This window comes from Odontesthes bonariensis, chromosome 2 (assembly GCF_027942865.1).
Source record: "Odontesthes bonariensis isolate fOdoBon6 chromosome 2, fOdoBon6.hap1, whole genome shotgun sequence".
Taxonomy (NCBI): domain Eukaryota; kingdom Metazoa; phylum Chordata; class Actinopteri; order Atheriniformes; family Atherinopsidae; genus Odontesthes; species Odontesthes bonariensis.
Genome location: NC_134507.1, coordinates 34,638,315 through 34,706,054, shown reverse-complemented (window position 1 = coordinate 34,706,054; position 67,740 = coordinate 34,638,315). Strand labels below are relative to the sequence as shown.

General features: G+C 44.7%; 37 non-coding genes across 37 annotated transcripts; 5 read left to right on the top strand and 32 right to left on the bottom strand.

The window, feature by feature from the left end:
- The first annotated feature begins 10,463 nt into the window (after positions 1–10,463).
- LOC142368403 (U2 spliceosomal RNA) lies at positions 10,464–10,654 on the top strand. The gene has a single exon (XR_012767342.1). It is a non-coding gene; the product is annotated as a U2 spliceosomal RNA (small nuclear RNA).
- A 364-nt stretch (positions 10,655–11,018) lies between these two features.
- LOC142372440 (5S ribosomal RNA) lies at positions 11,019–11,137 on the top strand. The gene has a single exon (XR_012768244.1). It is a non-coding gene; the product is annotated as a 5S ribosomal RNA (ribosomal RNA).
- Positions 11,138–11,741: 604 nt separating this feature from the next.
- On the top strand, positions 11,742–11,854 carry LOC142373230 (U5 spliceosomal RNA). The gene has a single exon (XR_012768433.1). It is a non-coding gene; the product is annotated as a U5 spliceosomal RNA (small nuclear RNA).
- Positions 11,855–12,158: 304 nt separating this feature from the next.
- On the top strand, positions 12,159–12,349 carry LOC142367756 (U2 spliceosomal RNA). The gene has a single exon (XR_012767168.1). It is a non-coding gene; the product is annotated as a U2 spliceosomal RNA (small nuclear RNA).
- Positions 12,350–12,713: 364 nt separating this feature from the next.
- On the top strand, positions 12,714–12,832 carry LOC142372374 (5S ribosomal RNA). Its single transcript, XR_012768228.1, has one exon. It is a non-coding gene; the product is annotated as a 5S ribosomal RNA (ribosomal RNA).
- Positions 12,833–25,440: 12,608 nt separating this feature from the next.
- Positions 25,441–25,559, bottom strand: LOC142372310 (5S ribosomal RNA). Its single transcript, XR_012768213.1, has one exon. It is a non-coding gene; the product is annotated as a 5S ribosomal RNA (ribosomal RNA).
- Positions 25,560–25,923: 364 nt separating this feature from the next.
- Positions 25,924–26,114, bottom strand: LOC142367749 (U2 spliceosomal RNA). The gene has a single exon (XR_012767167.1). It is a non-coding gene; the product is annotated as a U2 spliceosomal RNA (small nuclear RNA).
- Positions 26,115–26,418: 304 nt separating this feature from the next.
- On the bottom strand, positions 26,419–26,531 carry LOC142373225 (U5 spliceosomal RNA). The gene has a single exon (XR_012768432.1). It is a non-coding gene; the product is annotated as a U5 spliceosomal RNA (small nuclear RNA).
- Positions 26,532–27,145: 614 nt separating this feature from the next.
- Positions 27,146–27,264, bottom strand: LOC142372258 (5S ribosomal RNA). The gene has a single exon (XR_012768210.1). It is a non-coding gene; the product is annotated as a 5S ribosomal RNA (ribosomal RNA).
- Positions 27,265–27,628: 364 nt separating this feature from the next.
- LOC142369062 (U2 spliceosomal RNA) lies at positions 27,629–27,819 on the bottom strand. The gene has a single exon (XR_012767505.1). It is a non-coding gene; the product is annotated as a U2 spliceosomal RNA (small nuclear RNA).
- Positions 27,820–29,293: 1,474 nt separating this feature from the next.
- LOC142373219 (U5 spliceosomal RNA) lies at positions 29,294–29,406 on the bottom strand. Its single transcript, XR_012768431.1, has one exon. It is a non-coding gene; the product is annotated as a U5 spliceosomal RNA (small nuclear RNA).
- A 614-nt stretch (positions 29,407–30,020) lies between these two features.
- Positions 30,021–30,139, bottom strand: LOC142372174 (5S ribosomal RNA). Its single transcript, XR_012768192.1, has one exon. It is a non-coding gene; the product is annotated as a 5S ribosomal RNA (ribosomal RNA).
- A 364-nt stretch (positions 30,140–30,503) lies between these two features.
- Positions 30,504–30,694, bottom strand: LOC142369056 (U2 spliceosomal RNA). The gene has a single exon (XR_012767504.1). It is a non-coding gene; the product is annotated as a U2 spliceosomal RNA (small nuclear RNA).
- Positions 30,695–30,998: 304 nt separating this feature from the next.
- On the bottom strand, positions 30,999–31,111 carry LOC142373211 (U5 spliceosomal RNA). The gene has a single exon (XR_012768430.1). It is a non-coding gene; the product is annotated as a U5 spliceosomal RNA (small nuclear RNA).
- Positions 31,112–31,715: 604 nt separating this feature from the next.
- On the bottom strand, positions 31,716–31,834 carry LOC142372125 (5S ribosomal RNA). The gene has a single exon (XR_012768189.1). It is a non-coding gene; the product is annotated as a 5S ribosomal RNA (ribosomal RNA).
- A 364-nt stretch (positions 31,835–32,198) lies between these two features.
- Positions 32,199–32,389, bottom strand: LOC142370067 (U2 spliceosomal RNA). The gene has a single exon (XR_012767781.1). It is a non-coding gene; the product is annotated as a U2 spliceosomal RNA (small nuclear RNA).
- Positions 32,390–32,693: 304 nt separating this feature from the next.
- LOC142373207 (U5 spliceosomal RNA) lies at positions 32,694–32,806 on the bottom strand. Its single transcript, XR_012768429.1, has one exon. It is a non-coding gene; the product is annotated as a U5 spliceosomal RNA (small nuclear RNA).
- A 614-nt stretch (positions 32,807–33,420) lies between these two features.
- LOC142372069 (5S ribosomal RNA) lies at positions 33,421–33,539 on the bottom strand. The gene has a single exon (XR_012768184.1). It is a non-coding gene; the product is annotated as a 5S ribosomal RNA (ribosomal RNA).
- Positions 33,540–33,903: 364 nt separating this feature from the next.
- Positions 33,904–34,094, bottom strand: LOC142369045 (U2 spliceosomal RNA). Its single transcript, XR_012767501.1, has one exon. It is a non-coding gene; the product is annotated as a U2 spliceosomal RNA (small nuclear RNA).
- A 304-nt stretch (positions 34,095–34,398) lies between these two features.
- Positions 34,399–34,511, bottom strand: LOC142373204 (U5 spliceosomal RNA). The gene has a single exon (XR_012768428.1). It is a non-coding gene; the product is annotated as a U5 spliceosomal RNA (small nuclear RNA).
- A 614-nt stretch (positions 34,512–35,125) lies between these two features.
- Positions 35,126–35,244, bottom strand: LOC142372020 (5S ribosomal RNA). Its single transcript, XR_012768172.1, has one exon. It is a non-coding gene; the product is annotated as a 5S ribosomal RNA (ribosomal RNA).
- Positions 35,245–35,608: 364 nt separating this feature from the next.
- LOC142367737 (U2 spliceosomal RNA) lies at positions 35,609–35,799 on the bottom strand. Its single transcript, XR_012767165.1, has one exon. It is a non-coding gene; the product is annotated as a U2 spliceosomal RNA (small nuclear RNA).
- Positions 35,800–36,103: 304 nt separating this feature from the next.
- LOC142373199 (U5 spliceosomal RNA) lies at positions 36,104–36,216 on the bottom strand. The gene has a single exon (XR_012768426.1). It is a non-coding gene; the product is annotated as a U5 spliceosomal RNA (small nuclear RNA).
- A 609-nt stretch (positions 36,217–36,825) lies between these two features.
- Positions 36,826–36,944, bottom strand: LOC142371967 (5S ribosomal RNA). Its single transcript, XR_012768154.1, has one exon. It is a non-coding gene; the product is annotated as a 5S ribosomal RNA (ribosomal RNA).
- A 364-nt stretch (positions 36,945–37,308) lies between these two features.
- Positions 37,309–37,499, bottom strand: LOC142369038 (U2 spliceosomal RNA). Its single transcript, XR_012767500.1, has one exon. It is a non-coding gene; the product is annotated as a U2 spliceosomal RNA (small nuclear RNA).
- Positions 37,500–37,803: 304 nt separating this feature from the next.
- LOC142373195 (U5 spliceosomal RNA) lies at positions 37,804–37,916 on the bottom strand. The gene has a single exon (XR_012768425.1). It is a non-coding gene; the product is annotated as a U5 spliceosomal RNA (small nuclear RNA).
- Positions 37,917–38,530: 614 nt separating this feature from the next.
- LOC142371886 (5S ribosomal RNA) lies at positions 38,531–38,649 on the bottom strand. Its single transcript, XR_012768138.1, has one exon. It is a non-coding gene; the product is annotated as a 5S ribosomal RNA (ribosomal RNA).
- Positions 38,650–39,013: 364 nt separating this feature from the next.
- On the bottom strand, positions 39,014–39,204 carry LOC142369031 (U2 spliceosomal RNA). The gene has a single exon (XR_012767498.1). It is a non-coding gene; the product is annotated as a U2 spliceosomal RNA (small nuclear RNA).
- A 304-nt stretch (positions 39,205–39,508) lies between these two features.
- Positions 39,509–39,621, bottom strand: LOC142373186 (U5 spliceosomal RNA). The gene has a single exon (XR_012768422.1). It is a non-coding gene; the product is annotated as a U5 spliceosomal RNA (small nuclear RNA).
- Positions 39,622–40,235: 614 nt separating this feature from the next.
- LOC142371810 (5S ribosomal RNA) lies at positions 40,236–40,354 on the bottom strand. Its single transcript, XR_012768127.1, has one exon. It is a non-coding gene; the product is annotated as a 5S ribosomal RNA (ribosomal RNA).
- Positions 40,355–40,718: 364 nt separating this feature from the next.
- Positions 40,719–40,909, bottom strand: LOC142369027 (U2 spliceosomal RNA). The gene has a single exon (XR_012767497.1). It is a non-coding gene; the product is annotated as a U2 spliceosomal RNA (small nuclear RNA).
- A 304-nt stretch (positions 40,910–41,213) lies between these two features.
- On the bottom strand, positions 41,214–41,326 carry LOC142373183 (U5 spliceosomal RNA). The gene has a single exon (XR_012768420.1). It is a non-coding gene; the product is annotated as a U5 spliceosomal RNA (small nuclear RNA).
- A 614-nt stretch (positions 41,327–41,940) lies between these two features.
- LOC142371739 (5S ribosomal RNA) lies at positions 41,941–42,059 on the bottom strand. The gene has a single exon (XR_012768103.1). It is a non-coding gene; the product is annotated as a 5S ribosomal RNA (ribosomal RNA).
- A 364-nt stretch (positions 42,060–42,423) lies between these two features.
- Positions 42,424–42,614, bottom strand: LOC142369022 (U2 spliceosomal RNA). The gene has a single exon (XR_012767496.1). It is a non-coding gene; the product is annotated as a U2 spliceosomal RNA (small nuclear RNA).
- A 304-nt stretch (positions 42,615–42,918) lies between these two features.
- Positions 42,919–43,031, bottom strand: LOC142373177 (U5 spliceosomal RNA). Its single transcript, XR_012768419.1, has one exon. It is a non-coding gene; the product is annotated as a U5 spliceosomal RNA (small nuclear RNA).
- A 614-nt stretch (positions 43,032–43,645) lies between these two features.
- On the bottom strand, positions 43,646–43,764 carry LOC142371672 (5S ribosomal RNA). Its single transcript, XR_012768090.1, has one exon. It is a non-coding gene; the product is annotated as a 5S ribosomal RNA (ribosomal RNA).
- Positions 43,765–44,128: 364 nt separating this feature from the next.
- LOC142369016 (U2 spliceosomal RNA) lies at positions 44,129–44,319 on the bottom strand. Its single transcript, XR_012767494.1, has one exon. It is a non-coding gene; the product is annotated as a U2 spliceosomal RNA (small nuclear RNA).
- Positions 44,320–67,740: the final 23,421 nt, after the last annotated feature.

Sequence of the window (67,740 nt, the reverse complement as noted above, 5' to 3'; positions counted from 1 at the left end):
GATACACACGCTTTTATTTTGAAAGGCTTCGAATCAACTTCCGGTCCTCACAGTGCACTTCCGGTCCTCACAGTGCAGGTGACGGTCTGCAAGAGGGTCCTGACAGTGCAGGTCTGTGACTCTCTTGGGTATTTTTAAACGTTACGACCACTTATAGGTTTATTCTACAGATAATCAATAGAGACTAGATGTACAGCTGTTATGATCCCCTTAAAACATTATTGGCCTACTCAAAACATGCATTATTTTACTCCAGTGTTTTGTTTTAATTTAATTTGCAAAAACAACAGCTGTTAATTTAATTTGCTCTACAAATTCATTTTGAAACAATAAATCTCTGTAAGTACACCTTAATGTATAATGCTTCTACTGTTGGGCCCATTTACATATTGATTTACTCAATTCTTTTATATAGGCATATTTTATGTGTGTTTACAAGTCTAATATTATATTATTTATATTATATTATTATATATTGTAATAATATTCTATTAATATTGTTTGTGCTGTGTTCTTACCTTGTGCTGTCGGACCACATTGAGGGTGTGAGGGTGTATGATTTTAAATCAACTTAGCTTTGTGTATTCAAAGTGAAAATACTGAATACCTAGTTACATGACCCAGATAGCCAATAACCTCTGTTACAGGAGAAAACAGTAGACACAATACAAACTTTCAATCGTCTTTTTTGTAAGTGTTTTAACTAACAAGAACTTTTCTCCACCATTGATGCACAATGATGCATCGATGATGCATCTCGGACCACCGCACTGGTCTAAAGAAAAAAAAAAAAAGCTTTTTTGTCAGAGCATGAAAGGTCATTTCACAAAATTTAACAACATGGAATGGAGATGATGGAGATCAAGCCTACCTCTTCTTAAGTTTTCCCCACCTCCTGCACAACTGGAGCAGCAGTTTGCTGCCACTTATTCTGCTTCTCTTCAGCCTAAATAAGTATTATTTTGCCTTAAATACAAGCAAACGTCACAAAGTCAGTTCTCAAACCATGTCCTGGGAGGGAAAACTTGACATAAGATTTACTGAAAACAACTAATAAAGATTGAGAAAAAAGGAGTGCAAACTGACCTCAGTCATGTCATCAAGCTTTGGCTTCTTCAGTCTAAAAACTGGTGGCACCTCACCTGCCAGAAGGGCTTTTGAAGCCTTGGTCCAATGGGCAAACATTTTGCCATGGCTATAGTAATTGGTAAAAAGGGTAAAACAATTCAAATTACAGCTGCTGCTGCGGTACAGCTGTACAAATGTTTCTTTTCAGGGCTACATTTAGAGAGTTAGAGACCAATGACAAATAAGTAAGTACACACTATAAATACTGTTTATACTCTCTTTCTGGGCGTGAGTGCACACACACACACACTCTAAAGTTTTCAACTTTTCACTTAACTTTTCATTTTCTGCTATTGATTTGTCTCACATAGCTCATACATTTTGACTTGCAGAGCAGAGAATCTGATTCTAAACTTTTTCTTTTTTGAAAGTGACTGTCTAAAACTGTACATCATAAACATCATTTCAGAACAGTAAGACACACAGAAAAGTGAGGTGTCAGATGTTCTTCACTGCAACCTACATTCCCTTCATTTTCCTTTTACCCTACTACTAACCAAACCACAACCTGCAGAAGTTAGTAGCGTTGGCTCATACTTATGTACAAACAAACAGACAAATACATTATGCTTACCTTTAAATAAAATGCCACCTTTTCTATGTGCCTCTAAGTGGCTCTGCAGCTTGGACAACTTTGCTGCTTTAAATTGTCGGCACAGAGGGCAGTGAAACAGTTTGCAACAAGACGTGCAGCGTTCGATTTTGGGCGTAGTGCCGGCGGTTGTTATTGAAATATGCATCTGTAAGAGACAAATAATGTCGTAATAAGTAAAACAAAATTATATATATATATATATATATTATATATATATACTACTATCGATGCGATAACAACGCTAAAGACTAGCCAAAAGTAAAAAACCTGATTCTTTAAAGTTAATATAACTTAACAGTAAATAGTGCAACGTAATGTTCTAGTGAATAAGACTGTTTCTGTATCTTCGTATAAAAGAAAGTTGTTTTCACTCGACTTTTACTCACCTCGTCGTCTCCACAGTTCAAATGGGGAACGAAAAATACGTGTTTCCGGTACACTCGCTCGTCGCTTCCGGTCCTCACAGAGCAGGTCTACAGCCAGACCCCTCTCCACAGACTCGAAAGAAAGAAAGGAATGAAAATAACATCATCATCATCACTAAATATTATTTTTTTTTTTATTATTTTTCACTTCACCTTGTTTTTTATTAGTGAAGTGAAATTAACATTTATAACGAGTGCACAGACAGACACAGAGCGAACTGCGGTGGCGGGCTCTGTTTGCTGCAGCTCATCATCACAGGGCAACCTCACAACTTCAGATTCAGGAGCCAGATTCCACCATTCATCCATCACATGCTCTCTGCTCTCCTCAAACTCTACAAGTGCATTCTCAATCTCCTCAGTGTGTTTCTCATATTAGTCTCTGTGTGTTTGTGTAATGTTTTTCACGCTCTCAGGACGGTTTGAGCCTGGGAGCTGCACCCAGCCAGAGTTGTACAAAGACTCGTAGGTTGGAAGATGGGCACTTGGTATTTCATACTCGGATCGGTGAGGAAGGTACAGTCTCAGTAATCTGGCATAAAACTGCTCGGGGTGCTTCTCCTTGGAACATTGGTAATATCTGATGACAGAGGGCTTATCATTTTTCCGCCTTTGGACAAATCCCAGCTCATTCAGAAGTGGTGAAACACCATCACGCTTTGAGTGGTCTGCACTGACAAACCTGCAGCTAGCAGCAAAATCAGCCGAGCACATCTCCTCATACTCTGGGGTCTCGGGTCTGGCTTTGTATTTGTCACTCAAACTCGTCATCCAGACATTACGAGACTCTGACGGGGTGTCCTCCAAGAATGACATGGGGCGACTCATTTTCACTGGACTGTCATCAGTAGGAATGAACACAACACTGCGTGAGCACTTCTTCATCTTTATTCCACATGCACGCGTCACACACTCCTGAGCACTGATCTCTCTCTTTCTGGAGTAAGCCTGCATGACAGCTCTCATCTCATCACACTCATTAACTCTGTCCATGTTGGAATTCTCCATGACAGTTTGCAGGTACTCTGACAGACCACTTTCCTTCTTTGGGATGTATTTAGTCAGATACTGTACACACGAGTAAGCAGCTGCCCTGCAGTGAACATCATGTGCTGATTGGCTGCTTTATCTGTCAATCACTGACACTGCCCACAGGAACAGGACAGTATATTCAGCAATAAGGTAATACTTTCTGCTGACATGGCAGACTCGCTTTAACTGGAAACACTTGAGATATTTATATTACATTTACATTATATTACAACAACAGATATTTAGATATAAATATAAATGTATGTTTATCCGTCAAGTTAAGCAGTTATAGAAGTTTGTTGAAATTTTGTTAATAGTACAAAAAAAAATTGTGTCTTACAATGAAATCAAGTGACAGGTTTAGGATTATTACAACTTCCATCTTTCAAAGTGTTTTTCACCTCAAATCCTGTCAGTTTTCGCCCTGTTATATGTGTAACCTGGACGTCTTGTAGCTGTTGTACTGTTATTTAAAACCTTTCATTTTATCACAATAACATGGTGTGTTAGACTTAAATGTTATAAAATGTAATCTCAGCAAGAGACATTATTAAAACTTTAATCAGAGTTCCCCAAAATGACTAATACGGTGCATGATTCTATCATAAGTTCAATGGATACAGTCAAATTTGCATGAGATATATACTGACCGAGGGATCGGACCTGTCCTGCATAATGTTAATCTCCCCCTTTTGTGTAAATGGCAGAGCAGAGCCTTCCGTTATCAGGCCCCTCTCTGTGGAACCAGCTGCCAGTTTGGCTTCAGGAAGCAGACACCCTCTCTACTTTTAAGATCAGGCTTAAAACTTTCCTTTCTGATGAAGCTTATAGTTAGGGATGGCTCAGCTGAGCCTGAAACATCCCATAGTTCTGCTGCTGTAGGCCCAGCCTGCTGGGGGAGCTCCCATGATGCACCTCTCCTCTCCATGTACATGTGACATCATTGTTGTCATTAACTTGTTCCTCTCTCAGCAGGTGTCCCTGGCCTGGTGTTCCGCTGCTTGTTGTCCCTTCTTTTCTGTCCTCTCAGCCCCAGCTGCTCCAGGCAGATGGCCGCCCTTCCTGGTTCTGGTTCTGATGGAGCTTTCTTCCTGTTAAAACTCAGTTTTTTCTTCCCACACTTCTGTGCGTGCTCGGGATTGAACAGAAGTTACGGTGCATTTTGTAGGATTCCTTAGCTAAGCTACTTCTTTTAATTGTGTCTGTGTTAATAAAACTGAACTGAAATGACAAATAAATGAACATGTGCATCTGTACTGTTATATGTTACGTTAAAACAGAGTACTGAAATATATCTTTATTGAATAGATGAATAAATCTGAAGTCTGATTCTGTCCAGGGTTTCTTCCAGGCGTCCTCCCTCTGTCACCATCTCACATCTGAAATTCCTGTCAGTAGTATTTCAGAGCTGAGCCTTGGTTGGGAGAGTTTTTATCTTCACTTCATCTTCACAGACTATATTACCACAGCAATACAACTGAGCCAAATGCTGGATTTAAATTCATTTTCATTATATTTTCAAAGAAACGTCATCAATAAAAATAGAACATAAAACAATATTAACTATGTGTAAACTATATACATATATATGAAATTTATTCTGCCAGAGGGCAGGGTCTTTCCACTGCCTCAATGTTAATGATTTTTTTCCCAATATATTTTATATTTAGAAAGACTTTACCCTTTTCAAGGGCTCCCACAAGTCCTGGGAAATATAAAACACTTCGGTGCTGGACATGAGGAGCTCCAGCACCCCCCCTGTGCTGCTCTCCATCACGCCCATCACCTCCACTCCAGCTGCCTCATCAGTCACAATCAGCACCTGCCAAAACAAACAGCACTTATGTCCCATAATACCTTGCAGCTAGATATTAAACCCCTTTCTTACTCCTTGTTTATTTCTTTAATCTCTTTCTCAATTGTGTCAGATCACTTGCCATTTTATGTCTGTATAATATACACTAGATTGCCAAAAGTATTCACTCACTCATCCAGATAATTAAATTCAGGTGTTCCCATCACTTCCATGGCCACAGGTGTAGAAATTCAAGCCCCTCGGCATGCAGACTGCTTCTACAAACATCTGTGAAAGAATGGCTCGCTCTCAGGAGCTCAGTGGATTCCAGCGTGGTGCCATGATAGGATGCCACCTGTGCAACAAGTCCAGTGGAGACATTTCCTCGCTCCTAAATGTCCCACAGTCAGCTGTCAGTGGTGTTAGAACAAAGTGGAAGCGACTGGGAACGCCAGCAGCTCAGCCACCAAGTGGTCGGCCACGTAAAATGACAGAGCGGGGTTTGGAGGTCTGTAGCAATGGACTCTGCAGAAGGTTGGCGACCTTTCTGCAGAGTCCATTGCTGCAGACCTCCAAACTTCATGTGGCCTTTTACATGTTTAAACCAGAGAAACTCCTTGTATGTGCCTACCGACTTGGCAAATAAAGCTCATTCTGATTCTGATTAGAATGTGTTTTTAGATTAGATGAATTAGAATGCTTTTTACTTCTACATTGCTGTAGGGTGTTGTGTGCAGGAAGTCCCCTCCTGCATCCATGTTGGACTTTAAGTGGGTAATCCTGCGCTGGCTGCCGAGGTCCAGCTCCTGGACTGCAGCTTCCCGCCACAGCGTGAGGGAGGCAGAAGCTTTATCCTGTACAGAACACAGTATGAGATGTCAGAACTATAAAGGCACCAGAGATTACTCTGTAATGTGCAGCCTACAAGTGACCACAGTAAACATATAAACAACTAGCGCCGCAGAAAGAGACAGTTAGCACACTCCCATAGACTACTAAGGTAATCACAGAATATGAAAGTTATCTTATTTTAGCTTCCCTTATCTAGAAACCACAGAGGTTGTCCCTCCTCTCCAATCCTCCCGTTCTCTGGTCTTACCTGCTGCAGCTTCACCTCACGCAGCGGGACCTCCTCTCTCCCACTGCGGACCTTTTTCACAGCTGAGAGCTAAATAAGAACAAGTTCAATCACTTAGTGATCTAATTAGACCTAAACATGTCATTGCAACAGCTTTTCTGTAATAAAACATTTCAAATACTGGTCATTAGACAATAAAGCTGCAGAAAGTCTGTTGTTTACAAGAAAATCTCAGATTTTTACTGCATTACTTTGTCTACCTAAAATGTTTGTATCTCTGAATTACAATTAAGCACGGTCATTTATCTGAGTGTATTAGTGTGTTCTTCTGATGAAGACAAATCAACATACCTGAACAACTTTGCCCTCCAGTGTGAGGAGGCCCTTTGTCCCCTTCACATTCTTTATAGTTGTGTGTAGGGACGGGGGACAGAGGAGGGCTTTCCTGCAAAGGGGTCCATCCTGCAAACGTTGCAGCACCAACCCCGCTCCATGCTGTCAGAGGTGGAGAAGATCATTAGGCTTTCCCTGGCCCTGCCCATATCTGTCACGGCATCTGAGCGCTCTTTCTCAGCCTGAAAACCTGGCTGCGCAGCACCATGACGCAGGAGAGACTAACACATTTGGCCATTATGAACACTCACAGTGACCTTATGGATAAATTGGCTTAAACAATTTATCAAGAACACATCTTCAATTTGGAACTTCATACCGAATTTAATTTTCTCTAAATTAGGAGGCCTAAATTTCTTTTTACTTTGTAATTATAATGTTGAAAAAAATCCCCTCAAAACTATCCTACTTTCATAAACAGATGCTTCTTTCTTGGTCATTGATCTACAAACATAATTTTCCCCCACATAGATACTACATATGGAACAATATTGGTATGAAGTTCAAAATTTAAAATGTGTTCTTGATAAATTGTTGCCAATTGCCAATTTATTTTGAAAATAGTAATACCACCTCAAACCAACTGGGTTATGTGTCGCACACGGAGCAAGACACCTGAGCTCAGCCACTCTGCTGGGAAATAATATGGGCACGGAGCGCAAAAAGAGCGAGATGAGGAGGTAACTGGGCTATATAGTCCATCCCACCTGCAGTAAATGGCTATTTACCCTTATTGCGTGTGCAATTAGGGCCGTCATGACTCATAGGATGCGAAAGCATCTATGCTACCACACCAGCCTTCACCATTTCCCCAAGGAAAGACAGCGCCAGTGCATTATGAACCTCATTTATCCTCCTCTCTGCATCAAACACATTCATGCTGCCTTAACTGAAAACTGTCATTTCCACGTTGCAAATTTGAAAGTCAGGCCAAAATGCCATCGCTGTCAATTTGGGGAAAACGGAAAACTCATGCTACAACATTTCAAATGTGAGACTTTCAAAGTAATTAGGCTTTGGAACTTTTCGAAGGTTTTAAGATAATCACAGGACTGGGAAACCTCCCAAACTCGCCTTAACCATGGCCTGAACAGGCTAACGTTATGCCTGTTTGGTTCGTTAGCTAGCTAACTAATGCTAACGTTAGCTAGTGAACGCTAACTGTCAGAGCAGTAATTAAAACATATTAACAAACATACTTGCTTGATAACTTACCTTATTTATTCTTCTTCAAAAGAATTAAAAAAAGTGGACTCAGCAGGCTGCCCTCAGTGCCCCGGCCTGCAGGGCTGGACTGGCATCTGAAAAGGGCCCAGGCACTTTTTGATCACTGAGGGCCCAGCGCGCATATATGTATATTTATATATACACACACTTCTGTCTAATTATCATTAATCCTCCATTTAATCCTTGTAAGGTGTTCATGTTTTTGTTACATAGAAGATATTCTGGCCCAGTGGACCTGGGACTAAAGGAGGGGAAAAAAACTGCTGTGCACCCTCATGTTCCCTTCATCCTGCTTGTGAAGTTCTGAGTATCTTTGTTTTTGAGGATAAGAGATAGAGAGAGGAGGATAACTAACTTTATTTTCCAGATGATGAGCCCTGGCCAGTGAATCTCATTGTGAAAAAAGTATTCATACCATTTTCCTTCAGCAAAACCTGAAAATGGGTCCCACAGACCCAAGCCAGGGATAAGCAAAGCAATATTTCACCAACACACACAACACTGTATAGAAAAGGAGCACCAGCACCACACACACTGTTGTATGTTCTAAGTCTTACTGAATCAAATTGAACATGTAGTAATAATTTCCTGGGTTCAATTATTTTATTTATTACTCAAAATTGCTCCAGTCCACAGATACTGTCAGTGAGCTTACTGAATGGAACCCCCGCCCCCCAGGCATAAACTGTAATGCAGCTTGAGACTGATCAAAAGAGCCTAAGATAGTGCTTATGTCTGTGTATTTTTTTTCTCGGACACGTCATTTTTTTCACTACAGCAAAACCAAAAAAATATACCAAATGGGTATTTTTGTGACTGATTTGATGAAGTCAGGATGACAACTTGGTCTCGGTTTCAAACTTTCAGGCAATGGGAAACGAAACGCTGAAGCGCCCAATAGCTACACTGCATTGGCTAGCGGGTGTGTTGAGATGAATTCTAACCTCAGTCTCTCCCTGCTGGGTCACGTCTCCTATCTCCGTCTCCTCCTCCTCTGGTTCCCCAGCTGGAACCATCTCCGCCTCCTCCTCCTCCTGTTCATTCTCCACCACCTGTGCGCTCGTTGATGATGTACCGGCGGCCCCACTGCCCCAACCTGAGGTCGAGCAGCCAGGTTCCGCATCTCCCACGGCCCCACTAACCGAACCTGAGCTCGAGCTTGTGCTTTTAAAAAACATATCGGTGATTTTAGCGCATTTTACTGCGTCGTCTCTTGGTTTTTGTTTTCTCTTTTCTTTACGCTTGTCATGGCCACTCTTTTGTTTCTCCATTTCGCGTCCTCTTTCCACCAGAGCTTTAGCCGAATATAGCCAAGTGAAGTCAGCTAAACTTGGGTTTATAATGATGATGATGACTTGGGTCAAGTGGGCCTGTAGGGAGGGGCGGGCCTTTGACAACGTTAGGCATTCTCATTGGACTAGCGCTCTGTGCGTCAGGAGAAACATCCAATGGGCCCCGACGTGTCATTGTTTTTACCGTTGCAGTCAATAAAAAATATAATATATATATGTATATTTTATTTACGGCCCTCGGAGGGCCCAGAGGGCCCAAATCGCGGGAGGGCCGTTCGGGATATGCCCGAACGGCCAGATAGCCAGTCCAGCCCTGCCGGCCTGTGTGCTGGACTGCTGCGTTGCTGACATAGACCTAATATACTTTGCTGAGGGGGAGAGACTGAATGTCGCATGCATGCACACTTCTTCTTCTTTGAATGCGCAGTGGGAGTGAGACTGTGTTGCTACTTATTGTTGAATGAGCTTCACTCTAAATAAAGTCATCTTCCCTCTAAACACTAAGTTTTTTGCATTTTTCACCATGCAACTAACTTTTACTTCATAAAAATCAGTCATAAGTGCATATGGTAATTAACCTAGTAAAGTTAAGGAATGTATGTATGTCAGGGCAGCTATTGGACTTTACAGTGAAGATGTATTGTATATAGATAATCCATGAGCCTAGTCAAGCGGTGAAGTTGTAAAGCAATGAGATTGCTGAGATTTTCTCATGAGAATGAGAAAAAAGTGATCAGAGCTTCATCCTCTGTGGCTGGTTGACTGTTAGAGCTTCCAGCTGCCTCTAACTCCCACACCTCAAAAAACAAATGTCCCTCACAGGGTAGACATCTCAGGTGATGTTCTGACTGGGGTGGTTTATACAATCTATGTGTATAACTGTTTGTGTTCTACCACCCAGGTATAGACAATAGTGATCCATCAGCTACTATTTATAACACTCTAATGCTATTTATAACACTCTCATGCTCTCTCCTTCACAGTGACGGTGCTGCTGTCAACACAAATAATTATTAACTTCCAGAAATGGATGTTAATGACATGATTTTTATCCACAAGGACAATTCTTTCCAATTCTTCAAAAAAATACAGTTATATTTACTTCTGCGTCCTGCATGTCTTGTGTTGAAAAATTTGCCCATCACCCTGTGACACACACACACACACACACAGACACACAGACACGAGGAAGTTAACCAGCTTCGGCTGCTGCTGATTGGTTGGCAGACACCTCTGTTTCTATTGGCCCTCAGTCTCCATGTTTCTGATCCTGGACCTGCTGAGATGTCCCAGGCCATTGTTGGTTTTGATCCTCATACATTTAACTTTGTCCTGAGCGGGCGGGAGTGCAAAGTTGTACCATCTGAAACGGCTGAAGAGTGCTCACTGCAGCGGGTGGGCGGAGGTGCAAAGTGACGCTTTGTAGGCAAAAAAAGAGCACCGCCACAAGTGCGCATTGTGCCAGGAAGGGCTCTCGGACGTGAAACAGTGGAGGGTTATCGCTTCTCGGCCTTTTGGCTAAGATCAAGTGTAGTATCTGTTCTTATCAGTTTAATATCTGATACGTCCTCTATATGAGGACTACATATTAAATGGATTTTTAGGCACAGGGGTTGAAAAAGGGGCTTGCTCCGTTCACTCCATGCATCGACCCGGTACTGCAGTGCCGCCGGGAACGGTGCACTCTTCCCAACTCTTGTGAAATAACAAAACCAGCGGTACATGGTGGTAGTTTCAGGGAGCCATTGTATTCTGACTTCTAAAATGGAACTTTAATCTTTAGAAAAGACGCAGTTTATGAGCACGTCGTGGGATTGAGCTTCCCTGGTTTCTCTGTATGACCATGAACACCAAACTACACACAGAGAACAGAGGAGCTTTACAGACACACACTAAGTTATCTGAGAGTCCCATTTTCAGCTGCAGAGAGCAATCACATCAGGGAAGTCGACGTGCCGGCTCAACATCAGCCTCTCAAGCCAACTCTCTGGTAAAATAGGGGCAACGTATGGTTCCAGCACCTATGTAACACATATTTGTCACGGGGACTGTGGCTTACGGCCACACCGCCCTGAACACGCCCGATCTCGTCCGAACTCGGAAGCCAAGCAGGGTCGGGCCTGGTTAGTACTTGGATGGGAGACCGCTTGGGAATACCAGGTGCTGTAAGCATTTTTCTCTCTTCTCTCTGCATGTCTTTTGTTGAAACATCTGTTGATCACCCTGTGATCCATCTTGCTGATCCTGGATCTGCTAAGGTGTCCCAGGTCATGGTTGCCTTTGATCCTCATACATTTAACTTTGTCCTGACAAAGGAGCAGTTCCAAAAAGTCAAACAGGGACTGCCTTTGCATTTGACGCAGTCAAACTGCATGTGCCTGGAGAAGCCAAAAGGCTTACAGCACCTGGTATTCCCAGGCAGTCTCCCCATCCAAGTACTAACCAGGCCCGACTCTGCTTAGCTTCTGAGATAAAACTCTGGCTTTTAGTCTGCGAAAAGAGAGTGAAAGTGAACTCCACTTTGAGATGGCTCTGGGATTGGGCCGACTGGGAGAATTGCTTGAAAAAAACCTCTACACCCAATGAGCGGTCAGAACAAAGCCTCAAGACCCCTAGTCTTTTGCACAGAGTAAAAGACAAAGCAGCCATTGAATAGGGCCCGATTGTTCCTACCTGGTCGGCCGAGGAGCCAGCGTCTCAACCAAGCAAAGCTCACCGTGGGGAAGGTGGCTATGCCAACTAGCCTGATGCACTGCTCCCGCAGTGTCAAATACTCGTACTCTGGTTTCTCTTCATAACGTACAAGTCTTTCGCCTTTTACTAAAGACTTCCGTGGAGAGCAGCATTAATGAGTTGTTTCTATTTTTGGAAGGCTTTACCTTTGCGGGTGAAGCCCATTCTGTCTGTGCAAAGGAAATCTTCTTGCTGTGCCAAGTGACTTCTCGGAGTAGAGTCACCTTATTTCTTGAGACCGTGCCCATGTTCAAAGCTGGAGCGCTAAATTGTTGTTGTTTGAATGGTGCTCAGTGGAGCGGGCGGGAGTGCAAAGTTGTACCATCTGAAACGGCTGAAGAGTGCTCACTGCAGCGGGTGGGCGGAGGTGCAAAGTGACGCTTTGTAGGCAAAAAAAGAGCACCGCCACAAGTGCGCATTGTGCCAGGAAGGGCTGTCGGACGTGAAACAGTGGAGGGTTATCGCTTCTCGGCCTTTTGGCTAAGATCAAGTGTAGTATCTGTTCTTATCAGTTTAATATCTGATACGTCCTCTATATGAGGACTACATATTAAATGGATTTTTAGGCACAGGGGTTGAAAAAGGGGCTTGCTCCGTTCACTCCACGCATCGACCCGGTACTGCAGTGCCGCCGGGAACGGTGCACTCTTCCCAACTCTTGTGAAATAACAAAACCTGCGGTACATGGTGGTAGTTTCAGGGAGCCATTGTATTCTGACTTCTAAAATGGAACTATAATCTTTAGAAAAGACGCAGTTTATGAGCACGTCGTGGGATTGAGCTTCCCTGGTTTCTCTGTATGACCATGAACACCAAACTACACACAGAGAACAGAGGAGCTTGACAGACACACACTAAGTTATCTGAGAGTCCCATTTGCAGCTGCAGAGAACAATCACATCAGGGAAGTCGACGTGCAGGCTCAACATCAGCCTCTCAAGCCAACTCTCTGGTAAAATAGGGGCAACGTATGGTTCCAGCACCTATGTAACACATATTTGTCACGGGGACTGTGGCTTACGGCCACACCGCCCTGAACACGCCCGATCTCGTCCGAACTCGGAAGCCAAGCAGGGTCGGGCCTGGTTAGTACTTGGATGGGAGACCGCTTGGGAATACCAGGTGCTGTAAGCATTTTTCTCTCTGCATGTCTTTTGTTGAAACATCTGTTGATCACCCTGTGATCCATCTTGCTGATCCTGGATCTGCTAAGATGTCCCGTGTCATGGTTGCCTTTGATCCTCATACATTTAACTTTGTCCTGACAAAGGAGTGTTGTGGAGGAAATAGGGCCGAGTACACTGTCGGTTAGCAGTCCATTGGGGAGTTTATTGAACAAACTGTCACAGCAAATATGCATACAGGATGTACAAAATGTCCACCGTCTTCATACTGTGAACCAACTTTATACTGGTTTAATCATAACATGCATGCGTCATCCGGTCTCAATCTCTTTCTGCGACGCCAAGCGTCTGCCCTAAATGTAAACAGCCCATACTACCTTTTACCCATATTCGTATGAGCCGAACAACAAAGCACAAGATGTAACTAGGCCAGATGTCATGAGGATGTCATGACATCCTTCTCCCACATAGTCCCCCCTGAAATCACTTTTCAGTGATTTAATAAAGAAATAATCTAAAATGAAAGAAAATCATCCCACATAGTTAATTAAGAATTAATTAACATAATCAACACTAAATCATCCTAATAATTCTACAATATCAATCAACGGGACCATTTTGAATCAATGAAAAGGAATATATATATATGTGTACTCGAATCACATTAAATGATTAAATTAAATTAAACGACATTGAATTCAACAACACTACAAGTTTTACATTGCCATCACACTTGTCCACTGTCCGCAGTGCATAGGTGCGAAAAACCCACCGACTGCTACTTCCGTAACTCATGTTCTTATCTTGGGAAAACTCACCTACGGCCCCACCCCACTTGGCGACCGACCACTTTACCAAGGTCGCACTCCGAACAGTCGACCAACACAATTGGCAATGGACATATCCGTGATCAGTTTTGATTGATAATAAACATAGAATGAATACACGACCATCAACCCAATTAATCACAGTTTTGTATCAAGTACAATACATAAAATTATGGATTATCACACAACAAAAGTAATAAAAAGCAATGTAATGCAGCTCCTCCAGTCCCGTCCCATCTCCTGTACTCTGGTGTCGTCTCCTCCTGGCCGAACATCCGTCTGGCTGGGTCTGGAACTGCTAAGCTAACTCTGGGAGGAGAGGTCGCCAGTACATCACTCCCAATCAAAGAGATCTTCAGCATCTCTTCTCCCTATCAGACTAACCTTGGTTCCACCCTCAAGGAAAGAATCATGTGAACCGTCCGTTGGTAACCTTCATTCGTTGGCCCGCTCTCCCATGCGTTGGTCCTCAGACCTGGTCTCGCATGGTCATCTGCCTCCTGGTTTGTTCCATACTCCGTTTGAACATCACTTGCAGCAACCACCTTCTCAGAATGGGTATAATGCAACACACCAATAGGGCGACCATTATGAATATTGACAATATAGCTAATCCCGCCTTCACTGCCATCGCTCCCCACTCTCCCAAAATCCCATCCAGACCAGTCCACCACCCTTCACTGCCACCAGCATTACTCTTCAGCTCCTCTTTCAGCTCCCTGATCTTCTTCGTGGCCGTTGTAAACGTACCATCAGCTGCAGTGTTCCCGGGTATAAATGTACAACATTTTTCCCCAACCATCTGGCAAACGCCACCTTTCTCCGCTAATATCCAATCCAAAGCCTGTCTGTTCTGCCAAGCCATCCTACTCGTCTCATGTAGTTGTTCTCCAAAGGCTGCAAGCCCTTCACTCGTGTAGTTAAGAATTCTCTGTTGGTTGTAGTATATGTAATTAATCCACTCCACATTTTTGTTAATCGTGATCCACGGCAAAATAGACTCAAATCCAGCTGCAACCTCACTGCATGCTTTGAACTCAAAAGGAATCCCTCTCGGCTGCCCTATTGCATCCAAGTAAACGTGCTTGTCCATTATGTAGTCACCACTAGATCTTTTAATTCTCCCATTTTCCACATCCAACCCCAGTAACTCGTTTACCTTGTCATACACTAACACAACCGAAGTCTTCATCCTCACAAGTGCACACAGGCCTATCCACCTGTTGGGTAACACGTTTAACAAAACGTCCTCTCCACACATCCAATAACTATCAGCTATTGGGTGTGTCTGATCCCCAAACAGGTAGAGAGTCGGAATTGTCATTTCTATATCCTCACATTTTTGATCCAAAGGAACCAGATTTTCATACCACACAGGTGTCCTGATAAATATTGGTTTCATATTTGCGTGTGGAAACCAAGATAAAACCCATGTGACGTTGCATTTAACGGTAGTATTACCTACGTGAGTTCCACTGTCATTAGTAAATCCACCACTCGTGAAGCATTCAAACTCACCATCGTAATCTACTCTACAATCAGTAGGAGGCCCATCCTGTGTTGTGCTAAGATTAAATTCCGCACAGGACGACTCCAATTTGTGGCCCCTCCCTTTTTTGAAAAAGTCCTGTAATTTATTTCCCCCAAACATCAATCTGCACTTAATTCCACACATCGGAAGCTCAAACAATAACCATTTATCCTTCTGAGGTGTAAACCTACCTTCTCTGCATTCCCGTTGCTGGACCACTGCACAGTCCCTGAAGGTGTGTGGCTCTGGAACAACAACAGGCAATGCCCCCGGAGCGTCTGCGCATATGAGGCACTCCGTCGCCGTTAGTTCTCTCGTAGTGTACCATGCCCACCTATACCACATATTCTGTGCTGCCTTCCCCCACAAACCATCTTCCACAGTTACACTGTTTTCCTGTCTCTTCCTGTGCATGTACCCTCCATATGTTCTTGGATTAACATGATTATTCCGTCCTGTAGTGCTAATGGCATCAAGTCCCCCTAGATTTTCACGAGACATCTTCCTATTCTTACCACCGTTATGAACAACTCCTTTCTGGCCCGAGGACACCCTGATCTTCTCAGATTGTCCCTTCGTTGCAGCGTCCGGAGGCGGTGATTTGGTCATCTCCTCCACCGGACCCATGATCCACACTTCCTCACCATCCTTTATTCCAACGTACTTAAATTCAAGCTTAACATCTGCCTTTTCATGACTAGCTCTAGTGTGTATTGCTGGCAAAGTTTGTGGCGTGGCATGGTCTGAGTGGGTTTGTATTGTTGCATCATACTCATCTGACCCAGGCTGGCTACTTCCCCTGTGGGGTGGTATCCTCACGGGACCCCTTCCCGCCTCCCCTGGATGCGGGATGCCGTCCCACATCTCCAGGCCTTGCTCTCCTGAGCCCATGCCGTCGGCCAACACCCACACCTGGATGCTCATCAGTGTCAGAAATCTTAACATCTTCCTTTTGTTCATTCTTCCCCTCGGGCTTAACTCCGTCTGTGCCTTTAGCCCGAACCTTAGTGCAGTGATTCAAATGGTACCATGTGTTGCTACCTTCCACTTGAACTGCCGTCGGCGTTGCTCGCACCACTGCGTACGGACCTTCTCGTCTTGGCTCGTGCCACTTCCTTCGGAATACTTTGATGTACACCTGGTCGCCCGGCACCACTGGTCTCTCAACCGGCTGTACGAGACTCACATCTCTGGACTTTTCCTGTAGATAGATTGTTCTGTGGATTGCAGTCAGTTGCCTCATGTAAGCTTTCAACTCTGTTTGCAGCTGCTCGAGTGGGGGCCCTTTAAATGGACCTCTCAACTGAGGTGCCGGCATGGGTCGACCCGTTAGCATTTCATGCGGTGTTAGGTGCGTGACTCTATGAGTCTGCATACGATAGCTCATTAGTGCAAGCGGCAAAGCATCTACCCAGTTTAGTTTAGTTGAAGCACAGATTTTATTCAATTTCACTTTCAAAGTTCCATTGATTCTCTCAACCATCCCTTGACTTTGTGGGTGATAAACGGCCCCACAGCGCTGCTTGATCCGCAGCTGCTGCAGAATGCCTTTCGCAACCTTCTGAACAAATGCTGAGCCGTTATCTGAGCTAATCTCTGCTGGAATGCCAAACCGAGGAATCACTTCTCTTACCAAAAACTTCACGACCGTCTCTGCTCCCAAATCCTTGGATGGAGTTGCTTCGACCCATCGGCTGAAACGATCAATCACCACTAGCATGTACCTTTTCCCTTGTACTGTTTTAATCATGTCCACATAGTCTATGACCAATGACTTAAAGGGTCCTTCTGGCACCAGAATGTGTCCCACTGGTGTCTTCACACCCTTTCGCACATTGTTCTGTGCACAGATTTCACATTGACCCAACACTTCATCAACCATTGCATGCATGTATGGTGACCAATAACCTTGTTGTTTTACCTTTTTCACTACCTCTCCCCTGGCACAGTGATACACACTGTGAACATCAGAGATCAGCATTGTCAGCAGAGCCACTGGTGCCACCAGGAGACCATCATGTGATCTCCACAATCCCTTCTCGTTCTTCGTGGCGCCTCTCCGCGTCCAGACATTGTGCTCCCCCACCCCTGCTTCCTGTTGCATTAGAATGATGTCCTCTGGCGTAACCTCTGGCTCCAGTGACACCATTGGTGCCAAAACAGCCACCTGGCATCCTGATGCTACTTTCGCTGCTTCATCAGCCGCGTTATTACCTTTACTGACAATTTCGTTACCTTTCCGATGTGCCTGGCACTTTATCACTGCCAGTTTCGAGGGGAGCATCATGGCTGCAATCAGCTCCCTCACTTGGACCTTGTGTCGCACTGGACTCCCGTCTGCCCTTCTGAACCCTCTCTGCTTCCAAACTGCTCCAAACAAATAGCAAACACCATGAGCACATGCAGAATCTGTGTACACATTTGCAACCTTACCCTTCGCCAGTCGACATGCTTCCGTTAATGCCTTCAGTTCAGCCAACTGTGCCGAACATGGCTGTTCACACTTCTCAGCCTTCACCGTCACAAAGTCTCCGCCTTCCTGCTTCACAACTGCAAACCTGCATGATTACCCAAATGATCTCTGAAACATGAACCATCCACAAATTAGGTGACATCAGCCCGCCCAAGCGGAGTTGCTTCTAGATCAGGTCTCAATTTGGTATATCTCATAGTTTCTGCTACACACTCATGTGGTTCTCCTTCAAACTCGAGTGGAATGACATCCGCCGGATTCAATGTAGTACACTTCTGTATTCTCACATCCGGATATGTCAACAGATGCATAAACTGCAAACACCTTGCCTGAGTCACAACATACTTTCCCTGATTTATTAGTTCTGAGATGTTATGGTGTGTCATGATGTTGACTGGATACCCCATTGTTATTGTGGATGCTTTCTCATAAGTATACTGCACTGCGGCCAACCCTTGATAACACGGTGGCCAGCCTTGTACAACATTATCCAATTTTGTACTGTAATAAGCAATGGCTTGTTTTCTTCGACCACTACACGTTTCCTGCATCAGCACTGCAGAAGCGTACATGTTGTGTCTGTTCGAGACATATAAGAAAAATGGCTTCTCATAGTCTGGTATTGCCAGTGTTGGTGCTTTTTGCAAATCCTGTTTCAAACTTTCGAAGGCTAACTTAGCCTCGCTGGTCCACTCCAGTGGTGCTTTCAACCTTTGGTCTTTGGAATGTTTCATGATCCCTCTCAAGGGAGCGCATTTAATTGCATAATCTTCTATCCAATCTGCACTGAAACCTGTCATCCCCAAAAAGATCATCATTTCCTCGATTGTTTTTGGACATGGTGCTTTACTTACTCCCTCCAAGTGTGTTGGGGAAATAGCAATCGTTCCCTGCGAGATTACCCTCCCCAGATAATCTACTTTAGGTTGACAATACTGCAGTTTCGATTTAGAAACTTTGTACCCTCCCTCTGCCAGCCTCTCAAGGATCTTCATAGAGTCCTGATGACACGCCTCAAGTGTTGGTGAGCATAGCAAGAGATCATCAACATAGCGTAGTAGGGTACCGTTCAATGCGAGGCCCTCTAGGTCCTGTCCAAGGACCTGGTTAAACATATGAGGGCTGTGTTTAAACCCTTGAGGAAGTCTGGTGTAAGTGTACTTCTTACCTCTGTATGTGAATGCGAAGAAATACTGGGATTCCTCGGCTAGAGGAATGCTGAAAAATGCAGAACATAAATCGATTACTGTGAAAAACTTTGCATCAGGAGGCACGTTGGTGAGGAGTGTGTATGGATTTGGCACTTCTGCTGGCCAATCTTCCACAATCGCGTTTATCATGCGCAAGTCATGTGCTAACCTGTATTTAGATTTGTCTGCCTTCAGGACTGGAAATATTGGAGTATTACACACACTGACTGTCTCAACCAACACTCCTTTTCCTACAAAACCTTCTACTGTCCCACTTACCCCCTCTTCTGCTTCTGGCTTGAGTGGATACTGAGGACGATTAGGAAGTTTAACATTAGGTCTCAATTCTACTCTCACTGGATTAGCAGATTTCACCAAACCAACATCGGCCTCATTCTTAGACCACACTTGGTTTGGGACATGAGCTATCATTTCTTTCAACAGATCACTCTCAACCCTTTCTGTCTCACTTTGCTTTGCTGTCTGGACTGATTGGTTCGCCAATGCCATAACAGCCTGCGGTTTCGCCAATGCTGATACGCTGCATAGGATTTTAATCATTGTGGCATCCTGTGATTGGAAAATTAACGGATTCTCTGTTCGCTCCCACTTTACACCTAACGCTGTTTTCATCATGGGCCCCACATCCTTTGCTTTGAAATTCTCATTCACCAACAAAGTAACATGTGGAGCAGATTCTGGCACATTGTACCATTTTGAAATAAATGCATTTGATTCCACATTCATGGCTGCCCCTTGTTCTCCAATGATAATGTATTGAGTTGTCAAATTTATCTCCGAGTGTTCCGTTTGTTTGTCCCATGGCTCTTCGAACTCTCCACTTTTTGAAACATCATAATACATTGTACAATGATAATCGAGCGTGGGTTTCCTTGCTTTAGGGCACTGGACTTGAATGTATTTTTCCCATTTGTTCCAAGCCACTGTTACTGGCTCAGAAATGTCTCCCAACCAATAGATTCTTGCTGTGTCTGCCTGTGTTGACTCTGGAAACTCCAGACCTCTTTTATCCAAGATTATGCCTTGCGGTGAACACCAAATCTTAATTTTTAGTTTGCATAGGGCATCCCTCCCCAGCAAGTTAAGGGGAGTCTGATGAGATACCCCGATTGGCATCCTGATTTCATTTTCCCCTGTGTAGATGCGCACGGGGGCGGTCATTTGTACTAGCTGCTTAATTCCCGAGAATCCTATTGTCTCAATAAATTTATTTGACATGGGGAGGTGTGTGGCATAATGTTGACTCACACAAGTGTAGGTGGCTCCAGTGTCCACCAACATTGGAGTTGGCTCATCCTCAATTAGAACCTGCAGCATCGGTTCTTCGTCAGCTCCCACCATTACGACTGGAAACTGACCCTCCCCTCTAGGACTCTGTGGGCACCCCTAATAACCAAAGTTTGGACTCACCCATGGGCCTGCCGGGCCACTTGATCCACCCCGCGGGGACTGGCCACGGTCCTGCCGCACATTCTGATTTCCTGGTGCTTGCGGACATCTGTCAGCAAAGTGTCCCAACTCGCCGCAGGCCCAACATGCCCCCGAGGATCTTCGTCTTACGGCTGTGCCTCTCCTGTACCCTCGGTAAGGTCGAGGCTGGCCTTGTCCTCCTGCACGTGGTGTGTATGGTGGTTGCGGGTAGGCCTGAGGTGTGACGGGTTGAAAGGGTGCAGAGAGTGCAGAGGGTGCAGAAGGTGTAGAAGGTGTAGAGGGTGCAAAGGGTGGAGGTACCTGTTCAGTGGTCCCCGGTGTCATCAGGGCCTGGCCTCCTACCTTTGGTCCTTCCAACTGCATCTGTGTGAGTTTCCTCTGCAAGTTCTTATCCTGCTCCTTCCGTTTCCGTTCACTTTGCCTGTATTTGTCAATAGCATGCACAACATTATCCCGGAATGCCGCATTGTCATTGATTTCAACTCTACCACATCCTCCAGCCTCGCTCGAACTGAGTCGAGCATGGCCTCTAGGATAGAGTCTCTGAACACAAAGTTGAGCACTGTGTTAGGTTCAATGTCTTGTTCCAGTTCTTGTTTCCATTTTTCCAACTGGCGTGCAACGTACGCCGCTGGATTATCTGTATCCAACAGTGTGTCGCTCTTTAATGCTTTTGGATCCGTTTTCGTAGGATACTCAGCTCGCAGAGCTCCCCACAATGCAGGTCGATGTGCATCGAACCCAATTCCATCTGCTCGATGGCCCACCATCCAGCCATTCATACTGTTTCTCAAAATGCCCTCCATGGTAGTAGTTCCAAAACGCCTTGCCCACACTGCCTTAATGTCTCCCACAGCCAACAGTTTACCCACAGTTTCTTGTTCAAAAGCTCTTATCCATTTGCTTGCACCCGTGTGAATGTCCGGCAGTCTGGCAACCAGCCCCGCTAAGTCGAGCATCTGCCACGGCACATACTGTCCCTGCATCCCATTCACCAAAATCGGATAATTACCTGCAGTATATTTCTGTGGTGCATGAATATTTGGTCGGTATCTTAAATCATAATCCCTGTCCCTGCCTTTTCCCTGCTGGCCGGGTGGATTCTGTTCCTGAACCTGCTTTTCTGCTTGGTTTATCTCTTGCTGTAAATCAACCATGGAATGATTATGCTCTATCCAATATGAATCTTCTGCAAGTTTCCCCTCATATTCTGCATAACAGTCTAAAACCTGTGGTGTCTTCCTGGCCGTACTACAATGTTTGGGAGGCATTTCATGCGGTATGGATTTTTCTTGTAAAGTCCTATCGTGTCGTACAGATTTTTCTACTAGGGGAGAGATGGTACGATCTAGGTGTAGTGCTTTTTGGTGATCTGAGGCCTGTGCCGTTGCTGAAGCTGAGGCTGTTGGACTCCTAAACTCTACAACAGATGGTGGTTTCGGATAACCTGAGGCCTGTGCTGATGTTGAAGCTGTTGGACTGCTGTGTTCAGTACAAGATGAAAATTGATCACATGATGGATTTTGATCTGACGCTGCCTGATATTGTGGGGGGTTTCCCCTTGCAACCTGATCTGAACCACCGACAGCGCCTGGCTCAGGAGCTCCCTGACTGCTCAAAGCCGCTGTTTGTGGTTCAGGGCGTACATAAGGTACTTCCTGATTTTTCATTTCAAAATCTCCTTTTATGTTCATCACCCCTGACAGTGTTGGATATAGTCCTGCAGACTCATGCCGCTTGACCTTCTCCACTACCGGCTGTTCCCCCCTCAGTATGGCTACGCCCTCCTTCAAATTCCTTCTGTAACGACGACCTTCAGTTTCAAAGAAGTGCAAAATTTCTAATTCAAGCTCCCTCTTTTTCTGTCTCTTTTTGCTTTTGTTTTTTGATTTGTGATCGTTGATTCTTTGTTCCAAAACTTCACAGACAGCTACATCGAAAGTGCCATCCTTTGGCCAGGGTGGGAACATATTTTTGGTTCTTTTTTACCATTTTTGAGATAATTTTTGAATGTCTTTGTAACGTCCTGGATGCCTGGCGCTAACGATTATTGTTGGTGTTACATCCATCGTTTCACCTAGTTAGTTCCCCAGAACCGGGAATACTAATTATTATTATCCCCCTCCTTTTTTATTTTTTTTTTCCAAACAACTTTTGAAGAATGCTATTGTTTGCTATCCAATGTCAATTGATGTTGGCTTCCTAGCCGTTGTAAATGAATGCTAACTTATTGCCAATTAAGATTTAAACCAATATTTGCCTTATTGCTATTGCTAATTCATGCTAATTGTATTTCTGATCAATGCTAATTATGGCTAACGAAATGCTAACCAATGCTAACAAATGCTAGTAATGCTAACCAATGCTACTTTTTGCTAATCAACGCTAGCTTCCTTGTTGACCAATGCTAATTGAATGCTAATTATGCTATTTAATGCTAATTATTGCTAATCAATGCTAATCAATGCCGAGTTATGCTAGACAATGCTAGTTATTGCTAATCAATGCTATTGATTGCTAACCAATGCTAATCAATGCTAATTTATGCTAGACAATGCTAGTTGTTGCTAATTAATGCTATTGATTGCTAACCAATGCTAATCAATGCTAATTTATTGCTAATCGAAAGCTCAGTTAATGCTTACTCTGTTTAAAGTGACTCAAGCTTGGCGCTGCCCCAACCTTTGCTCACACCCGGATGTTTCTGATCCAATCCACCCACAATGTCTCCACCAATCCCGATGATACAATGCACGTCACAGCTACGTCAATTCTGACCAATGAGATCTGAACACACCTCTAAATCTACCTCCAATGAAACACGTCTAAGACACGTAACTTTTGAAGCAGCAGAAAAATGTCAAGGACAGACCACGTGCCTACACACCAACCGCGTGAGCGTGCAGCACTCTCTGTCTCCCCCTGAAATCCAAACACCTTCAACAAGTCCGTTGAAAATAGAACTTTAGAAACTTAACATCAATCACAGCAGTATTCAATAATTCAATAATAACAAGGTGCACTCAACCAACATACACAATCTTAAAGAAATCAACATTCAGCGTTTAAAAATCACAGCACATTACTGCAACAACTCCTTATCTCCCCAAGTTATTAATGTGGCAACTATAACAATTAAGCAAATTATAACAATGAAGCAAATTATAACAATGAAGCAAATCTGAGTTTAACTTAAAATACTACGAATACTCAAAAGTCAAGGGATGATATCAGATATCAGAACCTTTTTTCTTTTCTTCTTTTTTTTTAGATTCACATAAAACAGCAGGATTGACAGACAAACAGAGACCAGTCCCACACACTCACACCAAGTCAGTCGATCAAAGTTTTGTGTCAGTCACCTTTCAAATCTTCACAGTTTTAAATTATCAATTTCTTTCATTTAGACTTTTAATTTTTCAGGAGATGTTGGTGTCGGCAATATATGGAATACAAAATGTGTTTTCCCTACAAGCCTTGTGATATGGTTTCCTGACCAATGCAACAAATACTGACGTGTATTTATCAGCTTCGCTGTGACCTCTTAATAATAATCTCCTGTGGTCAATACATAAATGAATTTGAATTTTCTTCTCAAAATGTCTTTATACTGAGGTCTCGGATAACTCCAAAGAGTTCTAAGCAGATATATAAAATGATATAAACATATATTCTTAAAATGTGCTCCTCATAGAACTGGATTTTTTCATTTCAGAGTTTTTTTTGAAAGCCTGATTGATTCAATCGTTGAACTTTAATGTTCGCCAGTCAATCAATTATCAGTATTCGTTTTACTCCTTGACTAGTGAAAATAATTTTCACGTATGTTTAATGAGTCTAGTGTACCCCGTACTCCCGTCAGTATTCCTCCCCCCAATGCATTGAAGGATGGCTGATAGACGCAAGAAGTACTATTGGCGATTGCTCAACAACCTGCCCGCTTCTTCAAAGCTATTAATTAATCCAGTTTGAATTCACCCGATTCACCATTTGCCGGAGCTCAGCGACTAGCCTTTCTTAATTACCACAAAAAAATACAACCACACAAGCCAGACCAACTGACCAAAGCTGTCTGCTTTACAACTCACATAAGCTGCTGTTTACACAATTTTTATCCCAATTCACACATATGGCTCCTCTTGGCCCAAAATTTCCCAAACAATTTCAACAGCCCCCCTGCGCAGAGGTAACAATGAGATGCTTACCGAATATACTCGTCCTTCTCCCGTGTTCTTTTAAATTTGTGGAGCTGTCGGAGGCCCGTCACCTGTACGCCACCAACAGACACCGCCGCTTTCAGAAAAAAAAGGAAAAAATATGTCGTACCTGCAGGCTTAACGACTGATCTCGGCTGTCGGCGCACAGAGGACGCGTCCCGTCGGGCTCCAGCTGCCAAAATCTCACGCACTCGGGGTCACCATTATGTTGTGGAGGAAATAGGGCCAAGTACACTGTCGGCCAGCAGTCCATTGGGGAGTTTATTGAACAAACTGTCAAAGCAAATATGCATACAGGATGTACAAAATGTCCACCGTCTTCATACTGTGAACCAACTTTATACTGGTTTAATCATAACATGCATGCGTCATCCGGTCACAATCTCTTTCTGCGACGCCGAGCGTCTGCCCTAAATGTAAACAGCCCATACTACCTTTTACCCATATTCATATGAGCCGAACAACAAGGCACAAGATGTGACTAGGCCAGATGTCATGAGGATGTCATGACATCCTTCTCCCAAAGGAGCAGTTCCAAAAAGTCAAACAGGGACTCCCTCTGCGTTTGACGCAGTCAAACTGCATGCGCCTGGAGAAGCCAAAAGGCTTACAGCACCTGGTATTCCCAGGCGGTCTCCCCATCCAAGTACTAACCAGGCCCGACTCTGCTTAGCTTCTGAGATAAAACTCTGGCTTTTAGTCTGCGAAAAGAGAGTGAAAGTGAACTCCACTTTGAGATGGCTCTGGGATTGGGCCGACTGGGAGAATTGCTTGAAAAAAACCTCTACACCCAATGAGCGGTCAGAACAAAGCTTCAAGACCCCTAGTCTTTTGCACAGAGTAAAAGACAAAGCAGCCATTGAATAGGGCCCGATTGTTCCTACCTGGTCGGCCGAGGAGCATGCAGGGAGAAGAGAAGAGAGAAAAATGCTTACAGCACCTGGTATTCCCAAGCGGTCTCCCATCCAAGTACTAACCAGGCCCGACCCTGCTTGGCTTCCGAGTTCGGACGAGATCGGGCGTGTTCAGGGCGGTGTGGCCGTAAGCCACAGTCCCTGTGACAAATATGTGTTACATAGGTGCTGGAACCATACGTTGCCCCTATTTTACCAGAGAGTTGGCTTGAGAGGCTGATGTTGAGCCTGCACGTCGACTTCCCTGATGTGATTGTTCTCTGCAGCTGAAAATGGGACTCTCAGATAACTTAGTGTGTGTCTGTCAAGCTCCTCTGTTCTCTGTGTGTAGTTTGGTGTTCATGGTCATACAGAGAAACCAGGGAAGCTCAATCCCACGACGTGCTCATAAACTGCGTCTTTTCTAAAGATTATAGTTCCATTTTAGAAGTCAGAATACAATGGCTCCCTGAAACTACCACCATGTACCGCTGGTTTTGTTATTTCACAAGAGTTGGGAAGAGTGCACCGTTCCCGGCGGCACTGCAGTACCGGGTCGATGCGTGGAGTGAACGGAGCAAGCCCCTTTTTCAACCCCTGTGCCTAAAAATCCATTTAATATGTAGTCCTCATATAGAGGACGTATCAGATATTAAACTGATAAGAACAGATACTACACTTGATCTTAGCCAAAAGGCCGAGAAGCGATAACCCTCCACTGTTTCACGTCCGACAGCCCTTCCTGGCACAATGCGCACTTGTGGCGGTGCTCTTTTTTTGCCTACAAAGCGTCACTTTGCACCTCCGCCCACCCGCTGCAGTGAGCACTCTTCAGCCGTTTCAGATGGTACAACTTTGCACTCCCGCCCGCTCCACTGAGCACCATTCAAACAACAACAATTTAGCGCTCCAGCTTTGAACATGGGCACGGTCTCAAGAAATAAGGTGACTCTACTCCGAGAAGTCACTTGGCACAGCAAGAAGATTTCCTTTGCACAGACAGAATGGGCTTCACCCGCAAAGGTAAAGCCTTCCAAAAATAGAAACAACTCATTAATGCTGCTCTCCACGGAAGTCTTTAGTAAAAGGCGAAAGACTTGTACGTTATGAAGAGAAACCAGAGTACGAGTATTTGACACTGCGGGAGCAGTGCATCAGGCTAGTTGGCATAGCCACCTTCCCCACGGTGAGCTTTGCTTGGTTGAGACGCTGGCTCCTCGGCCGACCAGGTAGGAACAATCGGGCCCTATTCAATGGCTGCTTTGTCTTTTACTCTGTGCAAAAGACTAGGGGTCTTGAGGCTTTGTTCTGACCGCTCATTGGGTGTAGAGCTTTTTTTCAAGCAATTCTCCCAGTCGGCCCAATCCCAGAGCCATCTCAAAGTGGAGTTCACTTTCACTCTCTTTTCGCAGACTAAAAGCCAGAGTTTTATCTCAGAAGCTAAGCAGAGTCGGGCCTGGTTAGTACTTGGATGGGGAGACCGCCTGGGAATACCAGGTGCTGTAAGCCTTTTGGCTTCTCCAGGCGCATGCAGTTTGACTGCGTCAAATGCAAAGGCAGTCCCTGTTTGACTTTTTGGAACTGCTCCTTTGTCAGGACAAAGTTAAATGTATGAGGATCAAAGGCAACCATGACCTGGGACACCTTAGCAGATCCAGGATCAGCAAGATGGATCACAGGGTGATCAACAGATGTTTCAACAAAAGACATGCAGAGAGAAGAGAAGAGAAGAGAGAAAAATGCTTACAGCACCTGGTATTCCCAAGCGGTCTCCCATCCAAGTACTAACCAGGCCCGACCCTGCTTGGCTTCCGAGTTCGGACGAGATCGGGCGTGTTCAGGGCGGTGTGGCCGTAAGCCACAGTCCCCGTGACAAATATGTGTTACATAGGTGCTGGAACCATACGTTGCCCCTATTTTACCAGAGAGTTGGCTTGAGAGGCTGATGTTGAGCCTGCACGTCGACTTCCCTGATGTGATTGTTCTCTGCAGCTGCAAATGGGACTCTCAGATAACTTAGTGTGTGTCTGTCAAGCTCCTCTGTTCTCTGTGTGTAGTTTGGAGTTTATGGTCATACAGAGAAACCAGGGAAGCTCAATCCCACGACGTGCTCATAAACTGCGTCTTTTCTAAAGATTATAGTTCCATTTTAGAAGTCAGAATACAATGGCTCCCTGAAACTACCACCATGTACCGCTGGTTTTGTTATTTCACAAGAGTTGGGAAGAGTGCACCGTTCCCAGCGGCACTGCAGTACCGGGTCGATGCGTGGAGTGAACGGAGCAAGCCCCTTTTTCAACCCCTGTGCCTAAAAATCCATTTAATATGTAGTCCTCATATAGAGGACGTATCAGATATTAAACTGATAAGAACAGATACTACACTTGATCTTAGCCAAAAGGCCGAGAAGCGATAACTAGTGATGTGGCGTTTGAAGCGAGGCCTCGGAGCATGTGTCGAGCAAAAAGGGGCGAGCCAGATGAAGCGTTGGTTCGAGGCTTGTATCGTTTCCATAAAAATCACGTGACTGATGACAAACGAGGCCTCGGATTCAGTGTACACGTCACTGATTCATTTTGAGCGTCACTATCGCATAAAAAGGGTTTGAACCTTGCGGCACTTGTATCAGAGTTAGTGGTTAAGTTCAGTTATTATATCAGTCATATCATCTATTATTATACTGCATTAGAATATATCGTAATTAGGTTAGAATAGTGTTAGAATAGTTATATAGGATATGAACCCTCGTTTTTCGCGGGGGTTACGTTCCAAAAAGAACCCGTGATAGGCGAAATCCGTGAAGTAGTAACCTTCTTTTTTTTTTTTACAAATAACTACTGTAGGCCTACTGTAAAATAATAATTTGAATCAATACGAACTGAAGGCTTCAAATTGCGGAGATCAGCACCGCGACCCGAGTCATTGGATTAGAACGGGAGAAAATGAAAAATGATTATGAAAAAAAAATTCAAAGTAGGCTACAGTGGGACAAATAGTGACTCGCGTGTATTTCATTGCTCTTCTGATTGAGCCGCTGCATCCTGACTCAGCGGTTTTTTTCTTCTAAGGTGTGTTTTTTTGAGAGAAGAACATAGTTATCGGTAGTTGTTGTCGCTCTTTTTTCTTCTGGGCATATTAAACCGCAACGTTATTGACACACATTTTTTAAAATAAAAACCAATAACTTATGTTTGTCTTGTTGCCCATACTACTCGGTTGCAGTTTATTCCTGACTCCCAGTTCCATAAGCACTTTCATACTCCCAGTTCCATAAGCACTGTAGTCAGTGTACATCATTGATATATTTCATTTGAGTGATCAACACCATAGCACTCAATAATACTTCCATATATGCAGTTTTCACACATTTATTTTCATTGAGACACAGTGACAACAATTGTTTATTTTATATTGCAGGATGCTCTTACTCAGGGTTAATTTAGTCTGTCATATATTCCTTTTGCACAGCAGGTGTCACTAGAGAGACCGTTTCAATGAGGCTTCGGGTAATGAACCTTTTGGCGAACCTTTGGGCTGGAAAGCCTCATTGGTTCACAAAGCCTCATTTTGCCATCATTAGCGATAACCCTCCACTGTTTCACGTCCGACAGCCCTTCCTGGCACAATGCGCACTTGTGGCGGTGCTCTTTTTTTGCCTACAAAGCGTCACTTTGCACCTCCGCCCACCCGCTGCAGTGAGCACTCTTCAGCCGTTTCAGATGGTACAACTTTGCACTCCCGCCCGCTCCACTGAGCACCATTCAAACAACAACAATTTAGCGCTCCAGCTTTGAACATGGGCACGGTCTCAAGAAATAAGGTGACTCTACTCCGAGAAGTCACTTGGCACAGCAAGAAGATTTCCTTTGCACAGACAGAATGGGCTTCACCCGCAAAGGTAAAGCCTTCCAAAAATAGAAACAACTCATTAATGCTGCTCTCCACGGAAGTCTTTAGTAAAAGGCGAAAGACTTGTACGTTATGAAGAGAAACCAGAGTACGAGTATTTGACACTGCGGGAGCAGTGCATCAGGCTAGTTGGCATAGCCACCTTCCCCACGGTGAGCTTTGCTTGGTTGAGACGCTGGCTCCTCGGCCGACCAGGTAGGAACAATCGGGCCCTATTCAATGGCTGCTTTGTCTTTTACTCTGTGCAAAAGACTAGGGGTCTTGAGGCTTTGTTCTGACCGCTCATTGGGTGTAGAGCTTTTTTTCAAGCAATTCTCCCAGTCGGCCCAATCCCAGAGCCATCTCAAAGTGGAGTTCACTTTCACTCTCTTTTCGCAGACTAAAAGCCAGAGTTTTATCTCAGAAGCTAAGCAGAGTCGGGCCTGGTTAGTACTTGGATGGGGAGACCGCCTGGGAATACCAGGTGCTGTAAGCCTTTTGGCTTCTCCAGGCGCATGCAGTTTGACTGCGTCAAATGCAAAGGCAGTCCCTGTTTGACTTTTTGGAACTGCTCCTTTGTCAGGACAAAGTTAAATGTATGAGGATCAAAGGCAACCATGACCTGGGACACCTTAGCAGATCCAGGATCAGCAAGATGGATCACAGGGTGATCAACAGATGTTTCAACAAAAGACATGCAGAGAGAAGAGAAGAGAAGAGAGAAAAATGCTTACAGCACCTGGTATTCCCAAGCGGTCTCCCATCCAAGTACTAACCAGGCCCGACCCTGCTTGGCTTCCGAGTTCGGACGAGATCGGGCGTGTTCAGGGCGGTGTGGCCGTAAGCCACAGTCCCCGTGACAAATATGTGTTACATAGGTGCTGGAACCATACGTTGCCCCTATTTTACCAGAGAGTTGGCTTGAGAGGCTGATGTTGAGCCTGCACGTCGACTTCCCTGATGTGATTGTTCTCTGCAGCTGCAAATGGGACTCTCAGATAACTTAGTGTGTGTCTGTCAAGCTCCTCTGTTCTCTGTGTGTAGTTTGGTGTTCATGGTCATACAGAGAAACCAGGGAAGCTCAATCCCACGACGTGCTCATAAACTGCGTCTTTTCTAAAGATTATAGTTCCATTTTAGAAGTCAGAATACAATGGCTCCCTGAAACTACCACCATGTACCGCAGGTTTTGTTATTTCACAAGAGTTGGGAAGAGTGCACCGTTCCCAGCGGCACTGCAGTACCGGGTCGATGCGTGGAGTGAACGGAGCAAGCCCCTTTTTCAACCCCTGTGCCTAAAAATCCATTTAATATGTAGTCCTCATATAGAGGACGTATCAGATATTAAACTGATAAGAACAGATACTACACTTGATCTTAGCCAAAAGGCCGAGAAGCGATAACCCTCCACTGTTTCACGTCCGACAGCCCTTCCTGGCACAATGCGCACTTGTGGCGGTGCTCTTTTTTTGCCTACAAAGCGTCACTTTGCACCTCCGCCCACCCGCTGCAGTGAGCACTCTTCAGCCGTTTCAGATGGTACAACTTTGCACTCCCGCCCGCTCCACTGAGCACCATTCAAACAACAACAATTTAGCGCTCCAGCTTTGAACATGGGCACGGTCTCAAGAAATAAGGTGACTCTACTCCGAGAAGTCACTTGGCACAGCAAGAAGATTTCCTTTGCACAGACAGAATGGGCTTCACCCGCAAAGGTAAAGCCTTCCAAAAATAGAAACAACTCATTAATGCTGCTCTCCACGGAAGTCTTTAGTAAAAGGCGAAAGACTTGTACGTTATGAAGAGAAACCAGAGTACGAGTATTTGACACTGCGGGAGCAGTGCATCAGGCTAGTTGGCATAGCCACCTTCCCCACGGTGAGCTTTGCTTGGTTGAGACGCTGGCTCCTCGGCCGACCAGGTAGGAACAATCGGGCCCTATTCAATGGCTGCTTTGTCTTTTACTCTGTGCAAAAGACTAGGGGTCTTGAGGCTTTGTTCTGACCGCTCATTGGGTGTAGAGCTTTTTTTCAAGCAATTCTCCCAGTCGGCCCAATCCCAGAGCCATCTCAAAGTGGAGTTCACTTTCACTCTCTTTTCGCAGACTAAAAGCCAGAGTTTTATCTCAGAAGCTAAGCAGAGTCGGGCCTGGTTAGTACTTGGATGGGGAGACCGCCTGGGAATACCAGGTGCTGTAAGCCTTTTGGCTTCTCCAGGCGCATGCAGTTTGACTGCGTCAAATGCAAAGGCAGTCCCTGTTTGACTTTTTGGAACTGCTCCTTTGTCAGGACAAAGTTAAATGTATGAGGATCAAAGGCAACCATGACCTGGGACACCTTAGCAGATCCAGGATCAGCAAGATGGATCACAGGGTGATCAACAGATGTTTCAACAAAAGACATGCAGAGAGAAGAGAGAAAAATGCTTACAGCACCTGGTATTCCCAAGCGGTCTCCCATCCAAGTACTAACCAGGCCCGACCCTGCTTGGCTTCCGAGTTCGGACGAGATCGGGCGTGTTCAGGGCGGTGTGGCCGTAAGCCACAGTCCCCGTGACAAATATGTGTTACATAGGTGCTGGAACCATACGTTGCCCCTATTTTACCAGAGAGTTGGCTTGAGAGGCTGATGTTGAGCCTGCACGTCGACTTCCCTGATGTGATTGTTCTCTGCAGCTGCAAATGGGACTCTCAGATAACTTAGTGTGTGTCTGTCAAGCTCCTCTGTTCTCTGTGTGTAGTTTGGTGTTCATGGTCATACAGAGAAACCAGGGAAGCTCAATCCCACGACGTGCTCATAAACTGCGTCTTTTCTAAAGATTATAGTTCCATTTTAGAAGTCAGAATACAATGGCTCCCTGAAACTACCACCATGTACCGCAGGTTTTGTTATTTCACAAGAGTTGGGAAGAGTGCACCGTTCCCAGCGGCACTGCAGTACCGGGTCGATGCGTGGAGTGAACGGAGCAAGCCCCTTTTTCAACCCCTGTGCCTAAAAATCCATTTAATATGTAGTCCTCATATAGAGGACGTATCAGACATTAAACTGATAAGAACAGATACTACACTTGATCTTAGCCAAAAGGCCGAGAAGCGATAACCCTCCACTGTTTCACGTCCGACAGCCCTTCCTGGCACAATGCGCACTTGTGGCGGTGCTCTTTTTTTGCCTACAAAGCGTCACTTTGCACCTCCGCCCACCCGCTGCAGTGAGCACTCTTCAGCCGTTTCAGATGGTACAACTTTGCACTCCCGCCCGCTCCACTGAGCACCATTCAAACAACAACAATTTAGCGCTCCAGCTTTGAACATGGGCACGGTCTCAAGAAATAAGGTGACTCTACTCCGAGAAGTCACTTGGCACAGCAAGAAGATTTCCTTTGCACAGACAGAATGGGCTTCACCCGCAAAGGTAAAGCCTTCCAAAAATAGAAACAACTCATTAATGCTGCTCTCCACGGAAGTCTTTAGTAAAAGGCGAAAGACTTGTACGTTATGAAGAGAAACCAGAGTACGAGTATTTGACACTGCGGGAGCAGTGCATCAGGCTAGTTGGCATAGCCACCTTCCCCACGGTGAGCTTTGCTTGGTTGAGACGCTGGCTCCTCGGCCGACCAGGTAGGAACAATCGGGCCCTATTCAATGGCTGCTTTGTCTTTTACTCTGTGCAAAAGACTAGGGGTCTTGAGGCTTTGTTCTGACCGCTCATTGGGTGTAGAGCTTTTTTTCAAGCAATTCTCCCAGTCGGCCCAATCCCAGAGCCATCTCAAAGTGGAGTTCACTTTCACTCTCTTTTCGCAGACTAAAAGCCAGAGTTTTATCTCAGAAGCTAAGCAGAGTCGGGCCTGGTTAGTACTTGGATGGGGAGACCGCCTGGGAATACCAGGTGCTGTAAGCCTTTTGGCTTCTCCAGGCGCATGCAGTTTGACTGCGTCAAATGCAAAGGCAGTCCCTGTTTGACTTTTTGGAACTGCTCCTTTGTCAGGACAAAGTTAAATGTATGAGGATCAAAGGCAACCATGACCTGGGACACCTTAGCAGATCCAGGATCAGCAAGATGGATCACAGGGTGATCAACAGATGTTTCAACAAAAGACATGCAGAGAGAAGAGAAGAGAAGAGAGAAAAATGCTTACAGCACCTGGTATTCCCAAGCGGTCTCCCATCCAAGTACTAACCAGGCCCGACCCTGCTTGGCTTCCGAGTTCGGACGAGATCGGGCGTGTTCAGGGCGGTGTGGCCGTAAGCCACAGTCCCCGTGACAAATATGTGTTACATAGGTGCTGGAACCATACGTTGCCCCTATTTTACCAGAGAGTTGGCTTGAGAGGCTGATGTTGAGCCTGCACGTCGACTTCCCTGATGTGATTGTTCTCTGCAGCTGCAAATGGGACTCTCAGATAACTTAGTGTGTGTCTGTCAAGCTCCTCTGTTCTCTGTGTGTAGTTTGGTGTTCATGGTCATACAGAGAAACCAGGGAAGCTCAATCCCACGACGTGCTCATAAACTGCGTCTTTTCTAAAGATTATAGTTCCATTTTAGAAGTCAGAATACAATGGCTCCCTGAAACTACCACCATGTACCGCAGGTTTTGTTATTTCACAAGAGTTGGGAAGAGTGCACCGTTCCCAGCGGCACTGCAGTACCGGGTCGATGCGTGGAGTGAACGGAGCAAGCCCCTTTTTCAACCCCTGTGCCTAAAAATCCATTTAATATGTAGTCCTCATATAGAGGACGTATCAGATATTAAACTGATAAGAACAGATACTACACTTGATCTTAGCCAAAAGGCCGAGAAGCGATAACCCTCCACTGTTTCACGTCCGACAGCCCTTCCTGGCACAATGCGCACTTGTGGCGGTGCTCTTTTTTTGCCTACAAAGCGTCACTTTGCACCTCCGCCCACCCGCTGCAGTGAGCACTCTTCAGCCGTTTCAGATGGTACAACTTTGCACTCCCGCCCGCTCCACTGAGCACCATTCAAACAACAACAATTTAGCGCTCCAGCTTTGAACATGGGCACGGTCTCAAGAAATAAGGTGACTCTACTCCGAGAAGTCACTTGGCACAGCAAGAAGATTTCCTTTGCACAGACAGAATGGGCTTCACCCGCAAAGGTAAAGCCTTCCAAAAATAGAAACAACTCATTAATGCTGCTCTCCACGGAAGTCTTTAGTAAAAGGCGAAAGACTTGTACGTTATGAAGAGAAACCAGAGTACGAGTATTTGACACTGCGGGAGCAGTGCATCAGGCTAGTTGGCATAGCCACCTTCCCCACGGTGAGCTTTGCTTGGTTGAGACGCTGGCTCCTCGGCCGACCAGGTAGGAACAATCGGGCCCTATTCAATGGCTGCTTTGTCTTTTACTCTGTGCAAAAGACTAGGGGTCTTGAGGCTTTGTTCTGACCGCTCATTGGGTGTAGAGCTTTTTTTCAAGCAATTCTCCCAGTCGGCCCAATCCCAGAGCCATCTCAAAGTGGAGTTCACTTTCACTCTCTTTTCGCAGACTAAAAGCCAGAGTTTTATCTCAGAAGCTAAGCAGAGTCGGGCCTGGTTAGTACTTGGATGGGGAGACCGCCTGGGAATACCAGGTGCTGTAAGCCTTTTGGCTTCTCCAGGCGCATGCAGTTTGACTGCGTCAAATGCAAAGGCAGTCCCTGTTTGACTTTTTGGAACTGCTCCTTTGTCAGGACAAAGTTAAATGTATGAGGATCAAAGGCAACCATGACCTGGGACACCTTAGCAGATCCAGGATCAGCAAGATGGATCACAGGGTGATCAACAGATGTTTCAACAAAAGACATGCAGAGAGAAGAGAAGAGAAGAGAGAAAAATGCTTACAGCACCTGGTATTCCCAAGCGGTCTCCCATCCAAGTACTAACCAGGCCCGACCCTGCTTGGCTTCCGAGTTCGGACGAGATCGGGCGTGTTCAGGGCGGTGTGGCCGTAAGCCACAGTCCCCGTGACAAATATGTGTTACATAGGTGCTGGAACCATACGTTGCCCCTATTTTACCAGAGAGTTGGCTTGAGAGGCTGATGTTGAGCCTGCACGTCGACTTCCCTGATGTGATTGTTCTCTGCAGCTGCAAATGGGACTCTCAGATAACTTAGTGTGTGTCTGTCAAGCTCCTCTGTTCTCTGTGTGTAGTTTGGTGTTCATGGTCATACAGAGAAACCAGGGAAGCTCAATCCCACGACGTGCTCATAAACTGCGTCTTTTCTAAAGATTATAGTTCCATTTTAGAAGTCAGAATACAATGGCTCCCTGAAACTACCACCATGTACCGCAGGTTTTGTTATTTCACAAGAGTTGGGAAGAGTGCACCGTTCCCGGCGGCACTGCAGTACCGGGTCGATGCGTGGAGTGAACGGAGCAAGCCCCTTTTTCAACCCCTGTGCCTAAAAATCCATTTAATATGTAGTCCTCATATAGAGGACGTATCAGATATTAAACTGATAAGAACAGATACTACACTTGATCTTAGCCAAAAGGCCGAGAAGCGATAACCCTCCACTGTTTCACGTCCGACAGCCCTTCCTGGCACAATGCGCACTTGTGGCGGTGCTCTTTTTTTGCCTACAAAGCGTCACTTTGCACCTCCGCCCACCCGCTGCAGTGAGCACTCTTCAGCCGTTTCAGATGGTACAACTTTGCACTCCCGCCCGCTCCACTGAGCACCATTCAAACAACAACAATTTAGCGCTCCAGCTTTGAACATGGGCACGGTCTCAAGAAATAAGGTGACTCTACTCCGAGAAGTCACTTGGCACAGCAAGAAGATTTCCTTTGCACAGACAGAATGGGCTTCACCCGCAAAGGTAAAGCCTTCCAAAAATAGAAACAACTCATTAATGCTGCTCTCCACGGAAGTCTTTAGTAAAAGGCGAAAGACTTGTACGTTATGAAGAGAAACCAGAGTACGAGTATTTGACACTGCGGGAGCAGTGCATCAGGCTAGTTGGCATAGCCACCTTCCCCACGGTGAGCTTTGCTTGGTTGAGACGCTGGCTCCTCGGCCGACCAGGTAGGAACAATCGGGCCCTATTCAATGGCTGCTTTGTCTTTTACTCTGTGCAAAAGACTAGGGGTCTTGAGGCTTTGTTCTGACCGCTCATTGGGTGTAGAGCTTTTTTTCAAGCAATTCTCCCAGTCGGCCCAATCCCAGAGCCATCTCAAAGTGGAGTTCACTTTCACTCTCTTTTCGCAGACTAAAAGCCAGAGTTTTATCTCAGAAGCTAAGCAGAGTCGGGCCTGGTTAGTACTTGGATGGGGAGACCGCCTGGGAATACCAGGTGCTGTAAGCCTTTTGGCTTCTCCAGGCGCATGCAGTTTGACTGCGTCAAATGCAAAGGCAGTCCCTGTTTGACTTTTTGGAACTGCTCCTTTGTCAGGACAAAGTTAAATGTATGAGGATCAAAGGCAACCATGACCTGGGACACCTTAGCAGATCCAGGATCAGCAAGATGGATCACAGGGTGATCAACAGATGTTTCAACAAAAGACATGCAGAGAGAAGAGAAGAGAGAAAAATGCTTACAGCACCTGGTATTCCCAAGCGGTCTCCCATCCAAGTACTAACCAGGCCCGACCCTGCTTGGCTTCCGAGTTCGGACGAGATCGGGCGTGTTCAGGGCGGTGTGGCCGTAAGCCACAGTCCCCGTGACAAATATGTGTTACATAGGTGCTGGAACCATACGTTGCCCCTATTTTACCAGAGAGTTGGCTTGAGAGGCTGATGTTGAGCCTGCACGTCGACTTCCCTGATGTGATTGTTCTCTGCAGCTGCAAATGGGACTCTCAGATAACTTAGTGTGTGTCTGTCAAGCTCCTCTGTTCTCTGTGTGTAGTTTGGTGTTCATGGTCATACAGAGAAACCAGGGAAGCTCAATCCCACGACGTGCTCATAAACTGCGTCTTTTCTAAAGATTATAGTTCCATTTTAGAAGTCAGAATACAATGGCTCCCTGAAACTACCACCATGTACCGCAGGTTTTGTTATTTCACAAGAGTTGGGAAGAGTGCACCGTTCCCAGCGGCACTGCAGTACCGGGTCGATGCGTGGAGTGAACGGAGCAAGCCCCTTTTTCAACCCCTGTGCCTAAAAATCCATTTAATATGTAGTCCTCATATAGAGGACGTATCAGATATTAAACTGATAAGAACAGATACTACACTTGATCTTAGCCAAAAGGCCGAGAAGCGATAACCCTCCACTGTTTCACGTCCGACAGCCCTTCCTGGCACAATGCGCACTTGTGGCGGTGCTCTTTTTTTGCCTACAAAGCGTCACTTTGCACCTCCGCCCACCCGCTGCAGTGAGCACTCTTCAGCCGTTTCAGATGGTACAACTTTGCACTCCCGCCCGCTCCACTGAGCACCATTCAAACAACAACAATTTAGCGCTCCAGCTTTGAACATGGGCACGGTCTCAAGAAATAAGGTGACTCTACTCCGAGAAGTCACTTGGCACAGCAAGAAGATTTCCTTTGCACAGACAGAATGGGCTTCACCCGCAAAGGTAAAGCCTTCCAAAAATAGAAACAACTCATTAATGCTGCTCTCCACGGAAGTCTTTAGTAAAAGGCGAAAGACTTGTACGTTATGAAGAGAAACCAGAGTACGAGTATTTGACACTGCGGGAGCAGTGCATCAGGCTAGTTGGCATAGCCACCTTCCCCACGGTGAGCTTTGCTTGGTTGAGACGCTGGCTCCTCGGCCGACCAGGTAGGAACAATCGGGCCCTATTCAATGGCTGCTTTGTCTTTTACTCTGTGCAAAAGACTAGGGGTCTTGAGGCTTTGTTCTGACCGCTCATTGGGTGTAGAGCTTTTTTTCAAGCAATTCTCCCAGTCGGCCCAATCCCAGAGCCATCTCAAAGTGGAGTTCACTTTCACTCTCTTTTCGCAGACTAAAAGCCAGAGTTTTATCTCAGAAGCAAAGCAGAGTCGGGCCTGGTTAGTACTTGGATGGGGAGACCGCCTGGGAATACCAGGTGCTGTAAGCCTTTTGGCTTCTCCAGGCGCATGCAGTTTGACTGCGTCAAATGCAAAGGCAGTCCCTGTTTGACTTTTTGGAACTGCTCCTTTGTCAGGACAAAGTTAAATGTATGAGGATCAAAGGCAACCATGACCTGGGACACCTTAGCAGATCCAGGATCAGCAAGATGGATCACAGGGTGATCAACAGATGTTTCAACAAAAGACATGCAGAGAGAAGAGAAGAGAAGAGAGAAAAATGCTTACAGCACCTGGTATTCCCAAGCGGTCTCCCATCCAAGTACTAACCAGGCCCGACCCTGCTTGGCTTCCGAGTTCGGACGAGATCGGGCGTGTTCAGGGCGGTGTGGCCGTAAGCCACAGTCCCCGTGACAAATATGTGTTACATAGGTGCTGGAACCATACGTTGCCCCTATTTTACCAGAGAGTTGGCTTGAGAGGCTGATGTTGAGCCTGCACGTCGACTTCCCTGATGTGATTGTTCTCTGCAGCTGCAAATGGGACTCTCAGATAACTTAGTGTGTGTCTGTCAAGCTCCTCTGTTCTCTGTGTGTAGTTTGGTGTTCATGGTCATACAGAGAAACCAGGGAAGCTCAATCCCACGACGTGCTCATAAACTGCGTCTTTTCTAAAGATTATAGTTCCATTTTAGAAGTCAGAATACAATGGCTCCCTGAAACTACCACCATGTACCGCAGGTTTTGTTATTTCACAAGAGTTGGGAAGAGTGCACCGTTCCCAGCGGCACTGCAGTACCGGGTCGATGCGTGGAGTGAACGGAGCAAGCCCCTTTTTCAACCCCTGTGCCTAAAAATCCATTTAATATGTAGTCCTCATATAGAGGACGTATCAGATATTAAACTGATAAGAACAGATACTACACTTGATCTTAGCCAAAAGGCCGAGAAGCGATAACCCTCCACTGTTTCACGTCCGACAGCCCTTCCTGGCACAATGCGCACTTGTGGCGGTGCTCTTTTTTTGCCTACAAAGCGTCACTTTGCACCTCCGCCCACCCGCTGCAGTGAGCACTCTTCAGCCGTTTCAGATGGTACAACTTTGCACTCCCGCCCGCTCCACTGAGCACCATTCAAACAACAACAATTTAGCGCTCCAGCTTTGAACATGGGCACGGTCTCAAGAAATAAGGTGACTCTACTCCGAGAAGTCACTTGGCACAGCAAGAAGATTTCCTTTGCACAGACAGAATGGGCTTCACCCGCAAAGGTAAAGCCTTCCAAAAATAGAAACAACTCATTAATGCTGCTCTCCACGGAAGTCTTTAGTAAAAGGCGAAAGACTTGTACGTTATGAAGAGAAACCAGAGTACGAGTATTTGACACTGCGGGAGCAGTGCATCAGGCTAGTTGGCATAGCCACCTTCCCCACGGTGAGCTTTGCTTGGTTGAGACGCTGGCTCCTCGGCCGACCAGGTAGGAACAATCGGGCCCTATTCAATGGCTGCTTTGTCTTTTACTCTGTGCAAAAGACTAGGGGTCTTGAGGCTTTGTTCTGACCGCTCATTGGGTGTAGAGCTTTTTTTCAAGCAATTCTCCCAGTCGGCCCAATCCCAGAGCCATCTCAAAGTGGAGTTCACTTTCACTCTCTTTTCGCAGACTAAAAGCCAGAGTTTTATCTCAGAAGCTAAGCAGAGTCGGGCCTGGTTAGTACTTGGATGGGGAGACCGCCTGGGAATACCAGGTGCTGTAAGCCTTTTGGCTTCTCCAGGCGCATGCAGTTTGACTGCGTCAAATGCAAAGGCAGTCCCTGTTTGACTTTTTGGAACTGCTCCTTTGTCAGGACAAAGTTAAATGTATGAGGATCAAAGGCAACCATGACCTGGGACACCTTAGCAGATCCAGGATCAGCAAGATGGATCACAGGGTGATCAACAGATGTTTCAACAAAAGACATGCAGAGAGAAGAGAAGAGAAGAGAGAAAAATGCTTACAGCACCTGGTATTCCCAAGCGGTCTCCCATCCAAGTACTAACCAGGCCCGACCCTGCTTGGCTTCCGAGTTCGGACGAGATCGGGCGTGTTCAGGGCGGTGTGGCCGTAAGCCACAGTCCCCGTGACAAATATGTGTTACATAGGTGCTGGAACCATACGTTGCCCCTATTTTACCAGAGAGTTGGCTTGAGAGGCTGATGTTGAGCCTGCACGTCGACTTCCCTGATGTGATTGTTCTCTGCAGCTGCAAATGGGACTCTCAGATAACTTAGTGTGTGTCTGTCAAGCTCCTCTGTTCTCTGTGTGTAGTTTGGTGTTCATGGTCATACAGAGAAACCAGGGAAGCTCAATCCCACGACGTGCTCATAAACTGCGTCTTTTCTAAAGATTATAGTTCCATTTTAGAAGTCAGAATACAATGGCTCCCTGAAACTACCACCATGTACCGCAGGTTTTGTTATTTCACAAGAGTTGGGAAGAGTGCACCGTTCCCAGCGGCACTGCAGTACCGGGTCGATGCGTGGAGTGAACGGAGCAAGCCCCTTTTTCAACCCCTGTGCCTAAAAATCCATTTAATATGTAGTCCTCATATAGAGGACGTATCAGATATTAAACTGATAAGAACAGATACTACACTTGATCTTAGCCAAAAGGCCGAGAAGCGATAACCCTCCACTGTTTCACGTCCGACAGCCCTTCCTGGCACAATGCGCACTTGTGGCGGTGCTCTTTTTTTGCCTACAAAGCGTCACTTTGCACCTCCGCCCACCCGCTGCAGTGAGCACTCTTCAGCCGTTTCAGATGGTACAACTTTGCACTCCCGCCCGCTCCACTGAGCACCATTCAAACAACAACAATTTAGCGCTCCAGCTTTGAACATGGGCACGGTCTCAAGAAATAAGGTGACTCTACTCCGAGAAGTCACTTGGCACAGCAAGAAGATTTCCTTTGCACAGACAGAATGGGCTTCACCCGCAAAGGTAAAGCCTTCCAAAAATAGAAACAACTCATTAATGCTGCTCTCCACGGAAGTCTTTAGTAAAAGGCGAAAGACTTGTACGTTATGAAGAGAAACCAGAGTACGAGTATTTGACACTGCGGGAGCAGTGCATCAGGCTAGTTGGCATAGCCACCTTCCCCACGGTGAGCTTTGCTTGGTTGAGACGCTGGCTCCTCGGCCGACCAGGTAGGAACAATCGGGCCCTATTCAATGGCTGCTTTGTCTTTTACTCTGTGCAAAAGACTAGGGGTCTTGAGGCTTTGTTCTGACCGCTCATTGGGTGTAGAGCTTTTTTTCAAGCAATTCTCCCAGTCGGCCCAATCCCAGAGCCATCTCAAAGTGGAGTTCACTTTCACTCTCTTTTCGCAGACTAAAAGCCAGAGTTTTATCTCAGAAGCTAAGCAGAGTCGGGCCTGGTTAGTACTTGGATGGGGAGACCGCCTGGGAATACCAGGTGCTGTAAGCCTTTTGGCTTCTCCAGGCGCATGCAGTTTGACTGCGTCAAATGCAAAGGCAGTCCCTGTTTGACTTTTTGGAACTGCTCCTTTGTCAGGACAAAGTTAAATGTATGAGGATCAAAGGCAACCATGACCTGGGACACCTTAGCAGATCCAGGATCAGCAAGATGGATCACAGGGTGATCAACAGATGTTTCAACAAAAGACATGCAGAGAGAAGAGAAGAGAAGAGAGAAAAATGCTTACAGCACCTGGTATTCCCAAGCGGTCTCCCATCCAAGTACTAACCAGGCCCGACCCTGCTTGGCTTCCGAGTTCGGACGAGATCGGGCGTGTTCAGGGCGGTGTGGCCGTAAGCCACAGTCCCCGTGACAAATATGTGTTACATAGGTGCTGGAACCATACGTTGCCCCTATTTTACCAGAGAGTTGGCTTGAGAGGCTGATGTTGAGCCTGCACGTCGACTTCCCTGATGTGATTGTTCTCTGCAGCTGCAAATGGGACTCTCAGATAACTTAGTGTGTGTCTGTCAAGCTCCTCTGTTCTCTGTGTGTAGTTTGGTGTTCATGGTCATACAGAGAAACCAGGGAAGCTCAATCCCACGACGTGCTCATAAACTGCGTCTTTTCTAAAGATTATAGTTCCATTTTAGAAGTCAGAATACAATGGCTCCCTGAAACTACCACCATGTACCGCAGGTTTTGTTATTTCACAAGAGTTGGGAAGAGTGCACCGTTCCCAGCGGCACTGCAGTACCGGGTCGATGCGTGGAGTGAACGGAGCAAGCCCCTTTTTCAACCCCTGTGCCTAAAAATCCATTTAATATGTAGTCCTCATATAGAGGACGTATCAGATATTAAACTGATAAGAACAGATACTACACTTGATCTTAGCCAAAAGGCCGAGAAGCGATAACCCTCCACTGTTTCACGTCCGACAGCCCTTCCTGGCACAATGCGCACTTGTGGCGGTGCTCTTTTTTTGCCTACAAAGCGTCACTTTGCACCTCCGCCCACCCGCTGCAGTGAGCACTCTTCAGCCGTTTCAGATGGTACAACTTTGCACTCCCGCCCGCTCCACTGAGCACCATTCAAACAACAACAATTTAGCGCTCCAGCTTTGAACATGGGCACGGTCTCAAGAAATAAGGTGACTCTACTCCGAGAAGTCACTTGGCACAGCAAGAAGATTTCCTTTGCACAGACAGAATGGGCTTCACCCGCAAAGGTAAAGCCTTCCAAAAATAGAAACAACTCATTAATGCTGCTCTCCACGGAAGTCTTTAGTAAAAGGCGAAAGACTTGTACGTTATGAAGAGAAACCAGAGTACGAGTATTTGACACTGCGGGAGCAGTGCATCAGGCTAGTTGGCATAGCCACCTTCCCCACGGTGAGCTTTGCTTGGTTGAGACGCTGGCTCCTCGGCCGACCAGGTAGGAACAATCGGGCCCTATTCAATGGCTGCTTTGTCTTTTACTCTGTGCAAAAGACTAGGGGTCTTGAGGCTTTGTTCTGACCGCTCATTGGGTGTAGAGCTTTTTTTCAAGCAATTCTCCCAGTCGGCCCAATCCCAGAGCCATCTCAAAGTGGAGTTCACTTTCACTCTCTTTTCGCAGACTAAAAGCCAGAGTTTTATCTCAGAAGCTAAGCAGAGTCGGGCCTGGTTAGTACTTGGATGGGGAGACCGCCTGGGAATACCAGGTGCTGTAAGCCTTTTGGCTTCTCCAGGCGCATGCAGTTTGACTGCGTCAAATGCAAAGGCAGTCCCTGTTTGACTTTTTGGAACTGCTCCTTTGTCAGGACAAAGTTAAATGTATGAGGATCAAAGGCAACCATGACCTGGGACACCTTAGCAGATCCAGGATCAGCAAGATGGATCACAGGGTGATCAACAGATGTTTCAACAAAAGACATGCAGAGAGAAGAGAAGAGAAGAGAGAAAAATGCTTACAGCACCTGGTATTCCCAAGCGGTCTCCCATCCAAGTACTAACCAGGCCCGACCCTGCTTGGCTTCCGAGTTCGGACGAGATCGGGCGTGTTCAGGGCGGTGTGGCCGTAAGCCACAGTCCCCGTGACAAATATGTGTTACATAGGTGCTGGAACCATACGTTGCCCCTATTTTACCAGAGAGTTGGCTTGAGAGGCTGATGTTGAGCCTGCACGTCGACTTCCCTGATGTGATTGTTCTCTGCAGCTGCAAATGGGACTCTCAGATAACTTAGTGTGTGTCTGTCAAGCTCCTCTGTTCTCTGTGTGTAGTTTGGTGTTCATGGTCATACAGAGAAACCAGGGAAGCTCAATCCCACGACGTGCTCATAAACTGCGTCTTTTCTAAAGATTATAGTTCCATTTTAGAAGTCAGAATACAATGGCTCCCTGAAACTACCACCATGTACCGCAGGTTTTGTTATTTCACAAGAGTTGGGAAGAGTGCACCGTTCCCAGCGGCACTGCAGTACCGGGTCGATGCGTGGAGTGAACGGAGCAAGCCCCTTTTTCAACCCCTGTGCCTAAAAATCCATTTAATATGTAGTCCTCATATAGAGGACGTATCAGATATTAAACTGATAAGAACAGATACTACACTTGATCTTAGCCAAAAGGCCGAGAAGCGATAACCCTCCACTGTTTCACGTCCGACAGCCCTTCCTGGCACAATGCGCACTTGTGGCGGTGCTCTTTTTTTGCCTACAAAGCGTCACTTTGCACCTCCGCCCACCCGCTGCAGTGAGCACTCTTCAGCCGTTTCAGATGGTACAACTTTGCACTCCCGCCCGCTCAGGACAAAGTTAAATGTATGAGGATCAAAACCAACAATGGCCTGGGACATCTCAGCAGGTCCAGGATCAGAAACATGGAGACTGAGGGCCAATAGAAACAGAGGTGTCTGCCAACCAATCAGCAGCAGCCGAAGCTGGTTAACTTCCTCGTGTCTCTGTGTCTGTGTGTGTGTGTGTGTCACAGTGTGATCGGCAAATTTTTCAACACAAGACATGCAGGACGCAGAAGTAAATATAACTGTATTTTTTTGAAGAATTGGAAAGAATTGTCCTTGTGGATAAAAATCATGTCATTAACATCCATTTCTGTGACGGAAGTTAATAATTATTTGTGTTGACAGCAGCACCGTCACTGTGAAGGAGAGAGCATGAGAGTGTTATAAATAGCATTAGAGTGTTATAAATAGTAGCTGATGGATCACTATTGTCTATACCTGGGTGGTAGAACACAAACAGTTATACACATAGATTGTATAAACCACCCCAGTCAGAACATCACCTGAGATGTCTACCCTGTGAGGGACATTTGTTTTTTGAGGTGTGGGAGTTAGAGGCAGCTGGAAGCTCTAACAGTCAACCAGCCACAGAGGATGAAGCTCTGATCACTTTTTTCTCATTCTCATGAGAAAATCTCAGCAATCTCATTGCTTTACAACTTCACCGCTTGACTAGGCTCATGGATTATCTATATACAATACATCTTCACTGTAAAGTCCAATAGCTGCCCTGACATACATACATTCCTTAACTTTACTAGGTTAATTACCATATGCACTTATAACTGATTTTTATGAAGTAAAAGTTAGTTGCATGGTGAAAAATGCAAAAAACTTAGTGTTTAGAGGGAAGATGACTTTATTTAGAGTGAAGCTCATTCAACAATAAGTAGCAACACAGTCTCACTCCCACTGCGCATTCAAAGAAGAAGAAGTGTGCATGCATGCGACATTCAGTCTCTCCCGCTCAGCAAAGTATATTAGGTCTATGTCAGCAACGCAGCAGTCCAGCACACAGGCCGGGGCACTGAGGGCAGCCTGCTGAGTCCACTTTTTTTAATTCTTTTGAAGAAGAATAAATAAGGTAAGTTATCAAGCAAGTATGTTTGTTAATATGTTTTAATTACTGCTCTGACAGTTAGCGTTCACTAGCTAACGTTAGCATTAGTTAGCTAGCTAACGAACCAAACAGGCATAACGTTAGCCTGTTCAGGCCATGGTTAAGGCGAGTTTGGGAGGTTTCCCAGTCCTGTGATTATCTTAAAACCTTCGAAAAGTTCCAAAGCCTAATTACTTTGAAAGTCTCACATTTGAAATGTTGTAGCATGAGTTTTCCGTTTTCCCCAAATTGACAGCGATGGCATTTTGGCCTGACTTTCAAATTTGCAAGGTGGAAATGACAGTTTTCAGTTAAGGCAGCATGAATGTGTTTGATGCAGAGAGGAGGATAAATGAGGTTCATAATGCACTGGCGCTGTCTTTCCTTGGGGAAATGGTGAAGGCTGGTGTAGTAGCATAGATGCTTTCGCATCCTATTAGTCATGACGGCCCTAATTGCACACAATAAGGGTAAATAGCCATTTACTGCTGGTGGGATGGACTATATAGCCCAGTTACCTCCTCATCTCGCTCTTTTTGCGCTCCGTGCCCATATTATTTCCCAGCAGAGTGGCTGAGCTCAGGTGTCTTGCTCCGTGTGCTACACATAACCAAGTTGGTTTGAGGTGGTATTACTATTTTCAAAATAAATTGGCAATTGGCAACAATTTATCAAGAACCCATTTTAAATTTTGAACTTCATACCAATATTGTTCCATATGTAGTATCTATGTGGGGGAAAATTATGTTTGTAGATCAATGACCAAGAAAGAAGCATCTGTTTATGAAAGTAGGATAGTTTTGAGGGGATTTTTTCAACATTATAATTACAAAGTAAAAAGAAATTTAGGCCTCCTAATTTAGAGAAAATTAAATTCGGTATGAAGTTCCAAATTGAAGATGTGTTCTTGATAAATTGTTTAAGCCAATTTATCCATAAGGTCACTGTGAGTGTTCATAATGGCCAAATGTGTTAGTCTCTCCTGCGTCATGGTGCTGCGCAGCCAGGTTTTCAGGCTGAGAAAGAGCGCTCAGATGCTGTGACAGATATGGGCAGGGCCAGGGAAAGCCTAATGATCTTCTCCACCTCTGACAGCATGGAGCGGGGTTGGTGCTGCAAGGTTTGCAGGATGGACCCCTTTGCAGGAAAGCCCTCCTCTTTCCCCCGTCCCTGCATACAACTATAAAGAATGTGAAGGGGACAAAGGGCCTCCTCACACTGGAGGGCAAAGTTGTTCAGGTATGTTGATTTGTCTTCATCAGAAGAACACACTAATACACTCAGATAAATTACCGTGCTTAATTGTAATTCAGAGATACAAACATTTTAGGTAGACAAAGTAATGCAGTAAAAATCTGTGATTTTCTTGTAAACAACAGACTTTCTGCAGCTTTATTGTCTAATGACCAGTATTTGAAATGTTTTATTACGGAAAAGCTGTTGCAATGACATGTTTAGGTCTAATTAGACCACTAAGTGATTGAACTTGTTCTTATTTAGCTCTCAGCTGCGTGAGGTGAAGCTGCAGCAGGTAAGACCAGAGAACGGGAGGATTGGAGAGGAGGGACAACCTCTGTAGTTTCTAGATAAGGGAAGATAAAATAAGATAACTTTCATATTCTGTGAGTACCTTAGTAGTCTATGGGAGTGTGCTAACTGTCTCTTTCTGCGGCGCTGGTTGTTTATATGTTTACTGTGGTCACTTGTAGGCTGCACATTACAGAGTAATCTCTGGTGCCTTTATAGTTCTGACATCTCATACTGTGTTCTGTACAGGATAAAGCTTCTGCCTCCCTCACGCTGTGGCGGGAAGCTGCAGTCCAGGAGCTGGACCTCGGCAGCCAGTGCAGGATTACCCACTTAAAGTCCAACATGGATGCAGGAGGGGACTTCCTGCACACAACACCCTACAGCAATGTAGAAGTAAAAAGCATTCTAATTCATCTAATCTAAAAACACATTCTAATCAGAATCAGAATGAGCTTTATTTGCCAAGTCGGTAGGCACATACAAGGAGTTGTGTTCTCTGGTTTAAACATGTAAAAGGCCACATGAAGTTTGGAGGTCTGCAGCAATTGACTCTGCAGAAAGGTCGCCAACCTTCTGCAGAGTCCATTGCTACAGACCTCCAAACCCCGCTCTGTCATTTTACGTGGCCGACCACTTGGTGGCTGAGCTGCTGGCGTTCCCAGTCGCTTCCACTTTGTTCTAACACCACTGACAGCTGACTGTGGGACATTTAGGAGCGAGGAAATGTCTCCACTGGACTTGTTGCACAGGTGGCATCCTATCATGGCACCACGCTGGAACCCACTGAGCTCCTGAGAGCGAGCCATTCTTTCACAGATGTTTGTAGAAGCAGTCTGCATGCCGATGGGCTTGCATTTCTACACCTGTGGCCATGGAAGTGATGGGAACCCCTGAATTTAATTATCTGGATGAGTGAGTGAATACTTTTGGCAATCTAGTGAATATTATACAGACATAAAATGGCAAATGATCTGACACAATTGAAAAAGAGATTAAAGAAATAAACAAGGAGTAAGAAAGGGGTTTAATATCTAGCTGCAAGGTATTATGGGACATAAGTGCTGTTATGAGATGGTGACAGAGGGAGGACACCTGGAAGAAACCCTGGACACAATCAGACTTCAGATTTATTCATCTATTCAATAAAGATATATTTCAGTACTCTGTTTTAACGTAACATATAACAGTACAGATGCACATGTTCATTTATTTGTCATTTCAGTTCAGTTTTATTAACACAGACACAATTAAAAGAAGTAGCTTAGCTAAGGAATCCTACAAAATGCACCGTAACTTCTGTTCAATCCCGAGCACGCACAGAAGTGTGGGAAGAAAAAACTGAGTTTTAACAGGAAGAAAGCTCCATCAGAACCAGAACCAGGAAGGGCGGCCATCTGCCTGGAGCAGCTGGGGCTGAGAGGACAGAAAAGAGGGGACAACAAGCAGCGGAACACCAGGCCAGGGACACCTGCTGAGAGAGGAACAAGTTAATGACAACAATGATGTCACATGTACATGGAGAGGAGAGGTGCATCATGGGAGCTCCCCCAGCAGGCTGGGCCTATAGCAGCAGAACTATGGGATGTTTCAGGCTCAGCTGAGCCATCCCTAACTATAAGCTTCATCAGAAAGGAAAGTTTTAAGCCTGATCTTAAAAGTAGAGAGGGTGTCTGCTTCCTGAAGCCAAACTGGCAGCTGGTTCCACAGAGAGGGGCCTGATAACGGAAGGCTCTGCTCTGCCATTTACACAAAAGGGGGAGATTAACATTATGCAGGACAGGTCCGATCCCTCGGTCAGTATATAGCTCATGCAAATTTGACTGTATCCATTGAACTTATGATAGAATCATGCACCGTATTAGTCATTTTGGGGAACTCTGATTAAAGTTTTAATAATGTCTCTTGCTGACATTACATTTTATAACATTTAAGTCTAACACACCATGTTATTGTGATAAAATGAAAGGTTACGACTCTTAAATAACAGTACAACAGCTACAAGACGTCCAGGTTACACATATAACAGGGCTAAAACTGACAGGATTTCAGCTGAAAAACACTTTGAAAGATGGAAGTTGTAATAATCCTAAACCTGTCACTTGATTTCATTGTAAGACACAATTTTTTTTTGTACTATTAACAAAATTTCAACAAACTTCTATAACTGCTTACTTGACGGATAAATATACATTTATATTTATATCTAAATATCTGTTGTTGTAATATAATGTAAATGTAATTTAAATATCTCAAGTGTTTCCAGTTAAAGCGAGTCTGCCATGTCAGCAGAAAGTATTACCTTATTGCTGAATATACTGTCCTGTTCCTGTGGGCAGTGTCAGTGATTGACAGATAAAGCAGCCAATCAGCACATGATGTTCACTGCAGGGCAGCTGCTTACTCGTGTGTACAGTATCTGACTAAATACATCCCAAAGAAGGAAAGTGGTCTGTCAGAGTACCTGCAAACTGTCATGGAGAATTCCAACATGGACAGAGTTAATGAGTGTGATGAGATGAGAGCTGTCATGCAGGCTTACTCCAGAAAAAGAGAGATCAGTGCTCAGGAGTGTGTGACTCGTGCATGTGGAATAAAGATGAAGAAGTGCTCACGCAGTGTTGTGTTCATTTCTACTGATGACAATCCAGTGAAAATGAGTCGCCCCATGTCATTCTTGGAGGACACCCCGTCAGAGTCTCGTAATGTCTGGATGACGAGTTTGAGTGACAAATACAAAGCCAGACCCGAGACCCCAGAGTATGAGGAGATGTGCTCGGCTGATTTTGCTGCTAGCTGCAGGTTTGTCAGTGCAGACCACTCAAAGCGTGATGGTGTTTCACCACTTCTGAATGAGCTGGGATTTGTCCAAAGGCGGAAAAATGATAAGCCCTCTGTCATCAGATATTACCAATGTTCCAAGGAGAAACAGCCCGAGCAGTTTTATGCCAGATTACTGAGACTGTACCTTCCTCACCGATCCGAGTATGAAATACCAAGTGCCCATCTTCCAACCTACGAGTCTTTGTACAACTCTGGCTGGGTGCAGCTGCCAGGCTCAAACCGTCCTGAGAGCGTGAAAAACATTATACAAACACACAGAGACTAATATGAGAAACACACTGAGGAGATTGAGAATGCACTTGTAGAGTTTGAGGAGAGCAGAGAGCATGTGATGGATGAATGGTGTAATCTGGCTCCTGAATCTGAAGTTGTGATGATGAGCTGCAGCAAAGAGAGCCAGACGATGAGCAGGAACATGTGCCCGACTATTGTCCTCAGTCTGCTGCTGTGACAGAAATGAGAGCCATCAGAGAACCCCCAGCTGTGGATCCAGCTGTGCTGCGGCAGATGTATCAGAACCTGAAGCAGAAGCAGGCCTGTGTGTTCCATGCTATCAGAGACTGCTGCATTAAACTTGTGTGTGGCCTAAATCCAGAGCAGTTTTTCTTTTATGTCAACGGTGGTGCAGGAACAGGAAAGTCCCACCTGATAAAATGCATTTACTCAGAGGCATCTAAGATACTGAGCAAACTGCAGCTACATGCAGAGGAGTTTGACATATCAAAGCCAACTGTTTTACTCTCTTCTTTCACTGGAACTGCAGCTTTCAGCATCTGTGGCACAACACTGCACTCTCTGCTGAAGCTTCCACGCAGTCTGAAAGCACCAATCCAAGGACTCGCTAACCAACTGGATGAACTCACATCTGAACCTTTTAATGCTCAAATCATCACTATCGATGAGATCTCCATGGTTTCAAAGCCTCTTTTTGCTTATGTGGACGCACGACTGAAACAGATAAAAGGCAATCAGAGAGCGTTTGGTGGAATGTCAGTTTTAGCTGTTGGAGATTTCTATCAGCTGCCGCCTGTGCGCCAGTCTAAACCTCTGTGTGTGCACGATCCAGTAGATACTGACCTGTGGCAGGAACATTTTCAGATGATCACTCTGACTGAGATCATGAGACAGAAGGATGATGTTGCCTTTGCAGACGTGCTGAACAGGATTGGGGTGAAACCAAAGGCAGACGAGCTGTCTCAGGCTGACAGAGATTTGTTGTCACAGGCCATCACTGAACCAGCTCTTTGTCCCACTGAGCTTCTGCACATTTTGCCCACCAATAAGTTGGTTGATGAACACAACTCAGCGACACTGGCTTTGTTCCATTCCAACATTATCACGATGGATGCAGATGACTTCCAGAAAGATCCCGAACAGGCAGAATGGCCCGTAAAGACACACCATGTAAGGGAGGCCGAAATGATTTAGCCCACACTCTGAAAGCTGCTGAAGGGGCTCGTGTCATGCTCACCAGAAACTTTGACATTCAGAACGGTCTGGTTAACGGGGCTTCTGCCACACTGATGTGCATAGTGACTTCTGAGGATGATCAACACATCACTAAGCTGGGCCTGAGGATGGATAATCAGACAGGTGTAGCAAGAATCCAGAGTGGAGCTCCAGAATCTGCCAATCTGGTTTACATGGAGAGAGCAGAGGAGAAGCTGAAACAGAACGGAGTGCTACGCAGACAGTTTCCTGTGAGGCTGGCGTTCTCCTGCACTGTCCATAAAACCCAGGGCCTCACAACACATGCAGCCGTGGTGTCCCTGCAGAAAGTCTCTGAAGCAGGTATGGCTTATGTAGCTCTCAGCAGGGGGACGTCTCTCAGTGGGCTGGATTTACTGGATTTGGATGAAAAGAAAATATACGCCAATGCTGAAGTGAGCGCAGCGCTCCAGACCATGAGACAAGCCGATGTGGATCACATGATGCCTCTTCTTCAGGTGAGAGAAACAGTACACAGGCCCGACACTCTGAGCCTTGTTCAGCACAACACAGAGGGACTGCCATCTCACATCGGTGACATCAGGAGACATCATGAGCTGTGCCTGGCAGATGTCCTGTGTCTGACAGAAACTCACCTGCAGGGCTCCTTTGTTGCAGACAGGCTGCATCTGGACGGCTACAACATGTTCAAGCGCAACAGACACACGTCCTACACTCAGTATCCTCAGATGGCCAGCAGAGCAGGTGGCGGGGTTGCTGTCTATGTGAGAAAGCACATTCAGGTGCGTGAGAGACAGTATTTGCAGAATGTGACTGATCTGGAGTTTGTGGCTTTGAAGGTTGAGGCTCCAGTCTGTGCAGTGATTGCAGCTGTGTACAGACCTCCTGACTACAGTCTGAGACTGTTCCTGGAGAACCTGGGAAGCCTTTTGGATGGACTGTCACCCTGTTATTGTGTGTGGACACTTCAATGAGAATCAGCTACTCAGGTCAACAAAGCCAGTTCTAGATGTGTTTCAGTCTAAGGGATATGTACAGCTGATCACCTCTGCCACCACAGACAGGAACACGCTGCTTGACCTTATTTTCATTTCCCAGCCACAGCGATGTCTCCACTCAGGTGTCATGAGAACGTATTACAGCTATCACAACCCAGTGTTCTGTGTCCTGTCCACCAGGGAACCATGAAGAGGTCGCTGAGTCTTAAAAATCATGACAAATGTAAACAATTACTGCCTGAAGTTCGTAGTTTTGGTGAAGAGATAATAATGTTTTCTTCAGAAAAGTATAAGAAAAGTTTTATCACAAAATCTGAAGAGCTGAAATATGCTATTGATATTTAACTGAATCGGATAATGACTTTTTCCAAATACTGTATTTTTTCTCAATATTGGACGTTTCTCCTCATAAAATATGATTGACAGCTAATATAATACTTATAATATAACCCTCATACCTGATTTAAAACACAACTTAATTTCAGAAAAGGGACATTTTTGTCCCCATTTAAAACCACCTAAAAACATCATGTATTAATATTTTTTTCCACTTTTGTTTTCATAAATCTTTTATTCCACTTCAGTTCTAATCATAACTACCAAGTTTTCAATTATTTAAAGAAAATTAACCCTTTAGATGCCAATTGGAACTTTTTAGCCCAAATTTTAAGCCTTTAGGTGCCATTATTTTCAAAATATGGAATGCAAAGTGGAATTATTGAGTAGGGATAATTATGGTCTGGGATATAGCTAAAGCGGAACAAGACAAATATTCTCTCTGCCTTCTGCTTCTGCACAAGAGAAACAACAAAGAAAGCAGAGTGCTGCTGAGATAACAGCAGCTGAGTCCAGAACTCATTAATACAACATGAATAACAGGAAAGTCTCTGAGGACATTAAACAGCTTTGGCTTGTTGTCAGATTCTGATCCATTCATGAAGCTAAACTGGTGGTTTGGTGCAGCAAACTGGTCCCAGCAGCTGGACATCAGTGGTTGGACTGGTGGACTACCTCAGTGAAGAGTAGAGGACATCTGGCTCTGCTGGAGACTCTGAAAACAAACACACACAGTTCCAGCTGCAGGAAACACAACTCCAGGAGAAAGGATTGAAGCTGATTATCTCTGGGACGTTCAGGATCAGAGGCTCCCGCATACCTGCAGCTCCCCCTTTCATCCAGGCAGGAAAAGCCAAAGGCCTGAGGCCAAATACATCAGATGTTGCTGCATACTTGAAATGAAAGTGTTTCTGCAGCCAAAGACATTTGTACTATATTTGCACTTTATATAACTGGATGAGAATCGATAAGCGACATCGATAATGGAACCGGAATTGGTCAATTTCTAACATTTCCCCTCCCAAGTCCTGGGAACCTGGTGAGTGTGAAAATGATGCACTGATGGTGGATAAAGCAGTGGGACACGTCCAGCAGTGGAGCTGCAGCAGAGCTGGAGTCCGGTTGGGTTATCTGAGCATAGAGGCTGGAAGCAGGGTGAACAGCTGAGCTGCTTCTGTGCAGAGTTGGGAATAAAGAGCAGCTGTACCTCTGGTCCTGTTGGATCTGATGACTGTTTGTCCAGAAGTGAGGTGGTCTGTCCTGACTGCAGAGTAGACTGCAGCTGTGAGAAGTCTCAGCATCAGAGAACAGACGGGCATCTGCAGGAGGAAGCTGCAGCTGTGCTTTCACATGCACACTTTCTAACTCCACAGGACTATTCTGGCAAAGTTCAGAATACAACTTTAGGCAATACAGTAACATTTGCTTGTTGTGTGGAAATAAACCGTCTAACATGGTCCCAAACCAGCTCAAACTTCATCTCCAAACTAAACATCCGTCACTTCAGAACAAGAACACCAAGTGTTTGGTTTGCCTGCATCAACACGCTGAGGAACAGGCAACTTTCATGAGAAAAACCTCTGAGGTTTCTCTGAATGTTTGCTACGTGGAAGCTGAACTCAAAGCAAATAAAAGCAGCCACACAGGAGCAGAGGCGTGAATACTACCTGCCTGCAGAGCCTTTGTAATGAGATGCTCGGGCCTAACGCTGCTTAACAAGCAGCTAAAGTTCCTCCGTCAGAGAACACAGTTTCAGACATATTGATGATGGAGTTTTAGAGCATCTGAATGAACTGAACACTGACATGAAAACCCGCTCACAAGCACGACAATGGATTCTGCCCAAAGATGCACCTCTGGAAACAACACCTGGAACGGGCCAACCTTGACATGTTCCCCCTCTGAAATGACTGAAATGAAGTGTTGCAGCACTTTGGGGGATAATCAGGTCAGGCCTAGAGAAGGAGCTCACCTCCCAGGAAGGTTTACTCCAGGAGCCTCCAGCCCACTGTTGATCCTGCGGTTCAGAGGAACAACGGACCAGATATTCATCAACGCAGTTACTGAAGGGGTCGTGGGAGTTTGAACACACAGTCCACATGTTTTTGTTGACTTAGAGAAGGCGTATAACCACGTCCCCCGAGGGATCCTGTGAGAGGTGCTGAGTGTGACGTCATGAGGGCGAGTAGAAAGCATGATTTACAGACTAAGACGTGCTGTGTGAGTGTGGCTGAATGTGGCATGTAGTGTTGAAGCTCTGAGTGCTCATTAAGATCAGAAAAGTGCTGTACAGGAACAGTCCATTTCTACTTTCTGATAAGGTTCTGTGTGGGCGTGGCCTAAAGCCCATCTCTATCTGACACCACCGTCTCTTAGAGTTCCTCAAACATTTCCTGCTGTCGACTTTAGCAGAAAACACCTGAGCTGAAACAAGGTGGGGCGAGCAGTGGTAAAGCCCTGCTGCCCCCCCCACACAGACCACTCACACCGTTTATTCTTTACACGCTCAGCTGCAGGAGTTTGGGTCAAACTGAGCATTTATTTTGCATTCTTTTCACTTAGTTTCTGTCCGATCTGAGTTGCGTAAAGTTCCTCCTGAAGCAGCTCATCATCATGTGTTTTCCATCCGACCTCAGCCTGACCTGTTTTAATGTCCCCTCCACTATCAGAAGTTCTCCACAGAGCAGGAACAGTTAAAGGATTTCAGCTGAAGCAGAAAAACACAGCTTCTCTACTTACAGAGCAGCTGCTGAACACTTGTTTCCAGCGTTGTGTCTCTCACTCATTTGGCCAGTTTGAGCTGGTTGTTGAAGCCCCAAATAAAGCCCGCCCTCTGATGTATGACTGACCATCTGGACACACGGCTTGGGCTGCGAGCTGAAAGACAGCTGTGACTCAGAGCATCTGAGGGAACTGAACCCATGATGAGTCCAACCCCAGGCAGCGTCCCATCATCCTGAGCTGCTCCTTGTGAGCAGCGTTGTTGAACTTTAAAAGTTGTCTGGTCGTAGTTTCCACGTTCTCTGAGGCTCAAAGCTTTCAGACGACAGGGGTTGAATCCTAAAGTTTCTCTTTTCATTTTGGCTTGATAAATCCCAGCCTACTCTGAGTTGAACAACCTGCCCTTCCTTTCCTAACAGCCATCAGCATCCACAGGAGCTGAAGCCCCTCCCTCTGCTTCCAGAAGCTGCTCTGCATCTGCCTGAACCACCCAATCACAGCTTCAGCCTCCTTTCTGAGCTGCTTCCATTCTTCTGTTGGGATGCTGAACTGCAGACTTTATTTCTTTAGGAGCTTTCATCCCTCATCCTGACAAACTAAAAGCTGCTCAGGTACCAGTTTGAGCCATTAAATCAGAGAATGAAACTTTCCACCTTAAAGCTTTTCACTCTTTGCTTTGGCCTCTAAAACCTGGAGACATTTAAACTCTTTGAGCAGCTCTCACAGGACTTGAACATATGATCTCCGAGTCCCAAAGCAGTTTATTGACCCTCTGAGCGATGCCTCTGCTGCTTTGTGCTGCTTTCTTGGCACTTTTTACCTGAGACTGATGACTACAGACACTATCTTTCAGTCTTCCAACATGTTTCCTGTGAAGCAGCTTTGCTCATCAACTGTCTCTGGTTTGTTCAGCTGCTTGGTGTTCTGTCTCATGCTCTGTATCCCAATAAAGTCTCCGACTTGTTGGTTTCAAATTTTGAAGACTGAGAAAAATTGAGTGGAATGTGGAAAAGGCTTGAACTCAGTCCCTATGAAAAGAAAATGAAAATAGAAAGTTTAGGATTCAACCTTTCAGTGTGTAGTTGATCCATGTAGTTGTCTTATCCACCAGTGACCTCACATTTCCCCTGATGATCGAGGTAAGAAATGCTTTAAACTTCCTCCTTTTCCTCCAGTTTGTTCCTGCTCTGCATCCTAAACGTCTCCTCTTCAGCTCATCCAGATTTGGGGTATTTTTCCAGCCATTTCTTGGGCTTTTGTGAAGCTCAGTTAGCTGCACCAACAGGTGAACAACTTTCCCGTTGCTACGGTTACACATCATAACAGATGTGAAAAACTACCTGAGTGACCAGCAGAAGTCCTTCCAGCAGCATCCACACCAGCTCAGAAACATGTTTTAGAAGTCTCTGTTTTCACAGAGAAAATCTGAAGAAGATGCAAAGAATTCTGGAATAATGGTGCTGACCTGGTTTGGTTCCATCTGAACCCAAAAAATTTCGTCCAGAGCCAAAAGCTTCCATCCAATATGCATCATCAATCTACATTTATAAATAACTAAAGCTGACATATGAGTTTATTATTTTATTTTTTTAACTAGAATTATATTACGGTGGAATTCTGCAGTTAAAGAAAGAGAAAAACCTCCATTTAACCACGAGTTACAGCAGATTAAATCTATAAGTTGGTGTAAATATAAATATATATGGCGAAAAATACTTACTTCATGGTCGCACTGGAGGAAACTCAGGTATTCTGCAGAAGCACAGGAGTTCATCCCCTTCAGATCGTGAATATCTGACATTGATTCCTGATTTTAAAAGAATCAATGAGAAATCCCCACCAGTGAGACGACACTGCCACCAGGAGGTCAGATTGGAACATTACACTATTGTTTGGATCCAGCACTGTGTTCTTCAACAACCTTCAGTTTTACAGATCATTTCGGAGGTGGAAAAAATGAACACAAACTACTGAAAAACACTGAAGCACAGAAGCAGCGCTCAGTGTGCTTTGGGAGCAGGAACCCCAGAAAGACTTCTGGGGACTGAGGGTATTTTCCTCATTTTTACGTCCCTTCATTCATTTGCCTTTTTCAAGCACTTGTTATTACTTCTTTGAATTGGCTGATGTGACAATTCTTCTTGCTGCTTCCTGATTTTGATTAGTTTCAGGTGTAGTCTGAGTATGAGGAGAGAATAATTTAAAACAAGAAACTGCAGCACTGATCAGACACGGCTGGATCTCAACAGGAAACACTCACTGAGAACCAGATCTAACGTGTGACTTCCACTGTGAGTCAGCTCAGTTACAAACTGGGTTTAACTTCTGAGGTTCGTCTCTGACTGAGGGACTGTCTCTGTCACGCTCACAGCCCCCCCGGCTGCCTCGCCATGTTTTGCCACATATACACAACATGACGAGGTTCATTCGGGGGAGGTGACTTCACTGATGACCATCTGCATACAGGAAGACAGTCCTGCGTAACATTCAGTCGCTACAGCGACTGTCTTGCATTTCTGGAGGCTACTTCCTGTTCAGCCAGGACCGTAGCGCCAGTCGCTAACAGAGTTGTGGACTAAAACAATGTGAGCAGCGCGACTGAGAGCATCTGAGATTACAGCAGAATGTCTGTTTGGTAAATCTGCTCAGTACCTGATTGTGTGAGTAACTGAGCAGTTGTAGAAGCAACAAACAGATCAGTTCAGTTTTCTCGTGTTAAACGATTCAATTCAAAGTACCGTTAGCCTGCTTAGCTGCCTTTTCCCTCAGTGCAGCCATGACGTTTGGACTAAAATCCGTTCACACGTCTGATTCCAACACAACAGACATTTGAAAGAGTTTCACAGCTTGAAGTTGAGCCTCGTGCCCTTTTAGTGTTGGAACAGCCTTAACTTTCAGCTTCAGTCATAAGCATCATACAGCTGTCTGGGAAGTACAGGGAACAACTCCAAACCTTTTTCAGACTGAGTTAAAGATTTCTGGGTCTTTGGGGAAGATGATAAGGGTCAACTTTCCCTAGTAACCAAACACACATTTTCTTCAAAAATATCAGTGTAGCAAGAACAGGAAAAGCACGAGAAAAGTTAACATCTGACCTTTAATGAAATGCAGAACAATAAAATACAGAGGATACATAAGATTTTTAATCTGAACAAATGCAAGGCTTCTGATTGGTAGTTCCTGTAGCTGCTCTGAGGTGAATGTTTGCTTATCTGCCGTAAAAATTGTTGTTGATTTAAGCCAATCATTTCTCTGCAGTGTGACTACGTTGGTGTCTCTTTAGACGACCTAATCCAGTGAAAGCTGCCCCACACTGACCACAGATGAAAGGTTTCTCTCCTGTGTGAATATGTTGGTGTGTCGTTAGATTACCTAATGTAGTGAAAGCTGCCCCACACTGACCACAGATGAAAGGTTTCTCTCCTGTGTGAATATGTTGGTGTGTCGTTAGATTACCTAATCTAGTGAAAGCTGCCCCACACTGACCACAGCTGAACGGCTTCTCTCCTGTGTGAATACGTTGGTGTGTCTTTAGATTACCTAATGTAGTGAAAGCTGCCCCACACTGACCACAGCTGAACGGTTTCTCTCCTGTGTGTATACGTTGGTGTGTCTTTAGATTACCTAATTGAGTGAAAGCTGTCCCACACTGACCACAGCTGAACGGTTTCTCTCCTGTGTGTATACGTTGGTGTCTCTTTAGATTACCTAATGCAGTGAAAGCTGCCCCACACTGACCACAACTGAACGGTTTCTCTCCTGTGTGACTACGTTGGTGTTTCTTTAGATCAGATAATTGAATGAAAGCTGCCCCACACTGACCACAGCTGAAAGGCTTCTCTCCTGTGTGACTACGTTGGTGTCTCTTTAGAGTAGATAACTGAGTGAAAGCTGCCCCACACTGACCACAGATGAAAGGTTTCTCTCCTGTGTGAATATGTTGGTGTGTCGTTAGATTACCTAATGTAGTGAAAGCTGCCCCACACTGACCACAGATGAAAGGTTTCTCTCCTGTGTGAATATGTTGGTGTGTCGTTAGATTACCTAATCTAGTGAAAGCTGCCCCACACTGACCACAGCTGAACGGCTTCTCTCCTGTGTGAATACGTTGGTGTGTCTTTAGATTACCTAATGTAGTGAAAGCTGCCCCACACTGACCACAGCTGAACGGTTTCTCTCCTGTGTGTATACGTTGGTGTGTCTTTAGATTACCTAATTGAGTGAAAGCTGTCCCACACTGACCACAGCTGAACGGTTTCTCTCCTGTGTGTATACGTTGGTGTCTCTTTAGATTACCTAATGCAGTGAAAGCTGCCCCACACTGACCACAACTGAACGGTTTCTCTCCTGTGTGACTACGTTGGTGTTTCTTTAGATCAGATAATTGAATGAAAGCTGCCCCACACTGACCACAGCTGAAAGGCTTCTCTCCTGTGTGACCACGTTGGTGTCTCTTTAGAGTAGATAACTGAGTGAAAGCTGCCCCACACTGACCACAGATGAAAGGTTTTTCTCCTGTGTGACTACGTTGGTGTCTCTTTAGAGTAGATAACTGAGTGAAAGCTGCACCACACTGACCACAGCTGAAAGGCTTCTCTCCTGTGTGACTACGTTGGTGTCTCTTTAGAGTAGATAACTGAGTGAAAGCTGCACCACACTGACCACAGATGAAAGGTTTTTCTCCTGTGTGAATACGTTGGTGCGTCTTTAGACTACCTAATGTAGTGAAAGCTGCCCCACACTGACCACAGCTGTATGGCTTCTCTCCAGTATGAAGCCTCCGATGATACCTCAGATTTGATCGTTTGATAACTTTCCCACAGTCCTTACAGCAGTGCCATCTGGATCCCTCTTGGGCTCCATGTTTCTGCAATGACAGAGAGGAAGACTTGGATCCTTTTGAAGTTCACACAAGATTTATCTAAGCTAACCAACATATTCTAACTGGACCTGGACAGACTCTCTCATATCTCAGATATCTCAGATCAAACGTGAACGCTGAGGGTGCATTTATAAGTGCCCTCAGCTGTCAGCACTGTGCTCTGATGTGTTCTGCACACGTTCAGCTTTTAAAGCAGTAAACTCTTGCTTTTTGCTCTTTCACTAATTCTTTTTGTCATGATGAAACTCTGAAAAGGAACTTGAGCTACAATATTTCTAAATGATGGAAGGAACCAGAGTCTTGTCCAAGTTGTTCACTTAAACACCATGTAGAGGTTGGGCTGAAAAAGGTTGATGACCGCTGTTTTAAAGGAATAAAAGTAACAGTGGTGGTAATACATGACATTCTTTACACTTAACCTACTTGATGTGGTTCAACACTTTAAGTACCTCGGGGTAATCTTTGATTCTAATCTTAATTTTAAGCAACACGTTAAAAAAGTCACAAATCCAATTAAATTTAACTTATCAAATTTCAAACATGCGAGACCCTTCCTGACTATGGAGTCAGCGAAGACTTCTACGCATGCAGTGATACTTCCTCGTATTTCCTGCTGTTATACAACATGGTCACATACATCAGAGTGCAAAATCTTGGACTTTGATAGCTATCAGCTGTTTTTGGATGTCTGTCTCATCTTTCAGGTTTCCAAAGGATTAGCCCCTCCACTATTACAGGATTTCATAAAGACAGAATCCTCTAGAGTAAACCCCAGAGCACTAGAGGAGACTGATGTGCAATGATGCAGGACTAAGTTTGGCCAAATGGTGGAGTCCATCAGAGGAACAGTGCTGGAACACACTGCCAACTCGTTTTAGAAACTGGGACAATTCCACCACCTTTAAAAAGACCCTTAAACAGTGGTTGAAAACAGCCAGAGCTGCTCTCATGGGTCACCTCTCCGTCTTTTCTCTTTTGTGTACGGACTCTTAACTTTGATGTGAATCTTTCAAAAGATTCCCTGGAAGCGTGGAAGCTTGCTAGCTTCAGCGTCGCGTTAGATTAGCTCAACCGAAAGAAGACGGCTGGCAAAATTCACGAAAGGTTGGTATCATGTGCACCTTTATAAAATCACACATTAATAAGTCCTATAAAAATATTTTATATTTTTAATACAATGTTGTCCCGTCCCAACCCGACCCATAGCAAACAAGCGATTACGCCTTCTTTATAAAGTTAACTAGTCGCAAGTTTGCCTTAAAAAAAAAAAAAAAAAAAAGTAGTTGGGTTGTCGAGGTCAAAACTCTAGCAGCTGTGAATCAAATAAAGTAGGTTTTTTAAACTCTTACACTGAATGTTTGCTGCTTCAATCCAGATGAGTATTGAAAAATATTTTCCGCGATTGAAAAAGAGACGTGCGTGTTGAGGATGAGGAGCAGCCTGAACCGGAGGTATCAGTCTGAAACAGCTGAACAGTCCGACCTGTGTAATTAGCTATGTTATTCATTTGTTTACAATGAAGATGTGAATATTAATACAATAAAGTTCTGTGTGACCAATTATTAACGAAGGAATTATTTTGAAGAATTTTTATTTCTAAACCCCCCCGTGGCCCACCACCACATTGCCTTCACATCTGTGGGAAACACTGAGTGTCCTAACCAAATAAATAAGAAATAAAATAAAAACGTCCTCCACACTGACCTGTGGCCCGGTGGACCCAGAGGATGAGTGGGCTCGTTTCCTGGTGGAGGGGTTCTGCTCCTGGTTCAGCTCCTGGTTCAGCTCCTGGTACTGCTCATGGTTCAGCTCCTGGTTCTGCTCCTGGTACTGCTCCTGGTACTGCTCCTGGTACTGCTCCTGGTTCTGCTCCTGCTTCAGCTCCTGGTTCTGCTCCTGCTTCAGCTCCTGCATCAGCTCCTGGTACAGCTCCTGGTACTGCTCCTGGTTCTGCTCCTGGTTCAGCTCCTGGTACTGCTCCTGGTACTGCTCCTGGTACTGCTCCTGGTTCAGCTCCTGCTTCAGCTCCTGGTTCTGCTCCTGCTTCAGCTCCTGCATCAGCTCCTGGTACTGCTCCTGGTTCTGCTCCTGGTTCAGCTCCTGGTTCTGCTCCTGGTTCAGCTCCTGGTTCAGCTCCTGGTTCTGCTCCTGGTTCAGCTCCTGGTACTGCTCCTGGTTCAGCTCCTGGTTCAGCTCCTGGTTCTGCTCCTGGTTCAGCTCCTGGTTCTGCTCCTGCTTCAGCTCCTGGTACTGCTCCTGGTTCAGCTCCTGGTACTGCTCCTGGTTCAGCTCCTGCTTCAGCTCCTGGTTCTGCTCCTGGTTCAGCTCCTGGTTCAGCTCCTGGTTCTGCTCCTGCTTCAGCTCCTGCATCAGCTCCTGGTACTGCTCCTGCTTCAGCTGCTCCATTCTGGTTCTCCGACTGATGGACTGTGTAACAGTCAGCACATACGATAAGATCCAGCTGTGGCGTGCAGCGTGTTAAACCACACCCACTTTTCTTCTTCTCTTGATAACCTTTCTGCACAGTTTTTAACCATCCAGTCACATTCCATTAAACTCATTACTGTGCTTTTTATTGAAATCCCTGTGAACTTTAAAATGCTTCTTTAAAGACCCACTAAGGTCACAGTTCAAAATATTTGTAGCTTTTTGATCAAATTCCGAAAAAAATATAATAATAACTCTGTAGACCGCCACCCACTGTGTGCAATATCCCATAAATCTCATCTGAGTCAGTGGAACACCATCAACTTAAAACATTTTACTACATTAAGACAATGACCCTGTTTGAGGAAAGGGTCCCAATATCATCCCAAAGACTGAGGCTCAGATTCTCTCCGTTTCTAAACCCGTTCTCATTTCCAGAACCTTTTTATCATGTGCTCAGTCCTTGTTGATTCGTGGATAAAAGAAAATATTGGATATGTAAAGGAAAGTGAATAATGAAGCTTTCATGAGACACTTCTGAAGAGGACAGTCAGACTGACTTTTAATGGGCTTCTGAGTGTAAATCTGAGAAATCAGACACTGATACTGAGGAGAACTGGATTTCTACTGCTCCTGTGATACTTTCCTGGATCACCCACAAGTCTTTATAATAATGCTATGACTCCTCTTCACACAACTTAAACTCTTCATGTAATTAAAGTATTTATATTGACCATAATTAAGTCCTATTTTAAGATCTAATCATGAAATATGGCATATTGTGTACGTTAAACACATCAAACACATCGCTGCACACTTCTATCAAAAAGCCAAATGATACTCAGATAAGTCTGGAAAGAACCATTCTACATTTTACATTGATCATCAAACTTTTTAAATCACAAAAGATTTCAGCAAAACTACAGAAAGAAGTCAAGAAAACTGCAGCTTTAGTGGAAAATGTGACAGGATGGTCAAAAACTGCCCCAAAAGGTTAAAAAAAGAGGAAAAAAAGGGCCCAGAAGTATGTTTCACACACAGCTAAAAGGATAAAGCTCCATCTTATTTGCCGGTTAACTGTTAACGATCGTTAGCATTAGCATTAGCGGGAGGTGCTAACTGTGAATAGCAGCTAGGTTACCGTATTTGAACTTTTTACTCTCTGCTGCATGTTCTGACTGCCCGTGTCCAGGAGCAGGAATCAAACCAATGACACAGAGCACTTTGAAGACATTTCTGCTAACGTCTGACCGCTAAATTCATTATTTTTCTGGACTCACCTGCTTGTAGCTTTCTGTTGCTATGTTCATAGGTATAGAATGGCTAGATGTCTCGTCCGCGTTGCTGGGCAACGGAGTGGAACGTCTGCAGATGGCCGCCATCTTACCACTTCCAAAATTGTGTTGATGGTGAAACAATCAAACGTTCAAGACATAACTTGCTTAATTCTCAAATGTTTAGGTTATTATGAACATCAAAGTAGTAAGCTAATTATCACACTACAGACGAAGTCCATATATTTTTTTTTAATAAAAAGTAAATATTTCACGTTTATTTGCCCCATGACTCAACTTTATTTATCCCTTGGGATGACTCCCTCAGGGAAATTCAAGTCCCCAGTAGCTCCAAACACACACATAGGATCTCTGTAAATCTAAAATACAGTATAATATAGAATAATTAATATAATATATAATTAAAAATATAATTAATATAGACTAATCTAAAACAAAGTGTAAAAAAGAATATAAGCTATACAAGATATACAAAGTAAAGAGAGTTAAATAAAATAAGTTATAGCACTATGGTTGAGTTATTGCCCATATTGCACTACACTTGTGTTAATTACACATTGTATGCACATAGTCTGACCATAAATTGAAAACCCAGATAGCAAGCTGACATTGAAATGATATTGTTTTTCCATCTGAATCATCAGAATGGTTGACATTGAAATCTTGATGCAAAATAAATGTTGAATCACTACTGGCAAACTGATGAAAACCCAACACAACATAATGTTGACCTCAGTGATATTGAAACAACATTGATACATAGTTATCCTTAGTATGATTGATGCATCATTGATATTTGGTTTACCGGGTGATAATAGTAATGTTGAAAAGTCATTGATTTTGAGTTGATCGGGAAATCAGGAAATGTCGAAAAGCCATCGACTTATAGTTGACCGGGAAAGATGATCGAAAAGTCATGGATTTATAGTTGACCGGGACACCATCATGTGGTAGACCGGCGGTACTGCACCCCATCCCATTCATTTCGGAATCAATTTCAGGTAAGAAAGCACTTTGATTTAATCTTTTGAATGCTGAACTGCACTACACAGTTAAATGTATAGTTTACATGGTGCATAGGCTAGATACTGTCATAGCATTCTGTTATAAATCAAGCAGAATTCCTCCGATCAACAACACTGCAAGTTGTCAAAAGCAAGTTAACTGCAGGCTTCATAAACACCCTGACGAAATAGTCAGTTAGCTAGCAATGCTTTATTCACCGGTTTATTTCCCAGCAAGGGGTGTTACAGTATATCTGCATATCCTTGCCCTACCTTTAGCTAGGATCAGCGATCAAAGAGGCAAGGTGTCTAAAAAAATAGGCGATTGAATAGGCTACACAACTATCAGAAGATTGATGTGAATTCAACGTTGTCTGGATGAATAAGTTAGCATGCGCTAGCAACACGTCAGCTTGCGTGATGCCTGGATAGTGGCTGTCACTATCTTCTCGTCGTTTTTTTTATTAATTAGTGGTTTATTGATTCAGAATTAAATTGCTGTTTACTGACACTGTGATTTACTTTTTCTCTTTTTTCAGATCATTAATCCACATCGTCAAGTAAGCAAGTCCTCAGTTTAATAAGCTGCATCTTAAAATATGGATAGGATATTCTATGTCTATGTTTGAGGGAAAGATAGCTACCACACACACATAATGTTTCTGTCTACATGGCCTATATGCTTATATTCTTCACAGGCAGAAGTCTGCTATGCTAAACTGAAATGTAATTTTTGCTTGTTTTTTTTATTTTAGATGCCCTGACTCAACGACTGAGTACTGCAAATACATGAATTCGCACAAGCTGTGCAGAAGTGGCTGCGCTACGCTCCAGACCGGGCGGGGGGATCTGGACGACGGCCACTGCAGGAGATAGCCTCGCGCATTAAAAGAAAAATGCAATAAAAACGATTGTTTGATTGTTTAAAAAATGCATGGGGTGTTATTTGTGCTAGGCGATATAGCCTACAGGCTTAGTCTGCTGTAGTTTCTATATTTTGCTCATAGCCCATCCAGGCTGTAGATAGCAGGATTAATAATAATAAATTTGTTTTATATAGCGCCTTTCATGGTACTCAAGGTCGCTTTACAAGATATTAATGTTAATAGTCTAATAATAATGTTTTTAATATATTAATTTAGACCTTTTTAGATTAAACCTGTGGTATAGGCATAGGTTACTAAAATACCATTGAAGTTTTGTTGATGTGCTGGGATTTCAACATTGTTTCAATATCCATTGTAATCGAAATATCAGTGAAATCTTGTTGATCTCTAGGTATGATTTCAATGTTGTTTCAATGATAATGGAGGGTGCAAAATGTTGTTGAATCAACATCAGAGTTCGACGTTGATTCAATGGCTTTATCGTTGACAGCGGGATGTTGATTTAACATCGTTTCAATGACTATTTGCTATCTGGGTAGTCTTCTGAGGAGGAAGTCTACAACTCACTAAATAATGAGCACTTGCAGAGATGTTTCCAGGTTCAACAAAAGGTTTGAATTCATTTGCATAAACAGAAATATTCTCCGTGGTTGACTTCAAACAATGACAGAATAAAGACTTAATTTAGTAGTTGACAAAACTGTGTCACTCCTTCAACACAAAAGGCAGACAAAGGAAAATCAGCTGTCCTCTCTATCCTATCATGGAGGATGGCCTGACTAGAGGGGGGGGGGTGGGGGGGGTGGGGGGGGGGGAGAGAAGAGAGCGAGAGAATCCTGGAGGGGACACTAGTTGTAAAAGATTTTATTAATACATAAAGATGCTTATATTATAAGACTGAAACATCCTTGAATAGCAGATCACTGTAAAAACATACATATAATATTGTGATTATGTCAGTGGGTCAACAATTTTGTAAAGGCAACTTTACATTTCTTTTAAAATTTTCAAAAAATCTAATGTAAACATAAAGAGCAACCTCAAAACAAGACATAGCATGTTACCTGGATGGAAAACCATGTGTCTCTACAGCCTGAAGGAAGAAATCTTGGGTTGTTGATGCCTTATTGTCAGAGACGTATAGTAACGAAGTAGAACTACTTCACTACTCTACTTAAGTACTAAAATGCTGTATCTGTACTCTACTGGAGTATTATTTTTTTCTCCTACTTCCACTTTTACTTCAGTACATATTTTCAATGAGTTTAGTACTTTTACTCCGATACATTTTTTATGTGCTGTATCGTTACTCGTTATTATAAACACACACACACACACATAAAAACGTACACTCATTCATGCACAAACACACCCACACGCATACAAACATGCAAACATACATATAAAAACACACACAGAGAGACACACAAGCATGCACACAGTTTAAGAAGGGGAAAAGTTGTAGAGAAAAAAAAGCACAAGCAGGAAAGAGAGGGGAGGGATGCTTTAAATGGAGAGGGGACATGCTTGATCTGTTTGTTCACAAAGAGTTAAGCCCAGTGTTTCAAGGTGCTCTTGTACATTCCGCTGTACTGCTGTTACAGCCAAACATTTTGAATAATATAAACAATTTGATTTTCAAACTTTCGACTGATTTCTTTAATAACTACACTACACAATACTTTTACTTTCAGTACTTGAGTAGTAATTTTAAAAATAAACTACTTGCAATACTTAAGTACAAAACATGTTTAATACTTTAGTACTTCCACTTAAGTACGGTTTTTAAAGA